The following is a 72089-nucleotide window of genomic DNA, read 5'->3' as shown; positions in this document are numbered from 1 at the left end:
AAAATACTTACCTAACTGGTAGAAGAGTAGCTAAGCATGTTTATTATTGAATCTTTACACATAGTGCAGTAATCCAGCTCTAGATACAGCAAGTTGCGAAGCAGACGGGTTGTAGCATTGTAAGCTTTGCCTTTACATTCATTGCATAAATTATTTCACTTCTGGAGCAATTGTCTTCTATACTTTATTTACTATTTAAAGATATACTGATTAAAAAGTAATTGCAACTATGTAGTTCATGTTATGAGTTTATGTAACAAAATAGTTACTCTACTGAAAATATTACTGTGGATGGAGTTACGGTTACTTGAGCAACATCTCCATGCCTGTGAAAGGAAGCAATGTATGTATGAGGTTTCTCCCTACTAGTGTGATACCATCTGTCTATGGCATAGAACAATTAAAGCAATATGTTAAAGGAGCAAGCTTTCTAATTTAGATGAGAACAGATTTTGTCTAATTAAAAAAATGTACAATTATTCTTGTATTTTTAATAAGCTTTAAATATCTCTCGTTTCCAGCAACACTATGGAAGTTGGGGCAGTTGCAGATCTCAGACGTGTAAAAAATGCCATTGGTGTAGCACGAAAGGTCATTGAATACACTAAGCATACATTATTAGTGGGAGAATCAGGTAATTATTCCTTTAACTGTTTCCAAGTCATACCCTCTTCTTAAAACACTTCCTGTTAAAATTGCCATATACTAATCTAGGTAATTATATTAATATAGGTAGAAGGATCCCCTGACAATCAAATTAATTTAGTCAAATAATTCAGAAGTGTTTACTCTCTTATTACATGTGTACGAATTAGATTTTAGTCCATTATTTGGACAGGAAAAGAAAAATACAATCTTGTGGTCTTTCCACCAATTTAACTGCAAATATTAACTTGTAATCCTAAGGCTTTGCTAATATCACTGATATCAAAAGTATCAAAGATGATTTGATACAAGGCACTATAGAACCTGTTAGATGTAAACATTTTGTTTAAAACAATGGAATAACTTTTTCTAAGAAATCACAGAATTAATAGACACTACAGTTACATTTTACTATTTTGGTATATAATGAGCATAATTATTGTATTACATAGTTTAAAAACAGTGAGAACTTGAGTGTAAGAAATTACATTAAGGGCTGTACTCCTAGGCACAACAAAAGAGTGATAGCAAACTGGAGGAATAGTTGCTCTTTTAAAATATGAGCTCGTGCTGTTAGAATAATACTGGTTTCAAAGGAGATGCATGTTCCAGGGAGGTATATGACTAGAGAGTGGAAGGTTACTTGGCTCATAGTTGAGGACTTTTAAAATGTATGTGCCTGCTCAGAAGGAAATGTGGAGATAAGTGTGGAAACTGACATCTGAGCATTAAGGGTGAGCCAAGTGCTTTGAAATGGATAAGAAAACATAAAAGATTCTTGAAGGAATTAATGTGTACAGAATGATAGAGAAATAAGTGCAACAGCAGTTTTTTAATGGAGTAAAATAGGGTAATAGAGGGAGGTGAGGACAGTGTTTGATGGAGGGTCTGAGAAGAGAGAGGGAGAGATTTGCAGATTATTTAATTCAAGCAGTTGGCTGTGATTAGGTTAGAAGTGGCTTTGGTAAGAGAGATTTCACAGGTGATGCTGAAAAAGAAATTGGTCAGGTGTTAAATAGAAATGCTTATAATACTCCCTTCTCCATCATTGGTAGTTATCAAAGTATTTTTAACTTTTGATCAGTAGAATGAGCAGAAAAGATAAGAAAGATGAAGAAATGAAAGAATTCAAGTGCTGATTTTAAATGTATTTTCCAACCTAAGAAGATAGCTCTTTGCATAATGGAGTCATGTGGATAAGGCTGAGTCCTTGCTGTCAGTGAGAACGTCCTCAGAAGAAACTGTCTAGCAGTAGTGGCAAAAGAAAGACAGGAAAGCTGAAAATATATCTGAGTAAAAATTGGAGACGGTGATAAATGTTAGTGAATGAATCAAAGCAATGGAGAAATTGAGAAAGAATAATACTTCTTGTGAAGGAATGTATTTTCTGTGGAAATAGGAACTTGGATAAAGGAAACTATAGTTACCTTTAGCATGTGAAGATTGATAAAGAGAAAATAGAGCTATAGCTTCAGAAGAATACATTTAAACCTTCAAATCAGCATGGGAGAGAAACGACAGTTTATTTTCTGAATAAAAGTATGTGTATTTTCACCAGAAAACCTGGCTAGAATAGTAAAACTTCTTCATATAAATGTGTATAATCTCTGCAGGCTTTTTTTTATTCAAGATGCAAAATTGCTGAGGTTATTCCTTACTTTTTTCTCAATAACTAAACTGCACTTTTATTTTAATATATTCAGTGATATAACCCAGGAAAGTCTGCCTGTCTCATAAAATTTAATTTCTGTGAGTGGTTGACACTAGAGACGAGGAGGCAAGCTGTGGCATGCATTAATTTTTAGTTGATCATTTTTAAATGTGTGACTGGGTACATTGTTCCTGGAATTAAAATTTTAATGAAAGTAACATGGCATTTTCATTTTCAGTGTTAAAAACACTGATGGAATCTGTTAGAGTGCCATGATACCTGAATAGTCTTCACAGTTCTATTTACTTTGACTCAAAAAATTGAAGCTTAGTTTTTTTAAAGCCTTTGGTACATAGACAAATTAAGAAAGAGTATGTATTACAGAATCACAGAATGGCTGAGGTTGGCAGTGACTTCAGGTCTTCTGGTTCAACTCCCATGCTCAAGTAGGGCCACCTGGAGCTGATTGCCCAGGGCCATATCCAGATGGTGACCTCTCTAAGGAGGGAGACTCCACAACCTCTGGGCAATGTGGTCACCCTCGGAACGTAGAAGTGTTTCCTGCTGTTCCCAAGTGTTTCCTGCATTTCAGTTTGTGCCCATTGCCTCTTGTCCTGTCTCTGAGCACCACTGAAAAGTGCCTGGCTCTGTCCTCTTTACATCATCCATTCAGGTATTTATATACACTGATGAGATTCTCCGCCCACCACCCCCCCCCCCACCCCCCGAGCCCTCTCTTCTCCAGGCTGAACAGTCCCAGCTCTCTCAGCCTTTCCTCTTAGGAGAGATGCTCCAATCACTTGGCTCATCTTTGTGGCCCTTTGCTGGACTCTCTCCAGTACGTCCATGTGTCTCTTGTATAGGGGAGCCCAGAAGTGGACACATTACTCCAGGTGTGGTCTCCCCAGTGTTGAGTAGAGTGGAAGGATCACCTCCCTTGACCTGCTGGCAGCACTTCTAATGTCAGAGCACAGCCTGCACTGTTATCTGCCTTTGCTGCAAGGGCACGTTGTTGGCTGACACTCGGCTTGCTGTACCTCAGAACCAGGTGATCTTCTGCCAAGCTGCTTTACTGCTGGGTGGCCCCCAGCATGTACTGGTACATGGGGTTGTTACGCCCCAGGTGCAGGACTTTGCACTTCTTTTTGTTGAACTACGTGAGGTTCTTACCAGCCCATTTCTCCAGCCTGTTGAGATCACTCTGAATGCCAGCATAACCCCCTGGTGCTTTAGCCACTCCTCTCAGTTTTGAATCGTGCAAAATTTGCTGAGGGTACATAACACTTTGCCCCATCATCCAGATCATTAATGAAGGTATTGAATGTTACTGGACCCAATGTTGACCCCAGTGGTACACCACTAGTTACTGGCTCCAACTAGACTTCATACCACTGATCACCACACAGAGCTCAGCCCTTCAGCCAGTTTTCAGTCCACCTCACTGTCTGCTCATCCAGCCAATACTTCATCAACTTCTCTATGAGGATCTTCTGGGAGGCAGTGCCAAAAAGCCTTATGGAAGTCAATATCCACTGCTCTTTTCTCATCTACCAAACCAGTTGTTTCATCACAGATGGTTAGAAGGCTGATCAAGCATGACTTCCTTTGTGTGAAGCCATTCTGATTACTCCCAAGCACCTTGTCCTTCCTATGCTTGGAAATGGTTTCCAGGGTTAGTTGTTCCATTGTCGCATCAGTGATCAAGGTGAGGCTGACCAGCCTGTAGTTCCCTGGGTCCTACTTCTTGCCCATGGTGTAGCTTTTGTTGAACAGATAAGATAACAACACTGATGAGTTCTTGCACTGTTAGAACTGCTTTCTCCATCCATTGACTAATTTCTTTAGGACAAGTCTTGGAAAACTAGCAATAAAGGCCATGCATACCAATGTAGAACTGAGTCTGGTGATGGACATTCAGTGTAGAATGATCACAAGTGAGGAAAAAAGGAATTATTTTGGTTATCATCTGACAAGAAATTTTCAGGTTAGTCTCCAACAGGTAGGGAAGTTTCATAATCATAGTGTGCCTGACCTTTTCCCTTTTTGTCCTAGCAATACTTAGAATAATAAGCTGAGTAAAAAGTTTGGAGAGTAAAAATGACTAGCTTTGCTTCCTGGAATAGAAACAAGGCTTCAAAAGTCATGAAAGAGTGACTGACAAACATGCACAAGCACATTTTTACATGTTAAAAAAACCCCAAACCCTGCCTGTTTTTTCTAGAAATGGGAAAATAAGTATCTGTTTAATTGAAGCTTTCAGTTTTCTTTTCCCCTGAGTGCAGAGAGAGACTTTAATTGTGTCAGTTTTTAAGAAAAACATAGAAAAGCTGTCCAGAAGTAATGGAAGGCTTTTCGTAATTCTTGCACTGGAGAAGCTTGTTCAGCTGTATATTATAGTGAGATTATTATCAAGGATTGGTAATGTAAGTTCAAGCATCTGAATCTAGCAACAGTATCTATTACTAGGTAGTATCAGAGATATCTACAACTAAAAGATGAAAAAGTTGGTCTTTTTTCCCTAACTATAAAAGCCATTCTTAGAAGTGCAGCATTCTTTCATTGCTTGTGTTGGTATTCCTTTTGCCCCCTTGACACATACTGTATTAACTTTCAAAACAAGGAAGCAGTCATTTTTAAAGCTGCAAGGAAGAACTTTAATGTGATGTAAGCTGGTGGGTTCATTTCTGCAAGTATCGGTGTTTTAGTAGCGAATGTTGTGCCACTATGTTACATACATTTCATAAAAGACTAGCTTTTTAAGGAAAATATACTATTGTTTGTATCATTTAAATATTTCTGTGACACACACAGCCCAGGACACTCTTGCTGCAGGTTATTTGTGTCCACTTCATTAACAGAGTTGAATTTGTTTCAATGGTAAAACTTACATATGTTAACTTACAGTGAATTGAGGAAATTTGATATTGCCAGTGAAGGGAAGGTTTGTTACTGTAGTTGTACATCACTATAATGGCTGATACTGCTCCCTGAAGACATATTTCTTATCTCCATAGAGAATGTAGAATTTCTTGATTTCTAGATGATATTACATGAATGAATTATCATAAAATATATGAAAATGTGAAGAAATTAATGTTTTTTGCTTTGTTCCTTTTCAAGCCTCCTTGTTTGCTGTAAGAATGGGGTTTCCATATGAAGATTTAACTACCCAAACATCTCTTTCGGTGTATTCAAAGTGGCTTAATCAAAGCTGTCAGCCAAACTACTGGAAGGTACAGTGCTGTCGTGGTGGTGAAGGGGGGTTTAGAAAGTCAGTAATGCAGCATTGTCTCTTCTTTCATCTTACATTGAAGTTGTGCTTTACACTTGAAGGGAAAAAAAAAAAAGTCTTGCTTATTAAACAGAACAAACTCGAAATTAGTGAGTGTTAGGTAGACTTGGGAAGAATATGTGTCTAGCTCTTATTTCTTAGGTCCTGCCTGTTTTGACCTTGCTGCAGTAGTGCTTTGGTGTGGGAATTTTTTTTTTTTTTAGCTCTAAATTTGGACAGGTCTTCTCAAACTAAAGAAAGCAGTTTATTTTTTGATGCATGTATAAATTTCTGAAAGAAAACCTTACATTAGCAATTAAGGTCCTTCAGTAGTTAGAGAGGCTTTATGCAGACCTGTGAACACATCAGATTAGTGCAGCTGTCCATTAAACTCACCTGTTGTGGTGAGGTTGGTTTGTTCTTGTTTTGTTGGGGTTTTTTTTTGTTTGTTTGTTTTGGGATTGGTGTTGCAGATTTCTATGTGTTCCTACACTGTCTTCATTGTTTCTTGGATATGAAATGCTGCATTGCTGAACCAGTTTAATTCAATATATACTCTGTTTTTCAGGTGGGAAAATACCTGAGCTATGATACTAACTTGACAATAATATCTTACTCCTTGACATTAGTAAAACAAGCTCAGTTCATCTGGGTTTTTTTTTTAGCTTGAAAATTTTCTTCATTTTGCTGAAGAATGAGCTTTTTTCTTTTTTTGGCCAGTCAGCTGAGCAAAGGAGAATCTTTAATTTGAACACCATAACTTTCTAGTAGGAAAAACTTCTTACTGTATAATGCCAGAATTCAGTCTTTAGTCTTTAAGTGACACAACCTGCGGGATTTCAGTGCAACTGTATAATTTAAGTATTGGGCATCTGATACCTGTGTAGTAGATTATAGGTATTGATTGTAGTATTTTTAAGTTTATCTGTAATGCAGGATAGTATATTATTCACGCAAATCACAAAATAATTACAGAATGTTGTACCAGACTCTTCAAAATCCTGTGGACCATACAAACGGCCTGAAAAAGTAACTTATAAAGAAGAAAAGACCATCTCACAAAGAAGAGTTCATAATCATGATACTATTGGTAACAACTCTTGGTAACTCTGCTGATTTTTTTTTTTTCTCATTTCCCTACGGATTAAATCATACTGAGTTTAAAGAAAAGTATTCCATATAAGTATTATTGCCTATTTATAGTGTTTTCAAGATTCTGTTACTTACGTGTTAGGATGGAGTGCCTAAAAGTAGGTTTTGTTTTTGTTTTTCCAGTGCACTGGCTGCACAGCCACTTGCTTAATTTTTTGCCCTTAGCTATTTGTTCATTGCCCTACTGCTTTTCCTTCAGATACCTTGGCATAATTGCTTGGGCAGCTATGGATGCTTAGACAACTGATCAAGGTTAAAAATAATTATTTTTATCTCAATTATGGTTAACTTGGGTTGAGTCTTCCCTGTAGCTGTCAGACCAACTTCAAAGGCTTTGCAGTGGTGGAAAAAAGTGAGTGAACAGTTAGTTCTGTTGCCACTCAAAAGCAATGTCTGTCTAACAGTCCTTAAACTTAGGAAATAAAGTTTGATTTCATTTTTCTTCTATTCTGGCTTTTGACTAAATCAATACATTTTTACAGAAACTACTATGCTTGAAACAGGTTAGCAGTAGTAGTCCCAAGAGTTTAGTGATTGAGGACTGTTAATTGCTAAGCCTATAAGCTGATTAATGAGCAGATCACACAAAGGACCAGAGCAGTTACAGATTCATGTCTTTCAAAGCTTTATACTTTTTAGTCTTGAAACTTGCAGGTTTTGGTTTAGTCTGGATTTTTTTCAGTTTAGCAATTAAGAATTTTTTCCGTGACAGTATTTGCAATACCAAGAATTAACAAGTTGTTTCAAGTGTGATTCTTTCTTCTTAGCTTCCACTCCGCCCTACTAATAACCAATCAATGTTCTACAGAAGTCAGAACCCAAATTCTTAGGTTGGTAGGTAGCTTTCTTTACTGGGATATACAGTCTTCAGTATGTGCTAGAAAACTCAGAAGTTGTGGAGTGTCAGGATGAGAGGGGAATCTGCTAAATACAATTCAGGAATTGGTGTATCATTAAGTAGTCCTAAACTGCTTTGTAGTAAATGATGGTGCTTGTATTTGTATTTCAAGTTCTCCCACCCCGTTGTTTTATATATGAAATGTCTACTTGACTAACAGATTTTGAGATGAGTCTTCATTCAGAAAGCATTTAGGAAGTTGGTAGGAACTGGTGCCCTTCCAGCCTTTTTGCAAGGGCTAATGGTGGCTGTAGTGTCAGTGCCTCTATGCTTTTAGCTTCTACTGGTCAGGAAACTTTTCTGTGAGAAGGAGGTATTGCTTAGTGAGGTCAGAGAATTCAGCTGTTTGAATTCTGCTTCTTAGCTCTCACTTTGTGCTGGAGTTTGATGCCAGCAGCAATTTCTGCCCTGTCTTAAAGAGGTGAAGTCTTGCTCTATGGAGAAGCAGCTGATCCCAAATCGTGTATCTAAGCTTCTCTAATATGAGGCAGTGGCTTCCTTATCAGCACAAAATTAGCAAGGGCTAGGCTTATCCACACATTTGACTGTCATGTAATTCTTGTTACTTTGGTAGGCAGTTTGTCACCTTCTGCCAAATTTAAGCTCATCCTTCTGACTTTTTTTTCATGTCCCTGAAGCGCCATTTATGATTCCCAAACTGTGTTGTTCTGATGATACTGGTGCGGGATGTGGTTACACCAGGTACTTGTTCTCTACTGGTTAACATAGGTGTGTATCGGGAGACAGTGGCTGCTTGGGCAGCAGTAATATACAGCTCTGAACAGTGTGGCACTCACTGTTTTAGATTCCTTTTTGAGCTCCTGTAATACACAAAAAAAGTTTCAAAATGTGTTTTAAAAAAGAACTTGTTTTCTTTAAGAGTATTACTTCTCTGTATTTCAGGATATCAGTAATTTGAATAGTCTGGGTATTGTGGTTCTGTTTGATAACCAAAGTGCCAATTTAATAAATTTCTTAGGAGTATTTCTGAATATGTTTCATCCCTGTTTAAAATTTTAGGTATGGTTGTAATCGGTGGGAGCGGAACTGTTGCTTCTGGGACATCTACTAATGGTGCAGTCCACAAAATTCCAGGGTTAGTACCTCTGGTTTTACAAAAAACTTTTTTCCCCTCCTCATTTCCGATGCTAAACTTATCTAAAGGTTATATGTTTTAGACTGTGATGATCACAAAATGGCCTTGCTTATTTGTAGGCACTGCCATAAGTCCTAATACTAAGAAACAATACTGAGAAATTTTATGTGTGTGTTTGAGGGAATGCTTGTTTTTCAGCTCACTTAAATCACCATACAGAGACACAAACAACTGGCACAGTTGTGAGGCAACTTGTAAGGCAAGGCACCGGAGACAAATAAGCATTTCGTAGAGGTGCACGGTGTCCAAATAAATGTACATAGAATCTGAGCCCCAGGCCTGTATTTTGTCTTTGAGAGGATTTTTTCTACCCAGTTAGGAGTCTTGTCCGTCAACCAAGTCAGACAACTTCTGGATTTAGCAACGAGTTACTGAACATACTAATGTCCCCAGCTGCTTACTGTTGCCCACTGGCTAAACCTTCCTGCCCTAACAATATGTATGTATGTACACTTTATATATGTATACACGTATATAAAGTATAATAACAAACAGGTGTGCATTAAGCCTCAGGTCAGTCAGGTTATCACAGATCACTTTTACTGGTAGTTTTAAGACAAGACTTCTGACTACAGTGGACTGACCTCTTTACCTGTTCTGTTCTCCTGTGGGTTTAACGCTAACCCAGCTGGAGGCAGTAAGGCTGACGAAGTTAAAAGTGTGCCCAAGTCATAAGAACTTGCTAATATCAGGCCAAGAACTATTACATTAATGCAATCCTACTGGAATTAGTAAATTATAGTTTTCTGTAGTTTCCAGTTTTTGTGGTTTTTTTCCCATTGTTCACTACAGCCGTGTAGGAGATTCTCCGATAGCTGGAGCAGGATCTTATGCGGATAATACAGCCGGAGGAGCTGCAGCCACTGGGGATGGTGACATCATGATGCGCTTCTTACCCAGGTTTGTCCTTAGGGCAGGATTTGCTAGCCTTCTCTAGCAAAATGTGAACTCAGCAAATGAAGTAATTGATTAAAAAGACAGTCTGACTTACTGCTTAAGTGGGAATAAAGGAAGGAGTGGAAAGGGAAAGAACAGTAGAAAAATCAAGTTATCCTGATGATCTGTCTTTAAAGAAATGATTTCTTAAATATCTTGATGACAGTTCCCTTAATGCTGCCAAGCTGTGAGCAAACAGGCAGCAGGTAATGAGTACACTCCCAACCTGCATGCTTTTTAACAGAACTGATTAGCTTTCTCCAAAGTGTTTTGTTGTGTGAGAAATAAGTGTTATAAATCGTAGAAAGGATGAGGGGTGAGCCTCGGATTACTTGGGAGGGTGGAGAGGTGTCACTAACAATCCTATGTAATTGCATCTAATTTGAAACTGGAAGAGGTGTTTTAGTGCTGTCGTCGTGGTTGCATAACCTGTGTAAAATATGGCTGTTTTCATCAGAGTCCTGACAGTCATTCTTGTGGGTTGGTCTCGGCAGGAATGAGTTATGGAAGTCCGTGGTGAGCATAATGGGCACTGATGCTTGAAGGAATATATAGCAGTGGCCTTTGTATTACTCAGGTGCTTTTTCTGAAACTAGTAGCTACTACAGCCTACTAGCTGTTGCATATTTACAAATGTCCTTAATGAGATTCAAGCTGTTCCAAACCAGTCTTGAAATACAAGGCAATTGACAACTACATGAATTATCCTGAGGTATCAGATACCAACAGTAGTAGTGAGTTGAGCTCCACTATGAGGTTAATCAATAAAATCTTACGTTACAGTTTAGCAGCCTGAAGGATTTGGCAGTAATGCTTAAAACATTTTGTGCTGGCAGCAATGGGTTTTAGAAAACAACTCAGACTGGATGGTTAATCACAGGTTCCTTGTAGATACAGATCTTTCCTAATGCAATGTTATTTAGATATTCCCATACGAAAACAAAGCATAGAATTGACCTGCCAGAAGTGAAGGAACTGTCAAATAAAGGGCAAATTTGCTAATGTTTTCTGTCCGCCTTGAGATAGTAACATCTTACTGAGTTTTTGATTAATGAAGAGACCCCTGTGAAATACAGCTTTATGTTCAGTTATCTTTAGATAACTTGAACCTATTTGATTGTTAGAATAAATCAAAGATAATAGAGATTCTCAAAATGCGAGGAAAGTTCTCTTCTGTGGTACTTTGATAACATCTTGCAATCCCTTTTAGTCCTTCTTCTAATTAGTTTGCATGTAGAACTTGAGTAATAATTGCCAATATGAAGTTTGGCTAAAGATTATTTATCATGTGTTCCCATTATTCAAAGAAGTCAAGGTCTCTCAATGGTATTTTAGAATATATAACCTGAGTATGGCTAACTGTCTGGGTGTGGGGTGGTTGTTTTTTTATTTATTTTAGTTATCAAGCTGTGGAGTATATGAGAATGGGAACAGACCCAGCAGTAGCCTGTCAGAAAGTTATTTCCAGAATCCAGAAGTATGCTCCAAACTTCTTTGGCGCTGTTATATGTGCCAATACAACTGGAAGCTATGGTATGTATTTTGCTTAACAGACGAAGTTTGTTGACCCTATCTAGGTCACAGAAGTAGAAAACTGAAGGTGGATTTTAAAGCAGTTGTTTTTAATTATTCTTTGAATGCTGCAGCAATACTGGCCATTCATAATATCAAATGCTGGTTAGCAGGGCAACTGTGTCCTAGTGTGGACTTGATATTTTAATTTTTCCTCTGCATTTTGATGTCTTAGATGTTCACAAAATTTATGCAAGTCTTAGTAAAAATCAAAAATATTTACAACCCTCGTGTTTTCCTGGATTGTATATGATTAATTTGAAGGTTTTCAAAAAGAATGCTTATGCCTCCCCTAGATATGGCATAAGGCAGGGAGAATGTGAATGTTAAGCTTAGCTTCAAAGCAGTCCAAGATCAGTCATTGTGCCAGGCATCTCATTAGTGAACTCTTAGATCAGTAGGAAATACAATTTGCTAATCAACATGGCTTATTTAGTTAGACAGCTTATTGCTGTTCTTTGATCTCTTATTTCCCATAGTTCTGTGTTTAAGAGATTAGTGTTGGAGGAACTCATTAAGTTAATCAGGATTGAAAGAGAGAGAGATATTTTCCTAACTTATTTTACTGTTTTGAATTGTATTATAAGGGCATTAATTGCACTACAGCAGTCAGTAGCACTGTATTTAAAAATTAAATACTTCCATGATGTCTTGGGTTAAACAGATTGTAAAAGAATAATTACACCATTGTAGTAGAATTACAACTGGGTCTTTAGATGATAAAGTACAATGACAAAGACATTAATCCTAAGTGTAGCAAATTATACTTTTTTTTCTCTTTCTTTCCTAGGTGCTGCATGTAATAAAATTCCAGGATTCACTCAGTTTCACTTCATGGTTTCTAGCCCTTTGCTAAGTCAGCCAACTGAGCAAGTAGTAGATTGCATTTAGTTTCTTTTGTCCTGTTAATATCTGAACTTGGAGGAGGAAAGTGCTAAGATTCCCCAGGTGTTACTTTTTGAAAAGGTTGTTCATTTTCACTGTTGCATAATCATGTGAACAAGTACAAAGGTATGTTGATGGTGCAGCTGCTACTTCACTGTTTTTAGTATCTTCTACTTTATGGTTTTGTGTAGTGCAACTAAGCTTAATCTGTAGTTTCCTAATGTAATTATCTTGGTTGTTTATTTCTAAATTATTGTAGGCTGGTACTATAATCTAGACCGAGATTAAAAAAACTGACTTTATGTAATTTGAGGGAAGTGAACATAGTTGGAAAATTATAGTTAGTGCTGACACTTTCACAGTTAGCATAGGCAATTCATCTCTGTTTAAAAACTTACATCTAAGTGAAATAGCTGAAATTGATGTGCTTCACTACTGAAGTCTCTTAAGTCATGAATTTAGTATGCATTACCTTATATCCTAACTCAATTTTTAAACTTTTGCAAACCTCACAATCAAACTGTGGTTTAAATACCGCACAAAGTTATCTGTTGTATGTTTGCTTCCAAGTAATGCCAAGTTTCATGCTTTTGGAGGAAAGTAGAGCTTTGGTCACTGGAAAAAAAACTTTCAAAGAGTTTATAAAGTAGACAGGTGGTCGTATGTATGTGATGAGACCAAGTGTCTAATGGCTCTTATAGTCTGTCTGTTTTCATAAGAACCAAGCAGCCAAAAGTGATGAATAGTAAACATTAAACTGGACCTTCATTTTGCCATTTAAAAACATATTTGGCAGAAATCTGGAATAAAGGGCATTGGAGTGGGAGGGCCTCTGCCTCTACGTAGGAGACTTATTTTGAGAATTGTCTTTCTAAGATTTAGTCAAGGTTTTCTTTTCTCTTGAAAATTGCAAATGCTGACAAGCAAGGAAAGGGGGTTGAAAAGTAGTGAAGATTTCAAAGCTTTAATTAAGAGATAAGCAGCATCTTCTTGTGGACTTTTCTAACTTGTTTCACAAAAGCTGAGAATATGTTTGAATAGAGAGGACATCCAAACATCCCTGCTAGTATAAGCCTTCAAGGACTATTGCATTGAGTCTGACTGTGTGTGAAGACAGGTGGAAATCTTCCTGTCACCTTTTTTGTGGTGGAAGTTATGAGTCTTAATCACAGTGATTTCCTTGTCACTAATATGCTGTGTGCTTGCCTTTTCCTATAGCACATCTACCCCCATAAAGGAGCAGTTGCATACCTAGATCATGACAGTTACCTACAGCTGGTGAAGCTGGGTTTGTCACTTTCTGTGTCTAGAGATACCCTGATTCATTTGTAATAGCAACTTGAGGATTGTTCCGTAGGTATTTGAATATCTGTTTGATCGTTTTCTTAACTTGGTGGCTTGCAGATCATTTGAATCTTTGCTCAAGTTTACTTGAGCTAGGAAAAGTTAAAAGTGGGGAACAAGTAAAATGATCATGTCACAAACACTTTAATTATTCTTTGTCTACTTGAATAAAATCACTAGGTAATAAAAACACAGTGTATCATTTATAAGTAAGATTGTTTAGATGCTTGTGTACTGTGCTTAGAGTGATTGTTGCTTTATGTTCTGAGTTGGTATCTTTTAAAATTGGAAAAAAATTTCAAACTAGAGTAGCCATCCTTAATGGCCTGCTGTTGAACTTCACCAACAAAGTAATTTATTTGGTGATTCACTTCTGTGACTGGATCTTTAGAGCACCTTGTAGCACAGAGCTCACTGTAGGCCACAACAAGCTTTAGTCAAGGAAGCTTTTACTGAATATATCTGCAGTGGTTTAAGATAAGTTTTCTACCCGTCCTAGCTACAACCCTTCTGCCATGGCTGCTGTATCTTCAGATAAATCAGGCAGTGAAGTGCCAATAGATTAATAAAATCCCAGTGATTGTTACTTTGGAGATAACGTTGTGGATTGTGAACACAGAAGGTTCGGTGCTGGCTGCTTAGTGGTACTGTCTCAAACGGCTGCAGCTGAATCCACCCACCAGGATTCATTTTTGAGAGAGGTTTGGAACATCCCTGGCTTGCTTCCTAGTGTGCTTATGCCACTCTGTGCTAGCTAGCGTATGCCTCTAGAGGCTGCGAGTGCCCATGCTGAGAGATCACGAGCGTTCTGTAACTGGAAGTCACTAAGTTACAATTCTAACTTACTGCATAGTCAGCTCATCTATACATGAACTTGCCTCCATGAGACATATGTGCTAATACATGTGGTTTAATAATGTAGGTTGCTTTGTCATGCTGAACTAGCTGCCATAAATTAAAGGGTTAGTTTGTATAAACTATCTTTAATATACTGTCACATTAACAATATATTATAATATTTATACATGTGCCATTCTAATGTTATGGACAGAATTCTGAATTTAAAAAATAATTTGCTTCATATTTTGTATTAAAAATATTTCTTTAAAGGTTGATAGTAGTGCTGTTCTCTTATGCTTAGCAGACACGTGTTTTTTTTAAGAAAGCTTTTTATGAGTACAAACCCTTGCAAAAAGTAAGCAAAAATGCTGACTTACTGTTTCTGATTTCAAGGAATTTTGTATTTTTATGTTTTTACTCTCAAACTTTTACTACAAAACACAGGAAAAAAACTTCAGAATACAGGTTTTTTCCTCATACTCGTATACACAGAGTATGAGTATTTGCAAGTTAGCGGTACAGTTGAATGCATCCGTTCTGTAAAGTGTTTTTTTTAAATCCAACTGTGTTTTAAATTCATCAGCTTCTAGCTAGCCTGCTTTTTTCTATTTCTAAAACTTCTTACCAAATTATTGCTTCATCCAATGTAGACAGAAGACGAATCTTAGCTCAATGATCTGACTAATAAAACCAGCTATGCCATGTTTTTGCATGCCATTGACTTGTTCTTTAATAAAGTAATCTATATGAAGCCTGACAATGTTTTGTATGCACTTATTGAAGAAAACGTCCCTGTCACTTCTCTGTTTGTAGCTTACTGTTGAAATGCGTCCTTTCATCTGTAACTGCCTCAATCAGGAAAAATTCAGATTTTCAGAATACTCAAGGTTGGTCTTTCAGATGGAATCTACAAGTAATACTGTATAAACTGGAGTGAATCTATTATCACTTCACAGGGTAAAAACAACAGTGGTGCTGATTACTTTCTAACTTAGAAATTATTCTTTTAGCATTTGCTGTTTGGGTTTAGTTATTGCATGACTTGTAACTCACTAACAACTCTGTTCATCCTTGTTTTGAAACAGAGAATACATATAGGATTTCAGTCCTATTATCTGTAGGCTGTGTGTGTGAGGAAACATCAGTGATACCGTTAAATTTACTTTAGCTTTAATACAGAAGTAGTATATTATATGTTAAGCACTGAACTACAAATGTTCTCACTAGGGGGTCTATTCATTCCTCCATGTTAGTTCCGTTAAATTTGCAGCAAAAGAATATCACTGACATATCCATGTGGCAGAATCTCAGGATTTTATGACTCACTTTGTTATTATTGTTTAAGCTGCTGAGTCAGACAGCAAACATTTTTAGATGTTTGTGCATTCAACAATATCTGCTGTGTTTTCATTCTCTTGTTTTTCTTCCTGATTGTTGGAATCAATGTAAATACACCTGCTAGTGCAGTGCTCTCTTTGTGTGATTATATGATATGTTTATAGTGACAGGTGGTGGTCTGTGAAATAAAAGCAATAGCAGCTTCAAAGTGTGCCAGTTGTTCAGGGAATTCCTGTTACTGGTGGCTTGTTTTTTTTTTTTTCTAGTAGGATAGGGAAAATCTTTGAAAGAAAAGTTTTTGATTATATTTTCCAGGTAGACTTTTACAGAAACAACTGTGTTGTTAAAGTCAGGGAGTTTTATTGCTTAGAAATGGTGATTTCAGAGCTCTGTGTGGAAAAAAACTTTCATGTGTTAGATGAACAGGAAGTTTCTTGTTTTCACCCTTTGCATACTTTCAAGGCCAACTCTGAAATATGTTTCAGCTCTAATTCTGTTTGTTGCTAAATTATTATTTTGATTGCTGGTGTTGTGTAAAGTATAAAAAGCAGTGAGCTCTGCCACTTGAATGTAGTTGTGAAGTTGGGTTGCATTTTATATTTGTACTTTCTTGGTATTTGTCACTTAAAGACCCTAAGGAATAAGAAAATCAGTTTAGCAAGAAGTCCAGCGGCCTTAGCATATTTGAATAGTCTTATATACAAATAGGAAGAACCTGAAGTTGTTACTTTTCCAAGACAAGCATACAGAGATTGTTATAAAACCTAAGCCTCCCAACAGGGGAAAGGCTTTTTGAAAGAGTGTCCACTTAAATCTGATCATCCAGCTGCATTTGCAGACTGTAATTAGACTTAGTAGAATATCAGGGTATCTGAACAGAAAAAATGCACTGTGATACTCTGACTTTGACATTTTAATTTTTTGTTTTAATTGTTACAAGATCAAAATATTTAAGATAACTTCTCTATTGAAGGTTTAGCAACTTGAATTCACAAATGTATATGGTCTCAGTTACAGCTAAGCTTTTTGTCAAACACTGACAGATTTTTAAAATTTTTTTTCCTACTGATTAATTTCTTGTAAAAGAAATGAAACTACATATTTATGTAGAGACATTTACATGTTACAGTAGTATTTCATAATATTCTATTAATCGACCGTAATATTAGATCAGCTTGTAATTGCAAAACCTAAATGGGAATATAAACTAAGTAATTTCTCTCACATAGAATTTTAGGATCTGCATGTCTTATTGTTTGGAAGTCTGAAGAATGCTCGCTTTCATGGAAACTTCAACAGGTTGTGTTACCACATTCACTTTACTCATAGCCTTCACTTAAATTGCTGTATAGGTTCTCTGTTGTTGCACAGGACCTTGACAAATGAGATTCGCCTCAGCTCTGCAGGATAAACAAGGTTTTTAGGCAAGTTGTTTTCACTCGTCACCCAAATTCTCCTTGCACCCTTTCCTGCCTCATGCAAAAGTAATTTCTTCTGAAGCTTAAAGTATATTTTAGGATGACTTTTGCTAAGGGCTAGTATCGCATACTACTGAAGCCATTTCACAAAAAAATTAACAAAACTACCTCCAAATCAAATAAATATATTGATTGTACTCACTACAAATGACAGCAATTTTTAAAGTACTCTCTGGGCTGTCTAAACCCTTCTTCCATGTACAGGCATGTTCCCTTTCCTACTTCACACCTCTAAAATCAGAATAATACTGGTGGCTTTTTTTCCTGTTCTCCTGCCATTAATGGTACTTTATACTTTCTTCAAATATGTAGTTTGTTTTATAAATGTTTTCTCCATATTAGTTTGCTTTCTTGTTGCTATCAGCAGACCTGTGTTATCATAACTTTCTTGACACATTCTGACTATACCCATCCAGGTTCAACTGTTGGTTAATTTTCTTTCTGAAGTTTACTTTGTGCATTATGTAGAGTGTCTTGTATTATTATGTTGCCAAGTAGTATTTGGCAGGGAGGATCCATGTTCTGGATGTTAAAGTTTCTTAAAGGTGGCATACTTCCTCAAGCAGTTAGTCATTTTTCTCGGTGTTCAAGAAGCCAACTACTTTTTTGGGGAGGAGGGGGAGAGGGGAGACTTAAAGGTTTTTTTGTCTTTGTAAGTACAAAAAATAATAGGTAATACTGTATTGTCCTGAATTAAATAATAGCGAGTTAGTGATTTAAATGCTGGCTACAGAGGTTGCATTTCTGAGGATGGAGGGAGGAGTGACTCAAACTGAGAAGCAGTATTAACAGTAGATTCCAGTATAACAGTACTACAGATTTAGGATTATACTTATGAATGCTTATTGTTCATAAGTAGATGGTTGATGGTGTATGTGGTTATTTATTAAATACAATGTGACAGGCTATTTGAAAATAGAAATGGTTGTGCTGCTAGCTTAATACAACTGCTGGATATTCATTGGTAATTTGCCTTGGAATTTTTCTCATAACATAGATCATCTGTGAGGATGAAGGTTAGGTTGGCAGGCTAATACATAGAGAAGTGTAAAGGACCTGAAACTTCCCATAAATTAATATTTTTATCTGCAGCACTTTTCCTGAGCATTGAGGAGCAATATAGAACTTACAGTTTTGTACTTCTGTTGCATAATCAATTCTTTATCTATGCAAGATGTTTTTTCTGAAGGAGTTATGGTAATAGATGAAGTAAAGCATTATAAAGGTGAATGTAAAAAGTATTATAAATAAGTCATTCATATGCAGTCAAATATGTTTTACTAATTTTGTTGTTACTGAAGACTGATATGTATGTTATAAAGTAGAAAATAAGTTACATAGGAGTAGCTGCACTGTTAACAAACTGTAACTATCTAAATCCAATTTGTACCCATTCTTACTAATCCATGACTATGAGAATTCCTGCGATCTCACTTCTCAGCAAGAGTTACCACAATTTTTGTTACTGTTTAGTGAAAGTGCTAGCCCCACAAAATGGGTCTTTAGTGTTAGTCTTCATCACTAACATCATTGTGCCTCACGGGCTTAAGGATGCTTATGGTCTGTAACTGATTTCTGCAGTGCTTCTTGCCCCTGCCCACTGTATCTCTTTGCTGGAGGTTACTGTTCCTTTACCAGGGCTGGCAGACTAGGGTGTATGCATTCACCCAAACAGCTTCATGCCAGATCCAGCAGTTTAACTTCACGGACCTCCATCTGCACTTTGCACTGAGAATAGCAGATGCCTGCACCCCGTTCCACTGGCTCTGTGGTGGGGTTCATCAGTTCTGATCAAAGAGCAGTAACAAACAGCTCCAGGGCAATTTGACTGCAGCTGTTTGCTGGCGGAGAATGCATGAAAGCCCTCAGGTATGTATGTAATACCATTCTCATTCCTGTGAATTGATCTCCTAGGCTCCTAGTTACAGTGGTGGTAATAAAATCCACAAAAAGCAACTATACTGAATGGAGAACAATTGGCTAATAGTGAAATGCTGAAGACAAGGCTATGTTTAAAGCTTTTGTCCATCTCTGGAGTATGATTTCAGCTGGATAAAGATTTTGCTGCCCCGAAAGGGGTGGTACTATCTGCATCCTCCAGTATGCATTCTCTCTTAGGCTATGCAATAGTTTTGGTGATTGTGCAGCTCCACAAAATGGATCAGCTTGCTGGTCTGGCTGAAAACTAATTTTTTTTTTTCTTTTTTTCAGAGTGTGAGTAAACAAGCTGTTCCGTTTTACCATACAGGCACCCAGCTGCTAATACCAACACAAAGTAGGCTGCAGGAATACTCAGTAGGGCACTGAGGAGCACAGGAAATCACCCAGCTGGTGACAGCACATACTTAGACTGGCCAAAGTAGACTCCTGAAAATTTCCTGCAGACTGAAGTAAGGTGCCTGTCTTTCTGCAGGTTTCATGATTCAACCCTGAAGCTAGATGCCCACTCTACTATTTCTCCCCAGTAAAATTCAGTAAGAGACTTGAGAAATCAGGATTTGAATCCAGGACTCTCACTACTTCAGGGACCATTCCCATCAACAGGCTATTGTCACTGCAGAATTGTTAACATTGGAAAAGACCTTTTAAGATCATCAAGTCCGACCATCAACCCAACACTTCCATGCCCACTAAACCATGTCCTGAAGTGCCACATCCATGTGTTTTTTGAATACTTCCAGTGATGGTGACTCCACCACCTCCCTGGGCAGACTGTTCCAATGCTTGACCACTCTCTCAGTAAAGAAATTTTTCCTAATATCCAGTCTCAACCTCCCCTGGTGCAACTTGAGGCCATTTCATCTTGTCCTATCACTAGTTACTTGGGAGAAGACACCAACACCCACCTCGCCACAACCCCCTTTCAGGTAGTTGTAGAGATGAGGTCTTCCCTCAGCCTCCTCTTGTCCACATGGAACAACCCCAGTTCCCTCAGCTGTTCCTCACAAGACTTGTTCTCCAGACCCCTCACCAGGTTCATTGCCCTTCTCTGGACGTGCTCCTGCAACTCAACATCCTTCTTGTAGTGAGGGGCCCAAAACTGAACACAGGATTTGAGGTGCGGCCTCACCAGTGCCGAGTACAGAGGCATGATCACTTCCCTGCTCCTGCTGGCCACACTATTTTTGATACAGGCCAGGACGCTGTTGGCCACCTGGGCACACTGCTGGCTCATATTCAGCCGGCTGTCAACCAGCACCCCCAGGTCCTTTTCTGCTGGGCAGCTTTCCAGCCACTCTTCCCCAAGCCTGTAGCGTTGCATGGGGTTTTTGTGATCGAAGTGCAGGTCCTGGCATTTGGCCTTATTAAACTTCATACAGTTGACCTCAGCCCATGGATCCAGCCTGTCCAGATCCCTCTGTAAAGCCTTCCTACCCTCCAGCAGATCAACACTCCCACCCAACTTGGTGTCATCTGCAAACTTACTGAGGGCGCACTTGATACCCTCATCCAGATCATCAGTAAAGATACTGAACAAGACCGGCCCCAGAACCGAGCCCTGGGCAACAGCACTTGTAACCATCCGCCGACTGGATTTAACGCCACTTACCACAACTCTCTGGGCTCAGCTGTCCAGCCAGTTCTTTACCCAGCGAAGAGTACACCTGTCTAAGCCACAAGGCACCAGTTTCTCCAGGAGAATGCTGTGGGAGATGCTGTCAAAGGCTTTACTAAAGTCCAGGTAGACAACATCCACAGCCTTTCCCTCACCCACTAGGTGGGTCACCTGATCATAAAAGGAGATCAGGTTGGTCATGCAGGACCTGCCTTTCATGAGCCCATGCTGGCTGGGCCTGATCCCTTGGTTGTCCTGCACATGCCCTCTGAGTGCCCTCAAGATGAAACTCTCTATAATCTTCCTCAGTACAGAGGTCAGGCTAACAGGCCCGTAGTTCCCCAGATCCTCCTTCTGGCCTTTCTTGTAGATGGGTGTCACATTGGCAAGCCTCCAGTCTTCTGGGACCTCCCGTTAACCAGGACTGCTGATAAATGATGGAGAGTGGCTTGGCAAGCTCCTCTGCCAGCTCCCTCAGTACTCTTTGGTGGATCCCATCAGGCCCCATAGACTTGTGGGTGTCCAGGTGGCTTAACAGGTCCTTAACTGCTTCCTCCTGGATTATGGGCGAGTTTATTCTGCTCTCTACCCCTGTCTTCCAGCTCAGGGGGCTGAATACCTGCGGATACCTGGTCTGGCTATTAAAGACTGAGGCAAAGGCGACATTAAGTACCTCAACCTTGTCCTCATCCTTGGAGACAATGTTCCCCTTCCCTCCCCCCCATCCAATAAGGGATGGAGATTCTCCTTGGCTCTGTTTCTGTTGTTAGTATATTTGTGGAAGCCTTTTTTTTGTTGTCTCTTATGACTGTGGCCAGATTGAGTTCTGGCTGGGCTTTTGCCTTTCTAATTTTGTCCCTGCATGACCTAATGAGATCCTTGTACTCTTCTTGAGTTGCCTGCCCCTTCTTCCCTTCTTTTTTTTTCTTGAGTCCCAGCAAAATCTCCCTGTTCAGCCAGGCCGGCCGCCTTCCCCGCCAGCTCGTCTTATGGCACATGGGGACCGCCTGCTCCGCGCCTTTAAGATTTCCTTCCTGAAGACTGTCCAGTCTTCCTGGACCCCTTTGTCCTTCAGGACTGTCTCCCAAGGGACTTTCTCGACCAGTGACCTGAACAGGCCAAAGTCTGCCCTCCGGAAGTCCATGGTAGTGGTTTTGCTGACCCCTCTCCTTACTTCACTAAGAATTGAGAATTCTGTCATTTCATGGTCACTAAGCCCAAGATGGCCTCCGACCACCACATCTCCCATGAGTCCTTCTGCTGTTCATAAACAGCAGGTCAAGCAAGTCACCTCCCCTGGTGGGCTCATTCACCAGCTGTGTCAGGACGTTATTTTCCACACACTCCAGGAACCTCCTCGACTGTTTCCTCTCTGCTGTGTTACACTCCCAGCAGATGTCCAGTAAGTCATGTTCCCTGTATTCTCTCTTCTGTCATGTAAATACTTATTTGCCATAGGTTTCCCATCTTCACGATGGGAAAGCACAGAGTCTCCATACAACCTTTTTCTGATGGCCTTCTCTTTGTTAAAATGTGAATTTGAATTTCTTCTGACTGAGGAGGCTTTACAACTTAGATCTTATACTTCAGAGCAACTGCTATTACTACAATGCTTTATGAAAATGTGAGCACCATGAATTCAGTCTCCTTGACTGGCTATTTAATTGAAAGTCGCTGTGAGATGTGCTTTGTGTTAACACCACTGTGTTTTGGACAGTCTACTGTATTGGGCTCTTGGGCTTTTCTGTCACAGGGATGTCTGGTTACTGAATCACAAAGAGATTTAGGCAAGAGACAAGTGCCAATATGCTCAGTGGAGCTAAGATAACATCTCCAATCATAGTAAAGAATAGAGCTGTAAACCTGTAACTTAATTTGAAAAATCAAGTTTCTTTCAGAGTTGAGAATAGAAATTTGATCTTGCATAAAGTTGTACTTGCATAACAATAATGTAGTGCCTCACTATGACAAATGTAAGTGCTAATGCCAGATAAATATTCCAACTGTCATTTATAATCATCATTTATATACCTTTGGTCAGTCTTAGCTATTCATAGTGTGCCAATCAGTGTCCTACTTAACCATTATGTTCTACTTTGTGGCTGTGATTTTTCCAGACTTGGCATTTGGGAAGAACTTCAAATGCATACTAAAGTTGAGGCAATCTGGTCATATAATAGACCATCTCATATAAGTGCCTCTAAAGCACTTCTGACAGTGAATAACAAAATCACTGAATAATACAGAACTACTGAAGCCTTTAGTCTCAGTATGTAAAGATTAGAGTGCTCCATCCTTAGAAAGGGAAAAGTTGCCCTTTCTTGGGAGGATCCAAAAGGGACTTGGGAGTCCAATGTTTTAAGCTTTATGGGGACCTCAGTTCTTTGCCTCGGGTGCTGCTTTCCTGTGCTGCTTTCTAACTTTGTAGGTATCGCAAATCTCCTGTGTTTCTGTTAGTGGGGATGCATAAAACCAGTAACTCTGAATGCTAGGAAGCTAATAGGCTTTCAAGCTCTGGTCATTCTCTTATTTTTCTAACCCCAAGACCTGATCTGATGAGGATGCTGACACACTGATTGCTGCTCAGCAGATGGCTAGAGTGAGTTTTTCTGTCTGTGGCTTGTTGCACTTGCTTGTTCTAATGACTGTGCTATTATACGTGAAACATGAAAATCTATGTTCAAATAGTAACCTGCCTGATCATCATAGAACACTGAGGCTGAAGAATCTTTTCCTCCTTATTCTCCTATGAAAAGTAGCAATTCATTTATACAAGGTGACACAGTTTCAGTAAGAAACGTGAGATAGTGAGGAAGATAGCACATGAAGATCTGCTTCTCTAGGAAGACAGAAGTAAGATTCCATGAGGATACACATCCTGACATATGTCTGTTCCTCTGCCAGTATTGGTTAGGTAGTACACAGTACCAAGTATCTGGTAAGCATTCCTTGAATACCAGCAGAGCTCAGAAAATGGACTAAGTTCCTGAGCAGTTCACCAACAGGACATTAAGGGCAACTTTCCATGAGTAAAGAATAAACACAGATTTCTGACATCAAGAATCTTCTATCAGTGAGGTTCCTTACGTTCCCATCTACTAAATCTCCATAGTAGTAAATGTCTGTTCCCAAGGATGTTATAAAAGTACATGACTTAATAACGAATGACAACATACCTGTCTTGTGCTGAAGCACCACAGAGTTACAAGCTAGGTGTGCTTCCCCTGTACCTATGAAATGCACTTGAGTAGATTTTATTCGCAAACCAAATACATGAGATTCCCACACTAGGCACAACCTTCCCCTTTATGCAATCACAGTTTCAGGCCTGCCATCCCCCGTGTGTGGAGGACAATACAAATATCTTCCCTTTACACTACTGATGAATGTCAGTGTTTTTAATGAAGTTCTGGCAATGTTAGCGGCCTACCCATGGGAGAACCATTTAACAGATATTATTGTAATCTGAGTAATTAATTAGTGAACAGTAAATCTTTCTTACATCCAAGAATATTTACTTTAATATTTACTTGAACACTTAAGCGTTCAAAAAACGTGTGGATGTGGCGCTTCAGGACATGGTTTAGGGGACATGGTGGCGCTGGATTAATGGTTGGACTTGATGATCTTGAAGGTCCTTTCCAACCTTAGTGATTCTGTGATTCTGTGATTTAGCCTTACCTAAAGGGGTTAGCAGGATCTGTGTTAAGATGTGATGCTTCAGAGTAAGCTACCTGGTAAAGCAGTGTTACAGCCTAGGAGAAAAGTGGATGTACTGTGCACTAGTTTAGGTGAGAGACTGTAATTGCCATGTATGTTATCATATGACCAAGCACATGAGATGTGTATGTTTCATGATATCTTACAACTGTAAGAGCTACATTAATTAATTCTTATTGCAGGGAGTAAGTGAGAATTGTTTTGTTTTCTTCTACAACCTGATTCTTGACTGCCTTAAACTCAAACCTTATTTGGGGACTCTTCCAAAACTTTGGGGAAAAGCATAGCTTTACCTCTTATTAGTTCAAAAAGAAACTAATACTTTAAAAAAAGAAAAATTACACAGAATTCCTCAAATTGTTCATGTGCCAGAGAAGACAGCTAGGGGCAGCTGTCAGGCCCATGAAGAAAATATAGAATAAATTATCATTATTTATCATCATGACAAAAATTAGGTGTGAATGGATGTAAAGGACATTAGTAAGGTCAACAGGAATGACCTGCAGTCTGCTTCCAATCCAAAAGCTTTTTACTATTTGCAAAATCTAGGAAACAATATTTTCTGTGGATATGAACAGTACTCTCTAACTTAGCTGCTTTCAATAAAGCAGGATAAAAATTCTGTGGGAGTTAGTTGGGGGTACCTTTCATTTTCAAAGTTGATGCAGCTGAGCTCTTTTAGCACATAACAGCTAGTATGAATGGTTCTTGACTTGCTTGTCAGGAGCAGGCTGGCAGCCTGCTGCCAGTTAGTGGCTGAGCCTGCAGTACTGCCATAGAAGGAGTAGAAGCCGTGATATGCAGATTTTGTTTGCTGCCCAGTGTCATTCTTGTTCCTAGGAAATCAACCCCAGCCTCAGTTGCAAGTTTTTCATCAGTAATTTCTTCAATCAAGCAGCCTAAGCAATCTGTAAATATAGATTGAATATAATCACCTAAGCTATCATTAAAAGATTCGTCTCAATCAGCAGAGCCTGCTAGCTGATTGTCACCTGACACCTTGCAATTAACACAATGACTTGTATTTTTGACAAAATAGCTGAGTGTGACTTCATTAATAGTGCTGTCTCAGGAATGGCCTCTTCCAGTGTTGGAACATCAAAGCTGTCAGTCCAGCATACTGTGTTACTTTGAAGAGACTTTATAATGGATACAACTAATAGATAGAAGTAAGATAGGCTTCATCTGGCTTCTGGATATTTAAGTAATAAAGTTGAAGTGCTTAAATTTTTTCATATGCTTCATGTATTGATGAAACAGTAAATTAAAAATAAAGTTAATCCATCTTGTGCAATGAATCAGAGGCTTTAAACTGAATTTGAAATTAATATATACTAGTTAACACCCAAACCTAGATTGTGTAGAGCAGTGGGGGGGGGGGGGGGAAATGTTTCAATTGCAGTTGGTTGTTATCAGGGGCTAAGTTCAGTACTGCAGTACCTAATTTATTACATTCAAACTAACACCACATAGTAAACTGGGATTTGCTAAATGAAGTTTTAGTTTACTAACCAAACCACTTCTTTTTGCCTCTGTTTGTGCATTCTACAGTTTCAGGGTTTTATTTCCCCCTGCCCAAATTCCACCTTCTTTTTTGTCCCATAACTACTTTCCTCCTATTTTAACCCATAACTACATAATTCCTGTTCTAGTTTATCAAAGCAAGTTATAATCAGCGAAGTATAAATAGCTGAAACTTCTGTATTTACTGTTGTGTCTGTTTATCGGAATAGTTTTACGGCAAGAGTATGTAACTTCTTTTATGCTTATGGTTCATTCTGCATTGCTGTGTACAAACAAGCAAAGTCAGGCTATAGAGTGACACTGAACAGTTACACCTTGCTTTGATCGCCTGATCTTTGTCAGTATTGTGGGAATCCAAGAACCTTTAGTAGCCAACGTCAGGACTACATGTTTAATACATTTCCACTGAAAAAGGAAGACCTTTTTCCAGTGTGATTATGTACTTCTTTTCTTACTTCTAATTCCTTTTCAGTGGTTGCATATCTCTGACAAAGACAGAAATGTTTCTAAGGTAACTTTCTGAAACCTTCTGTCCTTACTGTGAACTTCCTGTATTTTGTTGCTGCTACTCCTAGCATTTCATACTGGATTAACCTACTTATAGTCATCCTGAGTAACTTATTAAAAAAAACAATCAGTCACTCTTTTTTTAAGTAGAGTATTCAATTTTAATAAAACACAACTTTGAGAAGTTATGCTACTTTAATAGTAAATATTTCTGTTCTGGTCCACTTGGAGTCAGTTTGTGTTTTTAAGAAAAGCATTTCCTGAAAGACTGCTTTTTTTTTTTATAGAGGCAGTTTTGTACTTGTAAAGCCTTGTCCTACTAGACTCTTTTAGACTGATTAAGAATAAGCACGTCCTATTTTTCTAGTGAAGATGAACTGAAGTGTAACATAAGACATTGCACATGTTTCTAGGCAAAGATGTATAGTATTACAATTCTAGGTTATGACTGAACTTTGGAAAGGTGCTGAGAAGTGGCAAATATAGTGCAAATAACATGAGCTGTCAGAGAAAGCAAAGGATAAACTATATATTCTGTGTATCTGATAAGGTAAAGAAAAACAATAATGGTAAGTAAGTGGATTATTTTTCGAATTTCTTCTTTGTCTAAATGGATTTTAAGGTTGCTTGTGTGTTCTGGTATCGAGTGTATTTTTTTACTTTTATACTGTTCATCTACAAAGTCCAATGTTTGCTTAAATATTATTTCTTGGTTACAATCAAAGCAAATTACACTGTTACGTTCAATACCAATTCATGTGGAAATACGGTCCTTAAGAAGTAAAACCCACCATCTTTGCCTTCAGAGTGAAACTTTCGCTAAATGTTTTTTTCACTTCCATAGACTCTGCAGTACTGCTGTAGTAATGAGCTTAAACTTTATATTGTAAACTTGCTCTTCAAATGTAGTTTAAGTTTTTAATTTAACTTCCATTTATATTTTGTAACTTGAGTGCTTTTCTAAAGACATTTCAAAATTTTGATTTGTATGCTTAAAATCATCCTGAAGTTCTAGGACATATTAAATTATTAATTAAGTTCTTGAATTTTAATCTAACTCTCTTCTTTTTGACTAAAACCTTAGTTTTTTGCTGGTGTAGAATTATTTATACCCCGAGAAATGTAGTCTAAATTATTTTTATGAGAGATTATGTATTGATTTTTCTCTAGTTGTTCTTAATGGACACTGCCTTAAGTTTGAAATAATATCAGCCATTATTCTGCTCTTCAACAGAGTCAACTAGCTGGAGCATAAGTGTCTTACAAATGCTACCTAACTGGGTGGGGGTACTGAAGCTGGTTATCCCTGTGTGGTGTGGCATTGTGTTCTCTGGAGAAAGCTTAAAATACATTTCCTGGTTTTCCCTATTTTAAGTGATTTTTTTTTTTTTTTTTTCCATACAACAGTGTCCTGGCCTCTTAACAAATTATGAGGCTTTTTTTTGCATGTCAAATCATTACTGTCACTGTCATTATGATAAGTATTTCATGGGACAGAATGAGAGAGAAGTTATGCTTGAAGGAAATAGCCACAAAGAATTTCTAGATTAAGTGCGTCTGGAAGATGATGAGTGGACATTAATACACTTAAACTGATTAAAGGAGCATAATAAATCTACCTGGTTCCTGCAAAAGGGTAGGCTAAATGATTACTGTAATCCTTTCTAGATTTAAAGATACGTGAATAGAGCTCTCTGAGAAATATGATTCTGTCAAAAGCACAATATATAGAAATATATTTTTCGCTTATGGGAAACGGTAAACTGCTACCCCATCTGTCTTCCTGGATCCTATGACCAAAATGTGAGGGCAACTCCTATTCAAGTTGTGGCCAAGTGCAGGATGTATATGCAGGTTTCTTAAAAAATCAGCATTTGTGCTGCATAAACTACAGACTAGTGGAATACAGATGAGTTCTTACCCAAAGATGTGATACTTAAGCTGCTGTGGTAAGGCAAACTTCGAGTACTGCATTTTTGGAGCTGGCTGGAGTCAGCCTGGAGCACAGACCTGTCAGCAAAATTTATGCATAGGACAGTTTTTAGTCTAATGAAATGTCCAGGTGGATTTACTGATAATCTGAGATTAAAGTCTGTTGAATCTGAGCACAGAGTATGTGGATTGCAGTTAATTTGTTTAGTTGATCTAAAATACAGATGGGGATAATACAGGCTGGTGTGAAAGACCGTGTAGACATATGATACCTGAAGGAAGGACTTAGGTTTCAGCTCCATTCAGCTACAGATGTAGCCAAACCAGTCGAATGGGCCTTCTCCTGCCGAAACAGAGGAAATCTTCCTTCGCTTCTCCCTTCAGCATTCCTAACCACCCTCTTGTCCCATCTTTAAGCTGGGCTCTGCTGCTCGTCAGTGCCTTCTGAGAGATGTTTCTTTACTCTGACAACTCTCTGTTAAGGTCTCACCTGAAACCCTAGTGTTAAAAGAAGACTAGTGTTAGGATCTTTTCACAGTAAGGTCACACCACATGACTAATAGCTAGAAGACAGTCATTTTGTTTGAAGTTGATTTTATAATAAAAATGAGAAAGCATACAAACTCCACAGGGACCTGCGCTTTGTATAGGAATGGCAGTTCAATAAGTTAAATAACTAAAGCACTGACTATGTTTAGACAATACTGTGTACACTCTTAATTCTACTCACCCCTAAGTGTGCCTGTGGCATTTTTAATAAGCTTTTATCAGGAAAATAGTCTTAGCATTTGTTTCTCTCCTTAGATTGGGTTTTATTTTGTTGTTCCACTAAAATATAGAACATTTCCATACTTCTCTAAATGGATTTTGAATGTATGTTTGAATATCCAAGTACAATTGGACATAATAAACAACCTTTCAGACATTAGAAGAATAAACAGACAGACATGCAGCACATTAAGTTACACTAGATGCTGAACTCTGCCTGTCATCAGCAAATGTCAATACAAGTGTAGCTGACAGCAAGTTAAATTGCACAGTGCAGAAAGGTACAAGCAAGCTGTTGAAAAGAGTTTTAAATCTTCTAGAGATCTTGTTCAGAGAGAAAGAGGGCCTACAGTTTCTGTGAAGTCCATGCAAGGCTTTTCAATACCTTTTGATTCCCTGTGGAAGATACTTAGCCACTAATGATGAACATATATACAGATATTAAGGAAAGGATGGCATCTTCCACCACTTTGAAAGTCTCCTTCCCCCACTGAGCTAAAACACTCTTACTTATGTTTTCCATTCCAGAAAAACAAGTGAGAACTAGCACCATTTTACATAGGAAGGTGGATGCAGATCTGTAGTCACAGCTGTGATGTAGTCATGTCTCAAAATTTGAGTGCATGTTTTTGGAGTTAATTTATTTCTCCCTCAATGAATTAGTAATACAAGACCTCAATCTATTTGCTGAATTTGTATTGCCATCAAATGGTAGTTGTGCATGTATAGGTTAAGAAAAATGCATGTCTGTTTTTAACAAATACCTGGTCATAAAAATACTTTAAATAAGGGTATAAAGGTATGAAACCGGGCATAAAATCTGTTGGTTCTAACCAGAATGTCACAAATTGGAAAATAAATGTTGCTTTCAAAGTGAAATATATACTCTGCCTAAGATTACTTAAGCTGTAATGGTAACTAAAGTGCGACCGTAAAGCAGAAACTGGGTTTGGCATTAGCATTTTCTAGTTTAAAATTTTTACTTTACAACTCACGTGACCTTGACTTGATCCTCTAAAAATGGGTTAGCTTTGTGGTATATAAAACCAGAAAAAGTGTTTCCTGCATAAGGTTAAAGACAGGTCATGCTATCGTTTTGTAATGTTAATGCCTAAAAAAAGCTTACTAAAAATTGTAAGAGTACTTAGAATTCAGCTTTACTGGAAGACTTCTTTTTATTACGGAACTGCCATCACCACTTCATTCAGAATGCATCTAGTCCAAGGAGCTTATGTGAGCCTGTCAGTCCTAACAGCTTCCCGTAGATGCTGGCCATACCCCTCATTTCTCTTAGCTGTGTATGGGTACAGGTTAAAGTAACAACTCTACCTCAGAACCCTAAGGCCTTTAAAAAAGGTATGCATTTTTAAAAAAGCTGTTCACCTTGGCTTTCAGGAGGAATGTTAATGACAGAAAATGCTTCAGAGAGCTAGGCAGTTCCCTCTTTTGACTTAGGCTTTGTTATTCTTTTTAGCCTTCACAGTTGATTGTGTGCAACACAAGCCATTGAAATGTGTAAGCCAGATACAAATCTGAAATAAGTGTGTGCTGTCACTTGCACTAGAATAGATGAATCAATGCGAAAAAACAAACACATTTGTAAACTATCAAGACAAAAGCTGAAAATCAGGACTTCCATGAGCATATGAGAGATCCTTTTAAGAACTGTCTATTGTTTTGCACCCTTGCTTGCACATTCTTCTTGAAAGGTGGAGAGGGGGATTGATTTCAAGATGTTTTCTTGCCAGCCTTTTTTCCTTATGAAAAACGTTTGTAAGCAGCTATCATCCACAGCTTCTTTAACAAGTAACATAGTGCTGTCCTCTCAAAGAGGAAGCCGGGGGGGGGGGGGGGGATGTTTAAAAAAAGTGTTTCCAAAAGCAGTAAGTCATGCAGAGGCAGCTGGTGAATTAGAATTCACTGTCTCTTGCTTAGTCTCCTACTTCACTGGAGTGTAAACATGTCAGATTCCTCCACATGCTATTCACTGTGAGGAGCTCAGGGAATCCTACTGTTATTTCCATTTCTGCCTTTCCTCACCTTGTGATATTATACAAACAGGATATATCATAAGCTAATTTAGGCTGATATAAATATACCACCCTCTTTAAAACAGATGCCCAAGGGAACACACTCGACAAACTTTTCAAGTTTATAGCTTAAATGGGTGGTATTTATAGGGGAGACATGAGATTAGAATGAAATAATTTACAACCTTGTAATTTAATGTATAGCATAATAGCTGCAGCAATGTAAAAGAACAGTTAAGTTCCTCTTGATATTAGTGCACCCTGCTTTCATGACGTTTAGGGAAGAGGTACTAGTCCCAAAGTTAAATTTCTAAATTTAAACTTTTGTTTATGAAGTAAACATTTCTCCATAAGCATTTATTCCATAAACAAAACCTTGATTTTTCACTTGTTTAATAGCCAAACGTTGCCCTGTGGCTTCTGCCCTATTTCCTGCTTAAACTTCTTAAATTTATATTTATGCATTTCAGAATTCCTGTCAAACATTTTAGATTTTATCTGCTAGATGACATCTCTTGCCTGAATTTATGAGCTAAATACCCATTTCTTGAAACAACTGTTTGTCCAAAACAGTGATATCAATAAGTGATACAACTGAATATTCTGAGACGTCTTTAGAGACTTAGATGCTTAAAATTTTTAACCTGCTTTATTGCAACTTCATGCGCAATCTTTATAAAAATCTCTAATTTGCATCTCATTGCTAAGTAGTGAGGTATAGCTGTTCAAGCCATGTCCCTGCAGCCAGCTCTGGTTACTTCAACTGGCTAGTCTGTTACATGGTGTTTGAGATGATAAATACAAGTTATTGCACACTAACATTTGTAATTAGATTGAAAGTAGCAGAAATGAGGCAATACAGAAAGCCACTTTTTAAGTGAAACTTCTACTATTGCAATAGTAAGATTTTTAGTGTAGGTTATTCCTCATACTTTTAAGTTATGCAAACTTTGGGAGAAATGGCTTATTAAGCAGATGAACCAATATTTTATTTTAAACACTTTTCCTTAGTTTAGTCCTTAGTTTAAGCAGGACATACTACTCATTTCAATAAAGAATTCAGATTTTGCATCCTTAGAGGGTAAAAGCACTTTATACATCACTGTTCCACTGTCCAGGTTAACTTTCCTTATTGCTTATGCACTTCTTTTAAAAAAAACATACAGCACATTTTAGAAATATAAGAATAGGAAAAGGAAAGTGATTGCAGTAGCTAATAAAGGCAGTTATAACTTATATGTAAACAGATACTCACTTCTTGTCTGACTGTTAAGATTAACAAAAAGGGACCTAACAGCCCAGGTGTTATCTTTGAAGCATCAAAGTTTGAAAAAGTCATTTAACCTCCAGCTTCAGTGAGATCTTAACATTTGTGGAAGGTAAGTGATCAAAAATGGTTGTACTACTTTTTGATTTTTCATGGTTTAGCTGAACTACTGAAGATTTATTCCTGTGCAAGACGTTCAAAAGCATGTATAATTTAAAAATAATCAGACACTTTTTCACAGTAATAAATTGTACAACTACAAGCGAGGAACTGGTTAGATAGCAATTTTAAAGATTTAGATGCATATGCATAAGCTAGCAGTGACATCTCATTGTAACAAGCATCATATAAAAAGACGGCAATGGAAAGTCGGTCTTCACCATGCGAAGTAGCTTGGTTTTTTCTCAGGTGCAGTTCTGTACCCCATTTTAAATCATAGGCTTCATGAAAGATATATATTATTTGAAAAGAGTCTGTTAAGCAACATAAGGATTACAGTTTCTACAATCTGCTTAGAAAAGGCTTCCTTCACATAAGGAAAGTTTTAAAAGATTTCAAAAGGTATCAAATGCTTCTGAAAAGAGGAAGAACAAAGCCTCTGAATTTGTGTTGGTCAGGACAAGAATTAATCGTTTTTCCTTGCACCATCACATGGAAGATTTGAAGAATTCTCTTTCTGCTTTACTTCACATTTGACAGCTTAGCATATTCTATTTACTTTTCCCCTTGCTTCATCAAATAGTGGTAAGACAAGCAAATGTAAACAGAGTTTTAACCACCTAAGAGATATGGTTTTACTATGTGTTACACATCGATTGGGGAAAAAAGTTGAGTAGCAACTAGAATATAATGTTAAGACCTGGATTTAAAATATGTAATTAAGAAAACTACAGAGTCATATTATTCATTTTATGGCAGTTTTTGTCTTTGTTTTCCAAATCTAGCAAGGTCACACATTCAACTATGGTAACATTTGAAGTGTACACTCCATTGCTGTTTCATTTTAAGCTCTGAGAAAATAAAGCATGAAGTGGTATTAAACAAAGTATATTGACTTTTTATTCACTTTTATTAAATACATGTTTACATTTATGAAAAAGTCTACAAATTTAAAATACTAATTTACTTTAATTTATCCATTCTATAAATCACATATGCTTGAAAGTATGCAGTGCTGTCAAACTTCAGGGACATTTACATGAAAAGACGACAACAGTTCAATTTTTTAATTAGAAATATAACAGTATGTCACAATATATTGCAAGCTAGATGTTTATTTCAAAATAGTATGCAGCATACAAGCAGTGTGTAATTTTTATAGGACTATGTAAAATTACTCTTTCCAAATCTGCAGTTCTTTACACTGTTGGAGCAGTTTTAGTAATTAACCAGTGAACAGGGTAAGAGACAAAACAAAAACAACACAGAAATTACTAGGAAAGTTGTAAGCACTTAAGACATCCTGGATAACAGAAAACATGAAGATCAACATCAAGGAATAACCTGCATACCTGGCCCATTTTCTGCCCATTGGAAAAAGCCACACTCTTTTTCTTTCCCAAGAGGGCACACAAAAAAGTTCTTTCCGTTATTGGGACCAATCTTCAACACAGTCTTCATAACACATCGCTTGCCATGGTTACAAAATGGAAAGTTCAAGTCAGCCCACTGCCAAAAGAAACAGGTCTGAGGCACAGTTTTAGCATGTGTGATGGCTATGAATGCCTTATTTTAAAATTGACAATAGAAACAGATCTACTGGCAAGGCCCTAGAAGACACTCTTCCTAATAATCAGTGATCACAAAAGATAATTTGATCTCTTTTGGGATCACCGATTTTAGATTTTTCTTTAACATTAATCGCAACTGCACACACTTTCACTGATATAACTTTAATTGATGTTAATATACATAGTTTTCTTCAAATTAAATCATTATAGTCATTACTGTCTTGAGTTCATCTATTAACTACCTGGTGGCAGGTGACCGAGTCAAACTCTTCTCGGTCACATACATTGTTAACAAGCAGCAATGGACACCAGTTGCAGGTAGGAAGGTCAGGTTAGGTATTAGTGCAGCAGTGGGAGCAGTTGCCCAGGCAGATTACAGAATCTTCATCCTTGGAAGTTTTAAAGATTTTGGCTAGACAGAAATACAGCTGATGTCTAGAGTTTGCCATCGTCCTTCTCCAAATAAGAGGCTGAACTACACAACTTGTACAAGTTCCTTCAAACCAGCATTTCTGCTATGCATCTGTTATACATCACACGGAAGCAGATTAAGAGCATTTGCACAACCAGGTGCTTTCTCAGCAGTGAGAGAAGTAACTAAAACTGTAAGTGTATAACTACTATTATGCTCTTAGTTTCAATTCAGTATGCAGAAGTATTTAGTTACCTCTAAATGGATCATATCTGTTCACAATTACAGATTACTTGTAAAGGAGGGCAAGGAGGCTGCAAGAACAGCATTTATCAGAAAACAGGCTCTGCAGTCTTATACATACGTGAAAGTAGTCACACCGAGTTTCTCTGGGTAGAGGACACCTGTAAAACTGCCTGCCCTTGTTTTCTCCGTCCTTTCTCACAACTCCGAGGCTGCAGAGACGGCTGTGTTTACTGCAGCGAGGATGGCCCACGCTTAACATACGAGTATCAGCTCTCATATTAGCTTGATGTTTGCTGTAATGACAGATTACAAAATTACTCCTGTGTAATGTTAAAGGGATTACTGACACCGCAGCCAAAGAACACTCTCCTACCATTACAATAGCTCACTCAGTGTACTTTTACACACAATGACAGACAGAGAACTTCTCTAATGCACCCTATGGTGCCTTTAAAGCTGAATGATTGCTAGTAGTGAACAGACAAGACTGTGTGCTTTTCTTGCAGGTATTGTACCAGTTTTCCCCCAGCATTAGCCCATGTTTTAAATTATTTCAAAGTACTCAAATTAATCTACAAAACAAAGTAAGTATTACCACTGCTATTATACTGCCCACCCCACATGCCAACATATTCTAAAGGAGTATTCTGCTCTCAGTGGGAAAAAGACCAATACTAAGTAATTACTCCAGGTTGAAAGTATTTGTATGCTTCACAGAACAGACTCCCACCCTCTTTACTAAAAAGTTACAGTAATGCTCCAAATCACAATCAGACAAGAAGTAATCCAGCTGAAGAGAGAGAACAGTGTTCTCTGAATGGGATAAAGTTTCTTTCCTTCTTCCTCATGATTGAGGCAGTTAAGAGATTATCTGAATGCAATACACAAGGCTTTATTTAAAAACAGTAACATGAAAAAGATTAATACTCTGAAATGTGTCTGTCCAATATATTTATAGAGCAGAAAAGCTGTGATGAAACCTTACTGAAAAATTTTTGTTCTTGGTAAGTTATCAGCTTTGGAATTGGACGTTCTCTTTTATGTCTGGAAGATTGCAGTGCTGCAGACTTCAGCAGTTTTCTTCTAAAACCTCATTAAACCAAACCAAACCAACAAATTTATTGTTGTTTTTTTGTTATGAAGTGTTTGGTTTTGGGGCTTTTTTTTTTTTTAAAAAACATTTAAGGTGATGACTTGCTATAACTACCTGTTATCGTGATCGATGCTGTCTCACTTCTTCTTTGCGTTCCTCTCTGTTCTCAGTTATCCTGCCTACATCCTCAGTTCTTGGTAGTCCTCCACTGAGACAGCAAGGAGAAAGTATATTCATACAGCCTAATCTGCCTAGCCAGTGAGATCCTGTTTCAAAACTGGTGTTTCAACAATGCAAGAAATAATTCTGTATTTCAGAACAGACTGACGACCAAGAATTTTGTAGCATATCATTAATATTCCACATTCACCCTGCAGAATTTACCACTGAAAGTGACATCTACCTTGCACTCCCATTACTATTGTGTATGTCTGCCCAACTTTTCCATGACAACTCTAATAGGTTCTCACATTCTCTTAACTAGGTAATGGATGTGTCTGCATAGGGCTGTGTAAATAAAAATTCAGGATGGGAACGCTGAAGTAGTAGCGTATAGGATGGGGAGGAAAGTTAAGAGAAAATAGTAGGGGAAGGTTCATCAAGGTACCTGTATAGAGCTTCATATCATGGAATAATGTTGAAAACTGCTAGCTGACAAATAATTTTAATTAGAATATATTCATTCAGCTTCTTTCCTTTTGTCATTTTTCACAATGACTTGAAGATCCCTCTAAGCAGATAGCAACTGTGCTTGATGACCTATTTAGTACTGTCCTATTCCATGGGAATAGCTGAACTATCAACAGCTGTTTTGTTAACAGCAGCACTGGCCAGATACCAAGATCAGGACTTTTCCAGTGACAGCCTAGGTCATTCAATGCCTTTGAAATCTGAGTGTAATTTCAGTTACCCAAGAATAAGTTACCTCTGGCAGAAATCCAAAGACAACAGTGTCTGAACCCAACAGCACAGTATTCCATTAATCTTCAGGGATAAAGTTGGTTTATGGGATTATAAAAATACTTGTTTACATTTTAGAATACATACCTGACTGCTATATTATATTGGTGAACAGAAGGTAGATGATCAGTTTTCTGTTTCTTCTGTATGTGTTTGAAAGCAAGAGGCTGCTGACAGGAGGCCAAAGCCATAGCAGTTACATGTGTTGAGCAATCCTTGTCTGTGCTTCCCCCAGACTGGCAGACATTGTTTTGGATTTGATTACAACTGCTTTTTGGAGCAACATACTGACAGTGTCCATCGGCTGTTTGGGTATCATTTCTCAAAGCAGCTTTGTTACCAAGATCTGTTAGAACAAGCGTTGTAGTTCCAAATGCAGCTTTCCTATTGATCTTTATTTCTGTGCTTGGTTTTCTGAAATCATTACAAGGGTACTTCATTAAGTTTATGTTAAATGCTGAAGAATCTTCAATATTCTCCCTCTTTGGAACTAAGGAAAAATAAGTTATGGGTTATAATCCATCTGTGTAGAGTGACACATCGTATTTCTGATCTGTATTCATAAGTCATCATACAGGGAGTGAAAGAGTAAATTTACCATACTGTCTTGACAGATCGCAAAAGCTGTCACAGATTAGATATACTACCAAATTTCTTAGAATACAGAAGCTCATGCACTTTTGGAGTCACATACAATATGTGTTTCAAGATAACATTACTACTGCTTGAATAGGACCAGATGTGAATAATACTCTGTAAATGAAAGCTAATGGAGAATTAATCATACAAAATTGAATTTGGCTCAAATACAGGGATTAAAATATTTAAATTTTTCAAAGTAACCTTTTATAATGTCAGCACTGGGAGATGGCAGGGTATGGTATCACCAGTAGCAATACATTATCCATATTTAAAGTATTGTTTTACTATTGCCACAAAACGCAATATTCATTTGTTTGGTTTTCTAGTGCTTTCAGGGTTCCTGTCCTTAACATTGTACACGTCCAAACTTATCGATCCCTTACTGTAAGAGTCTTCCAAAGCAAGCAGTTCAGACATTTACTTTGCATTTATTTCCTGACATGAACAACAGTATGTTTCTTCACAGAATCAGAGGCCTGCCTAGCAGGCAATAACAATTCCAAATTTAATGCCAGTTTAATAAATAAGGAGTCTGTAGGTAATCTTAAGGTCCAGCTGACAGCATTAATTCCAGGATAAATGTTAGTTGGTAAATCTGAGTCTGTGGACACATTAAAACTTTCAGGCTTCTGGCACTGATTTTGAAGGAGAATTATGCAAGATTAACCTCTGCTGGCAACAAGTATCATGTAAGGCACAAAGACATACTCTTACTGATTCTTGGCCTGAAGAAATGGACTGAAGAAATACGACTCCATTCATAAAAGGAATAACCAGAATGAAGCAATACCTTAAAAAGGCATTGGAACTTAATTTTAGAGGAACTGAGATCAGTACCACAAAGTCACTTCTTCACCAGCTGGGAATTTGGGGGCACTTTGGGGGCATGGCTCAAAGTACCATCAAAAGCTATGGGAATGTGATCTTTAATTCCTATTTCAACATATATACTTTGAGTAATGTAGTTAAATTCAGTGAACTTTTAACAACAGGTCCTGGAGCCTACATAATAACATTTATTCTTCTCAGATACAAAAAGCCTGTATATTGTTTACAAATATCTTTTCTTTCAGTTTTGCAGCACTGCAGCTAGAAAAATAAATAAATAATTTGTAGTATGCAGATTTCTGCCACTTCATTGAATAATTCATTACACTGTGAAATAAGTGGAGTATTAGTTTTTGAGGTGGAAAAGTTTCAATATGGAATTGTTATAGAATTAGCTTTATCCCTAAAAAACCACACACATGCACACCTCTAGACTTTGTTTCTTGGAACAGATGTAGCAATTCAAAATATCTTGGTGAAACAGTCTTGATCCAAATAACTTCCTGTAAATCTCTCCACAGAGTCATTTACTCACTTTTTTTTTTTTTTTTTACAGAAAGTGAAAAAGAATACAAAGCTCCTCTTCACATAGGAAACAGGTCTCAGCGGAATGTCTGTCCATTACCTCACCCATCCCTTCTTAATATCTAAATTTCTATTTAGATATTTAGAAATCTGGATACATATCCAGAAATATGGAGAGAAGCTTGCATGCTACTCATTCCATCTTCCTGTCCCTTTCTAGGTCTCATTCACAGCTGCTTCTGCCCATCAGGTCTAGATAGCAGCATTGAAAGCTCCAGTAAGAAACAAACAACAAATTTAGGTAAGAAGTCCAGAATCATCCTTATTCTTAACTTGGAGGAAAAAACCTAGCCTCTGAGAAACCCGACATCCTTTTGGAAAGGGTACCAAAATATACTGCTTTTGTTCACATGAAAGAATAATTATTTTTCTGCCCTCTGGTGATTTCTGTATCAGACATATGCTACAAGCTTCTAATAATATTAAGGAGTTGAAAAAATGACATTTTGTGTCACTCCTTACCCTAATAAAAACAAAGGGTCACTGCAGAGGTATGTCTATAGAATTCCACCAGCACACAAAGCTGGAAGACAAGACCCTTTTAGGGTTTAAGACAAGACAGTTTCCATGATTGTCTGTGTAAGATTTCCCCAAAATCTGACTTTAAGTTAGCTGAAGTTATATAAATACGATTCACAGTGAGACATTTCTACAGTTCTATAGTTCTAAAAACTGCATCAAAACTACAATCCTCCTCCCTTTCCCAGTAGAGGTTGCAGACAACCTTTCAATACCTTTAGGCCTTGAAGTCAAACAGGCATCACAAATTTCAGCAGAAGGCTTGTTTATTAGGGTACAGCACATACACGTCCACTCCTCTTCAGATTTCTGAGCTACATGTTCATTAGAACATGACCCCCTGCCATATGCCCAGCCAATTAGGCTATTTCTAGTTGGCAGTTTGCTGTGAAACAAAAGAATGATGTTAGTCTTTTGTGACGTTTCTTCTACAAATTGCCTTACACCACTACCACTATGTGCAGGGAGGCACAGGGCTAGAGAACAAGTAGTACACAGTGTTATGCCTGCCTATGGTAACTTGGGCAGCATGTCATGGTTCAAGTTTGACTTTTTTTTTTTTCTCTTTTATTTACCTCAAGGACAAATCTTTCCTGATGCTGCAGAAGTAATACAAAGAAAAACATTTAAATGAAAATAGACAGAAAGTTAATAATTAACTGATGTACTCTCCAGCACAATGCCCCAGCCTCTCTCAAATTCCCTACCATTTTCAAGTACTGCAGCAAGAAACTTGGCGAGAAAGGGAGACTGCTTCACTACTTTTCCCCAGACCCTTGTACAGAACACTTACTAACAAATGCATTACTGGACAAAGAACTGTTCAGAGGCTGAACTACAGAAAGTCACACAATCTAGCAAGCAAATGTTTCTTCTCTCATTTAGATGGTACCTATTTGGCCACTTTGTTATCATAACAGCCAAGAGAACTGAAAACCTTGACAGAAAGTCTTTCTTGTATGTCACCATTTGCTGGTAAACCTTTTAACATTTAGGAGCCTCTTCAGAATTAAGCATTTTCTTTTTCCTCTCTCTCTCTTTTTTTTTTTTAAGTGTGTTTTTTAACTCCTCATCAGAAAGAATTCAGGAATGTCCTGGCTGTGACTGGTGACACAAATCAGTACTGCCCACACCTCTACAGATTTAATTTCATTCAATTTCCTGTAAATTATAATACCTCCTATGTTGATTCACTGATTTAGAATCATAGTTAATATTTTACAGTCACTGCTTGTTACCAAGGACTAACTTTGTCATAGTACCTGAACATTGTTAGCATTAAACGTAACTTGGAGTGTTCAGTAAGATACGTATGTAAATTTAAGTACTATGGTTGATAAGTCATCAAGCATTTTTCTCCATAGTTTTTGTGGAATTATGTACTTTTTGGAGACTTTCTTTTTAATCGTAAGAATTTAAGCACTTAATGTAAATGCTGTACTTGAGAACTGTTGTGACACTCCTTAGACCTATCACTTATTCTGTAATTATCACTCTCCTTAACAGGCTAGATTTCTAAGATAATGGTAGGGGTATCTACTACCTACCACATCCCTTCCACAACAGGAAAACTAAGGAGGATAATGAGAACTGCTGACATACCAGAGTTCTTGTGCTGTCAAGAGGTAGAACACACATTACAGTAGTATTCACCAAAATACTGTGGCTAAATAACAAAACAGCCAAACTGGAAGTGTTAAAAATGGGTATTTTCACATTATTAGATCAGTTGCGCTACTCAGCTATCAAAGATGCATTCCTAGACTGAATATATTCAGTGTGTCATGTTTTGGAGCTTATTTCCACGTCATGCCGTTCCACCACTCCTCCCCATTTTGGAACCTGAAATATTGGGGGAAAAGTATATTTTTAAGATTCAAGGTACATTTGAATTTGATGAGGTAAGCTTATAATGGGTATTTTCTCAATTTTCTCAGTTGAGCAAAATCATAAGCTACTTAACTTGACCCAAGAGCCACTGGGTTAAATTCTACCATTTATGATCTATAGCAAGTCAGTCTGATCACATGGGGTCCTTTCAGTCTTCAAACGCGAAAAGCTTAGAATGGCAGATAAACCACTAGAGCTACACACACTTTTATGTGGTAACAGTTACTGCATAACAGAAAACAGAGCAATAGGACACAAAGACCTGACCATTAGGATGAGGACAGCACAAGAAACAATCTTTTTATTTTATAGCTACCATTACCATGTTTTTCACTGAAATATACCACTGTTTAATTATTTGTTTTTTAAAAACAAACAAAAACCCAAACAACTACTTGTTCTAGAAAGAAAGATATTTTTTCCTTCCATCACTTCTTATTTATCTGACTCAACAGAACATTGTTGTCTTCCTACCCTTCTGCAAAACATTTCTTATTATTACTTTCTGAAAATACAGCAGATTGGGGTTATCAGTGTGTGAAATATTTATCTTGCATATCGGAATTTTCTATATTTGATCTGTATTCAAAGGTGATTTTTAAGCTTTAACCAAAATCCCTTCACCCATACGAATCTTGAAAGAAGGTTGGAGGTGGGAGAGGGATTTGTGTGTTCTGTAAATCTTATCTAAAAAAAAATAAATATATACACACACACACTAATGAAGGCAAAGTTTGCCAAGCGAAGCGGTATCTTTTATTAGATTGACAGAGCTCAGTATAAAAAGGCAAGATTCTGAAACCTCAGATGAAAATTTTCAATAATACCTTAGGTATGTAAGAGTCTGAAGCAAGTGCTTTTGGAACTTTTACCTTTTGACCCTTTGTGATATCAAATGCATTTTGTGCTTTGCTAAAATAAAAGGAGGAAAGCTACTGCTAGCACATTTTATGTGGAACTGAAAGTGTCTCTGTGGCACACCTGTAGTAAAAACTTTCCAAATCCAATGAGGAGGAAGAAAAAAAAAAGTCCTAAGCCCTACAATATTTGCTGCACTTTGAATTTACTTAAGTTTTAGTTATCCTCAGTGTAACTCTACAGGCAGAACAAAATTGCATAGATGCACGGCTGTCTAGATATTCCAGGACTGACAGGGCTATCCTGTGAAAAGAACGAGACACAAATTCCTACCTTCCTTATGCCATTCAACTCAGCTGTGTGTAAACATCCAAAACTATTATAACCATAACAGCAAGACAGACAATTCTTCCAGAAGCAGTGAATAATACTGAGTACTCAGAATTGTTTTATAATTCCTATATTTGATTAGAGTATTGATTAGCTATTTTGTAACAGACTGGGCCTTTGAAAGAAATCAAAGCTTTTAACCATTTTTAAATACCAATGGCCAAAACATTTTTCTTTCATAAAGTCAAGTGAATTTAGATATAAAATGCATAAGGATCCATTCTATTTGAGAAGTGATGTCCCCTTACTCTAACAGTACTTTGATCCGTAAAGAGTTACAAGGTTACCATCATACCTAACATTGACAAGCTGGGGATCTGCCTTTTGACACTGAGAGCAGAAGTATGTCATCCTGTTGTTCTCTCCTAAACGACACACAGTGATCTTCCCATTGCACTGACCACAGGCTGAGCGCTTGTATACTTTGTAGTGTTTGTAGAGTGGAGACCCACTTTTGCGGCACTAAAACAGAACATGTTTAAAACCCAAGTTAGAGACCCAGTATAAATTTTATGCCAGTCCTTCTACAGTTCAGCTGAAGCTAAAACAAAAAACCCTACATAAACTGACAGCTCAATGACTACATAAAGATATTTAAGGCATACTCATAAGGGCTATCATCTGTATTTCATATTCTTTATGAAAAGAATTGACTTTAAATCAGATATAAGTGTCTGGAGTTCTCCACATAATGCAATAAAAGACAAAAGACACAAAAAAACCCAAAACATACTAGTATGGTGCAAGCAAATATATGCTAGGGATGCCCTAAGTTCAGCTGGACCGACTAGCTCTGATTCAGTACCAGTCATCTTTGACCTGGGACCTGCAGGAGTGTTCTTAACAAGCTGAAGAGCTCCAATCAATGCAGCATAGAAAAAACAAAACCACAACAAAACAAACATAAAACAAACAAAAAAAATCATCATCTTCCCTCACCCCAAATAGAATCAAAAACACACCGCAGAGCCAGCTCAGACCTGACACTACAATCTGGGTTAATCAACCTTCCCAAAACCTAAAGAACTGAGCAGAAATATTCCAGAGATTCTGTAGGAGTCGGGTAGCGCCCAGTAAAATTGCTCAGCTTCATCTTAGCACTGGACATGCTAGACAAGCTGGCTCGTGAAAAGCCACTTGGCACTATGGCAAGCTCCCCAGATCCTGGCAGAAAGTCACATTAAATTAAGTACAGTACAAGCCCAAAGGGCACAGTGACCTAAAGAGCCCCCAGTGGGCTGGCAAGCAGACACATTTCATGGGACAATTCACATGAAGTCAGCACACACATACCCCAGCTAAAACTGGCAGAAAAACAAAACACAAGAAAAGCCCAGTAGAGGTGCAGCCAACTCTGCAGAGCCACACGAGTTTCCACACTACAACCACAGTTCCTTGAGCACAATTCAAATGATACTACAGCTGGCCCAGCAATACCAGCCCAGCTCTGGCAGGGTTCAATAGCTCTAGCTCTGTAATGCATGAAGACCCTTGGAGTCCTCCCAAAATACAGGTGTTTGAGCACAGCATATTTGCTTCTGCTGTGCTCTTACTCACCAGCCTTGCTGAATGACAATACTTTTGCCAGTACAATCTAGTAATTCAGTCAGAAGGAATTACTAATACATATGTGCAGGAATATTCACAAGCAGTTTGCTTTCTCCTCAATATTTCTCCTCAAAGTTTACAGTCAGTTTCTTATTACTAGTTTCCTTCCATCCACGTATTTAAAAACCAAACAAAAGCAACAGCTTTTTACACAAACAAGATTCCTCATCTTTGCTTCTCTAAGGTGTTACTACAAATGATATAGTACGATTACTATAAACATTCTATAATGGTCTAAAAAAACAATCAGCCACTACTCCTCTTATTAACCTATCTTCTTTATGTTTTTATCTTAAAAAGACAGGCAGGGGGCCTAGCTTTCATTTAAAAGCATTTGACTGATGAATACTTGCTAAGTATGGATTACAACAGTTTTGAGAATGGCTACACTGAGCTACAGAAAGTTTAACTTTTTTGTTTATTGGCAGTCTAAAAGCCCAAGACACATTTAAATCTCCTAGTATTACAGTTATTGCAGAACTGGATGCTATCTCTTTAGTGGTAGACTTCACTATGAACTTTAGAGAATTAAAAGATTTCTCTAGCCAACAGACTACACTACTCTTCAGTGGGTTGGGGGAAAGCAGACATTTAAGAAGACTATTAAATTTCATTTTTAGTCTTTATGATTGAAAGGTGTTATTAGGAAAGTTAGGTGCCCTCCTCCTAGCCTATCAAAACAAAAAAGGATTTTTAGCAGCACTAGCTCCTTGCCTTTCATGGATACCAAGAGAAACAGGCAAGAATTTCACTGCTGTTGTTCATTTCTCTGCATGCAGCTTGAAGAAGAAAAACATACAAGAATTAGGTCAAATTCTCTCTTTTCCTATTTTGGAAAGTTAAAGAGCAACCAGGAATTATAGAGTTTATAGGGCAAGAAATGAAATCCTGCTAAAGCTGTGTCAGTAGGGAAAAGCTAGAATTTATTTCACTTTAGCAACCAAAAAAGTTGTTTCAGGAAGAAATAAACCCACTTGTTAGAAGTTAGAATCTATATAGTCAAATAAATATACTTGCTATTTCAAGTTTCATAAGGGAAGCCACATGAAATACCTTCAGACTTCCCTGGGACAATCTCTAATTCCCAGTTTGAAGAGTGACCTTTATGTTACCTTACCTAGAAGTGTGTGCTTAACCTACATCAATTTGACCTGTTCAGAGTGATGTTGTAACACATGCACAGCAAAACTATACTGGCCCTCAGGCAGTATCTGTCAAACTCTTCTGCTCCAACTGGGCCAAGCTGTGCATATTCTTACAGTCTGTCTAGACTCCCCCACCCTCCCATTGTTTGACAATTCACAATTAATAAACAGCACACAATCCAACATTCCTATTAATGGAAACACTTGTCCTGTTGCCTTTTTTTTTTTTTTTTAAACACTAGACTATCACATACAGCTAACATGCCAGAGACAAGTTTTGGAGGTTTCTCAAAAACATGTGCCAATACCTTATAAAATAGCAGGGTGAAATCACGTGTCATTTTCACCAAGTGACGTACATGCTCATCTGTCAGTTGGGAAACCTGTAAGACAGACAACAATGATTTTCAGAGTATTACAATACTAAGGGACAACAGCAGAAAGACTTGTAATGCAGGGGCACTTTGAACACCTTCAGCTGATGTGGATTGCTTCCTGTTATAATTCTCTGACTTCACATTCTCTCTCTCTCTCTCAATAAAACAGTATGTTTTCACATACTGTACTACATCAACTCACTGTGTGAATACCAGTGTACTTTGCCTCATCTGCACAAAAAATGTCAGTTGTCTTCCTCTATATTGACCGAAGAGTTCCTGATGACAGAAATCATGTCGAGTTAACAACTCTTGGTTCCCTCTTCATTTCCTCATGGATTATGATATGACCTATCTATCAGACGCTCTTTCCTGTGAGAGATCTTCAGGAAGAATACTTAAGCCAAAGGCATCACAATTAGAGAGACATATCAAGCAAAAAAGATTTCAGTTCTTTACAAAAATGTAAGTCACATTTTTCTTTCCTCTGCCAGCTCACATTGCAGATAAAATGAAAATCCAGACCGAACCTATGAAGAATGTTCATAAATACTATGTTTAAAAAACCTTTCAGTTACTATCTTCACCAGCTTTCCTTTACATTCTATGTAATCTCAATCTGTTTTGCAAACATCAGACTTCTTTTCAAACGAAGTTTGGAGACGCATGCTTGAGGATCTTAACCAAAAAAAGTATGGTAATCAATGGTAGAAACGCAAATGATGCCAGCTGGCAGGGCAGAAAAGTGGAAGAAGCAGCTGCAAAAATAATCAACTCTACCACATAAGCCATTTTGGGTAGTAACTGAACAAACAAAACCTAAACACTTTTCACTTTATTTATAGGCTGACAATTTAATGGTAGCACAACAGGATGCCAAAGTCAGGATTTGAAAGTTAAACGAATTCCCTACTAATGAGAGGTTTCAAATGGTAAGACAGAAGGCTTAGCCCCACAAAATATGTCCACTGTCTGAGGCAGAAGTAGCAGCAACAGGTTCCAAGAAATGCCATGACAAATATCTCCAGTTATAATGATAAAACATTAATTTAGTGTCTTAGAATAACTTAAGACATGACAGATGATAAAACAAAGGTAAGAAGATGACAAAATGTTATATAAACATGTATTTACATTCTTAATACTTTGGTGTCATTAAAAACAATCTTGAGACATTTCACCCACCTTAACAGCTGGATAAATACCACTGTCAAACAGTGCTTCATTTTTTATGATATTTCCCACTCCAGGTAATACTGCTTGATCCAGCAATACATCACACAACATGCGGGTTCTCTGCCGCTTAATCTCACTTTCTGCTCTCGAGAAGCTAAACTTTGGAGAACACACATCCAAGCTTTCCATCATGCTCACTTTCCGCTCACACTCAGCTGCGTTTCTGGAACAGAAAAATACATTAAGATTTATTCTTATTTTAATTATGTGCTTATTTTATTTTATTTTAATAATGTAGCAGTATGGTTAAAAACAACACATGAAAGTATAATAGAACATTATAGGCAGATAAGAGAAACCACGAAAATACCAGTGACAGGAAGAGGCACAGAAATTACATTAACTACCCCTCCCAAGAGCAGGTCAGTGATACATGCATGGAACTTGCATCTGGTCCAACAGAGAAGAAATTATCCTCACTTTGTTCATATTAGTTTGAAAAATAATTGCCAGGTCCTTACTTTAAAAACTACTTCCAATACAGAAAGACCATGTGTTTGGACCATCAAACATAACTAACTGTATGGTTACATGGTCCAGTAGTTACAACATGACAATAAAAGATACATTTTCTTAAACCTTGATTTTGTTAAGTTAAGCATAATTGTTTGCATGTAGTACAAGTACAAAAAGTCTCAGGCTTACATACGCTTTTATGTTTTGTAATATTAAATATGTATATATGTTACTCAAATTTACATGCTCCTTTACACCCAAGAGCCTCAAATGCTTTAAAATGAGGCTTGCTATGTTATTTTTATTAGAAGTACAATGCTGATGGACAAAAACATCTGCTTAATGTCAGTTAGAACAATTATACCAATTTGCTTCCAAAACCAAAAATAAAAACACAACCTTGGGAGCATAAAAATTTGAAACCCATAATAATCACAGGTCCTTATTCTTGATAAGGAAGTGAGACTTGCGTGGAAATTACAGGAGCAATGGGGTTCAGCATTCAGATCTAAGGACAGAATTAAATCCAACTGTCATTCCCAGTCTTGACACTATGTAATGAGACTATGCCATAGAACTACTTTAACTGTATGTAAAATTTGATGCAAAAATAACAAAATTAAATTACCATAGCAACAAATATGATGTATTTAGAAAGTTTTGTTTCTTTATGTCTACGTGGCATCCAAGCACTTAACAACTTGTCTGTGACTTTTCGCTATGTTCTTAAAAGAATGATAGAAATAAATCAAGCTGTGTTTAATTTAGTTAGTTTCTGCTTTACCTATACTCTACTGTCACTTCAAAAAAACAAACAGTATCCTCTGTAAGCTGTATCTCCAAAACTGGTAGTGCTCCGTTTCTGTCTTTGTGTCCATCAGGATTAATGCGCATGGAACCATTCATACCAAAGTGAATCCTCGGAGAGAAAGAAAGTTCTTATGGGTATTTTACAATTATTGTATTTTACATTACAATGTTTCCAAGCATTACACTAGTCTATTTTTTGAAGTTATGAACTATTCTTACCTAACCAAGTCAGTATGCATGTACATTAATTCTAGTCATTTAAGAGTAACATGGCAACAAACTACTTGCTTACACAGTGCTCAATTCCCAGAGAAATACCTTCCCCAAGTCAAAACCGCTTCAAAACACATCAGTCTTCCAGTGGTTTTCATAATTCATTATACAGAACTCAAATCTGATCATTAAGTAACACACTTTTCTGGTGTATCGCACTTAGAATTTTTTCACTTGACACACTGGTCTTGCAACATAGGTCCTTAAGTCCTCAGGGAGGCTGAAAGAAATGATGCTACTTTACCAGAAAATTTTCCATTAAATCAGGCAGAAGTAACCTGGCATGAAAGCAAAGATTTCAGCCCCCATATTGCCAACACTGTTATCATATCAAAGCTACTTCCAATAACACCATAAACAAAGTAATTAACATCTACCATATGTTGTTTTCTGCTTTTCTTTGCCTACAACCAAGGCAAAACCTGCAGGTCAATTAAAAATTAATAAAAGAAGTAAACTGAAAAATGCACAGATGGCAAAGGAGTAGAACAGACTCTTTCAAGCATTCCTTTTACAGATCACTAATGGTTTAAGAAGTCTTACATTTTATGATATATTCTACTGGGAGCTAGTATATTTGAGCAAGTATACTTGCGTCCTACTTCTATGCATTGTACATTAGAAAAGGTAGATTATTTTGTAGCTACAAAAAGATTTAACAGATTAAACTATGCAAATGACAAAAGAAACACAACATCAGACGTGTATTTCCTTTTAAACCCTCTTTGTTGCATTTCAGGAAGGATAGGCATTTCAAATATTTACAAATAGGTTAAAACAACATTTCATTAAGCATAGTCTTAAAGTCCACTTTTTATGTAACTTCCTCACAGCACTTATTCATTAACTTTTTTCAATTTTTAAAAACCTGTGTCTTTCCAAAACTCTCTTCTTACAAGTCAGTTCAGGTGATATTGTTGTTTCAGCCACTTTTGTTTTCAATAGACATTTCCAATTCTCAAATGCCATGAATAGTACTGCACAGGCTTAACTAGTCAAATTTCTTTTTAAACCAAACACTTGCATCTTGCTACCAAATGGTAATGCAGTAAATGCTTTCAGAAAGTTCTTTTTAATGAAACAGCATTCATGTTAATAGCTGATGGTTTCATTTGCCAAGCTCCAGTATACTGTTTAAAAGAAGCATGAAGAATCACAACTATTAGCTACCTTAGTCATTTGTCAGTTTATGACTAGAAAAAATAATTGAGTCATTGCTACATATTTACATTCAAAAGCCTTAAGAAATTTACAAAATTTCACTCCAATGTGAATGTTTCATTATCTTTGATGTCCTGAAACAGGGCGAAATGGAAATCTTCTCATTTTAATTACGAATAGAAACCTAGGATCTGTTATTCAATGATAGCTTGTAGTAAAGAGTTGATTTTTTGTTGTTTTAAAGTAAAAAGGTGAGGTTTTAGAATTATTTACTGCTACATAATATTGTAAGAATCTGCTTCTACCTCAGGAGTCTGGAGCACGTGTCTTACGAGGAGCGGCTGAGGGAACTGGGGTTGTTCAGTCTGGAGAAGAGGAGGCTGAGGGGAGACCTTATCGCTCTCTACAACTACCTGAAAGGGGGTTGTGGCGAGGTGGGTGTTGGTCTTCTCCCAAGTAACTAGTGATGGGATGAGAAGAAATGGCTTCAAGTTGTGCCAGGGGAGGTTTAGACTAGATATCAGGAAAAACTTCTTTACAGAGAGAGTGGTCAAACATTGGAACAGGCTGCCCAGGGAGGTGGTGGAGTCACCATCTCTGGAAGTGTTCAAAAAACATGTGGACATTGCACTTCAGGACATGGTTTAGTGGGCATGGTGGTGTTGGGTTGATGGTTGGACTTGATGATCTTAGAGGTCTTTTCAACCTTAATGATTCTGTGAAAACATTTTTCCCCATAAAAATAAAAGATTAGTAGCAGCACAGTCAAATTATTATGTAGAGATGTAAAAAAACAGCAACAGTTCACATTATCAAGTTCTGAGGGCCAAGACATAATTTCCAGTCAAGACAGTGGATGTCTTTCTTTAAGGGATTTGGACTCAAGAATTCCCTTTCCTAAGAATATTTTTGTCTGTTTTCACTTATGCAAAAATATATGTGCATTATCAATTTTCAGAAACTTTTCTAAATCATTTATCACTCCAAATTTACATTAATAGCACACTACAGAAACTAAACACAGGACAACCTCTCTCACATAACTGTATCATTTCCATGGCAAAACATGCAGTCCATGCAAGTCTCTCCTGCACAACTTGCAAGTATCAGAGAATTTTTTCAACTGTAATTGATTATTTAAGTGACTTTCAAGGCAAAATTGAGAAGAAAAATATCCTCAGATTTTTCAAAAAACCCTTGACTTTCTTCAGTGACTTCAATGTTCTTGTTTAAATGGACATCAAGAAGTAGAAGTACTATTTTTTTCAGAAGGTGTCATTGCTTATTTGTACTCCTAAAAAAAAGGAAGCTTCTACTGCCCACCATATATTGCAAATATAATGAACTGAACTTTGTTTGCTAATTGCTATCCACAACATGGCAACGCTTCAGAGAAGTATCATCCTTATTTGCAAGTCAGCAAGCAGTAGCCAAACTGTACGAAACAATTTCATGGCCAGGTTGTCTTCTCCCACCACACAGTCATTCCCCCCTTAAGAAAATCCAGGATCATAAAATGAGTTAACTACCCTTCATGGCCCAGTCTTTCACAAGACATGTCTGACTAACATTATTCCAGCATGACTAGCAGCTTTAATCTTAGCAGAAAAGAAAAGCTGGTTTTGTTATGTTGAGAAACTATGTATAGATACAGAATCTGTCCATCAGTAACCCTCCTTGTGACAAGAAAGTCCTATATTTGACTTTGGCGTATTCCTTATTGCCTCTCCCAGTAAGAATCCTGGCAACCAATCTTAGACTGCTGTAAGATGCAAGCCTCTGCTGAAGCCTTCCTCTACCTCCCCTCAACATCTTTAAGATACATAACATACATTTTTAAAACAAGAGAATGAAGATCTTCATTATCTCATAATAAGTAACTTCTGCCTTCGGTGCAGAGGATGCCTTTCCTATACATAACACCCACAATGTTTCCAATCAAATAAGTGACATGACTAAAGAGACTTCTTAAATACAGTTTCTACAGCTACAATAACAGTTGAATTGATGAGACGTTTAAACTCATTGTTAAACAATAACTGAAGGTTCTTTTCATTCAGTACAGTAAGTTAGTCCATTTGCTAGAAAGCCTTTTCAGGGTCAAAGGATTAGATTTTCCATACTAGAACTTAGCCACGTTTTCTTTCTCTCTGAAGAGAACTTCTGCAAAATGCTTACTTAACATTCCTTAGTAATAGTTCATTATTCTCTTCTGATAATGTAATTCAGTGTGTTGAAACAATGTTTTCTTATCGTATAATTTACTCCTTTGCTTATCCAATCAATTTGTAATACATATAATAGTAATTTTAAAAAAGACTAACATCTGTATCAGTTACCTCCCCTGCCTTTTTTTAATCTTCCTTTATAACTGACTTATGTTAAAAACTGCTTTTTCTTCTCTGTTTCTGTTTAATAAAGCACAATACAAAGGAGGAGAAACTGATTAGGACCACAATCCTATCCTTCACAAACATGGGCAGCTTTAAACACATATCTATTAGTTACTCGTATGATTGTCATGTAAAGATTGATATGTGCTCCTAAGACTAGTTGCATTTATCTAGCACTAGGAGAAACAAGCATATAGCACTATATCTGATAACCAGCAGGCCCCTGCTACCAAAGATCAAGCTACACATCATCCCAGGTAACTACTAATGTATCACTACATTTACTTATCCAGCATGCAACCACTGTAAACTGTTGTACTCGCAGCCAAGCATTTTCAGTTCTATCTCCCTCCTGTAACAGCAGTGCCACTGGCAAAATATTATGTCACAGAATTGTAAGGTATTTGTTGATATTATCAGTTTTAAATGAGCAAAAAACATGACCTTACACCTGTGTTCAAAATCAGTCACTAGGTGACAAAGACTACGATGCATGTAGAAGTGATGTTGTTCCGCTTTTAAAGATTTAGAAAAATTAGAATTATCTTGCAAGTAAAAGGGTAAAAGAAAAGTATTAAATGCAAGCCTGACCTATTAAATATAAGGGCCTTACTTCTGTATTCTATACTAATTATCATAAAGAATAAGAGGGGATTTTTTAATAATCCATTACACTGTGCATTTGGTTAGATTTATTTTTAGTTGATTTTGCAGTACAGAAGCATGTTGAACAAGAAAAAGTAAACTAGATTCCAAGTACAACCTTGGTGGCTAGTACAAGATGTCCAAGGGGTTAAAGCATATGACAAAATCCTAAACATGCCAACAAGCCGCCCAATACAAGCTCTGCAAAACATGAACAGACAATGGTTTGGCAGTTTTATCATTTGTCTAGGAGATCCGGTTTCACTAGAAAATTAAGAGTTACATTTATGATACCCAAACCATTCACCTGCCAAATTTCAAACCATAGTTCCAAACCAAGTTGTTAATATTGTTTAAAGAAAGAAAGACAGCATAAATGTATACACAGAATATTTTAAGTTTAGCAATTTTTTCACATGAATTTATTATCAGAGCAATTAAATCATTAAAAATTAAGTACAGAATTTCAGTCTAAATTTCTTAAGGAAAATTAAGAGAATTTGCAAGCACAGTTTGTAGTGGAAGACATTAAGTAACTGTAACCGCATGCACTTTTCTGAGATTTGTCTCTAGAAAATGCAATTTCCTGCTTGAAACAAAGTGTTTCAAGGAATAATTGTCCTTTTCAGATACCTTTACATGGATTCTTAGACTAAGAATAACGCAGTAAATTATCTGAAAATGTGACTATATCCAGTATTTCCAGCATTGCAGAGAGGCTGCTGAGAAGCTGGTAACACTAACTTCCAAACCTCTGAAACAGACATTAGCAAGAACAAGATGACCCCCGAATACACACAGCCTGAACGCATAGGAAGCCTTTTTCTTGCCTCTTACCTCAAAGATTTCTGATCAAAATACATAAAAAGTTCCTTTCCCAATGTCTCCACACCCCTGTAAACATGTCCAACAAGGAAATTGTGAGCAGAAGCTCTTTTCTCACTTGTGGCAGTCTGAAAATAAGTACACACACACATACACACAAAGATTAAAACAGAATTTATACTACTTTGATTCTCGCATAAGTACACTTTCAGCAAGTAGCTATATGAACTATTTTCCAACTTGGACAACATTAAACCTTTTCTCCTTAAGCAGCTCTACCAAAACCAATGAGACTATTAACCCAGGAAGCAGACAGTCACTATTGCTATCATAACTTAGCTCACACTTTTCCAAACTGAAACAATACATCTTTTTTATCAGGGTATTTTATGCCTTTTCCTTCAAGTCATGAATTTACAATAAGAGTTTCAGGCTGATGTAAACTAAACAGGTATAGTTTGAATATTAAAAACTTGTCAGAGCGTCAATTCATCCTCCAAATGCCTCTTGCTGGAGTTTCTACCCATGCTGATAATACGCTTTCAGTGTTTCACATGGTGTATTACAGAAAAGCCTCCACTGAGCCCACAGAGATATTATTCTCTTCCTACTAGTTTAAAGTCTAATCTCAGATGATGTTGAACAGCAGGTTGGGCACTACTCGAGGACAAGCAAAAAATAATTGTGAGATCGAAGCAATAATCTTTTCTTGCTTAGTACATGAAACTCCACTGGAATGATAAGAAGGGACCTCTACAGGTTATCTGATCCAAACACCTGCTCAGAGCAGGACTGACTTAGGTCAGGCAGCCCAGGGCCTTGTCTAGTCAACTGCAGAGTAGCTCCAGGGATGGAGACTCCCATCTGTCTGGGCCCTTGTTCCAGGCCTTGACTATTGTGGTGGTGGAAAAATTTTCCTAATACCTAATCAGAATTTCTCATATTGTTGCGTGCACCTGCTGCGTTTCACCCCACCATGCACCTCTGACAGAGTCTAGTTCTGTCTCCTCCATATCCTCCTTTTAGGTAACCCAAAAGAGCAAGAAAAACCCAGTTCTGTCAGCTTCTTGTGCATCACATGCTTCAGCCTGCTAATCACACCAGGGGACTCACTCTAGTATGTTACTATCTTTTTCCTACTGGAGAGTCAAAATCTGGACACTGGAATCCAGATGCAGCCTTGCAAGTGCTGAAGAGAGGTAAGAATCCTCAACCTGCTGGCTACGCTGTCATTTGCACACCCCAGTATGGGGCTGGCCCTCTTCCTTGGAAAGGCACACTAGTGACCTGGGCTCAGCTGGTGTAGGACCTAGGTCCTTTTTTTCTGTGGAGCCGTTTTCCATCTGACCAGTAGCCAGGCCTGTGCCAATGCATGACATGATTCTGTTCCAAGTACAGAGGACTCTGCAAGTCCTGCAAATGCTGAACTTAAGCTTCTGCCAACCCATTTTTCTCAGCCTGTAAAGGTCCCCCTGACTAGCACCTCGAGGTCCCCAGAAGGTCCATTCAGTCCCCGCTGAAACCTGCAAGCAATATATTTGCTTTTATCGGAGCCCTAACTGCAAGGCTCAGATCCATGTACCAGTACTTCAATCACAACACTCAATCGCAATGCAAATATGTATGAAAGCGATGCCAGCAAATCAGCAAGGTTTCAGCTGGTTAGTGAAATTTCAGAGCTACTCTCTATACAATCTCCCACTGTACTATCACCTTGAATTGATATATATTTAGAAGGTTTTATGGTTATTATTCTGTCAAGTAGAAAAATAAAAATATTTTTTGCATAATGTCAACAACATTTACTTCGCAAATTATCAAAATACAAAGAAAGCAAAATTTTGCCCCCACATTAACAGTTCATCCTTTCCAATAAAAGTACTGAAGTAAGCTGGTGTGCAACAAGGTTTATTTTAGTCTTAAGCCACTCAGGTTTGTTTAAACTAAAACAGAGTACAAAGTGACTGACATGGAAAACTAACTTGTTTTTTCAAAATATTTTAAGTAAAATTCATCCCACTTTGGCATCAGGCGAGCCCTTCATTATAGTACGAACTCTCTTAAACAGCGTAGTCTTCAGCAGCAGCCAAGGCTTTGGCCATGGTTAGCAGCCACTGAGAGATCTAAAAAGCCCAAGACCCTTTTGATGGTCATTTGGCAGTGAATAGAGTCTGCCTTAAGATGACCTTTACTGCACAAAAGTTATGAATGTCAATCTATTTGAGGGAATGTTGTTTCTTTTTGAAACCATAGGACTGTGACTCCTTACTCCACAAAGCTTAGTCCTGAAAGATACAAACCTATAAAGACTGATCTGTTGACTCCATATCTTAGACAGACATACCTTGAACACATTCTTCCTTAAATTGTTCTTTCATTGAAGTACTATCTTTTTGAGCCTTAATCACAAACTCTGCTACGCTGCCTTATACACACTGAAGGTGGGGAAAAATTCCCCAACTTTCTGTCTGGAGGCATCCAAGATACTCACTTGGGACATGAGCAACGCCCAATTTCTCACTGCTGAGCAAAATCAGGCATGAAAAAACCCACCCTCGCCACCTCTGTAATCCAAACCAGAGGACGGTCTCTTCACGGCTCATCAGTTAACTCTGCTTACTGACATCCCAACTTCTTCTACCAGGTCTCATGAGCCCCAGCAGAGTTTTATACTGGTGAATTATTTTATGCTGCCAAAAGGAAGGATACAAACTAGTGGAAAAATTACATACTGTGTACACTGAGACCAGATACCACATTCTTATTTAAATAGTTGGTCTAATTAAAATTATTTTTTTAAAAATAGTTATAGAAGTAAAAGCTCCCCCTCTGCAGGCCAACTTGTACCACCTTTCGCCACCACGTTTCATTCAGACTTGTGAACACTTATGAGATTATTAGAAAATTAAAATTAGGAACTGCTACTCTAATATTCCTTGTATTGTAGCTTTCCTGACACTAAACGGCATTTTAAAATCTACCGCAAGTGAACACGAGCGATTCTAAAAGCTTTTCCTCATTATTTCCCAAAGCCCCTATAGTTTCTACAGCTTCAGCACCTCTTCACACACCCGACCTGCTCGGGCTTATTTATGATGCTGACGGCAAGAATATTTTACAATTTAAAGGAAGAATAAAGACAGTATCCACAGACGACGGCGGCAGCCGGGCGACGCGAGGGGAGGCCATGTCGGCAGCACCAACCACCCCGCTCCTGCTCAGGCCCGCCTCCCCGCACCCCCGCGACTCCCGCCGGCTCCGGGAGTCAGTTCCCCGAGGAGAGGCGTACTGCCCTGCTCCGCTCCCCTCCGCCCCGCCAGCCCAGGCGTCCCTCCTCCGCCCCGGCCCCTCACCGCGCCGCCGGCTCCGGCTGGCGGGGCGCTGCCCCGCGCGCTCCGCACCGCCTGGCCCCGCCGCACCCGCGCCCGCAGCCGCTCTCCGCAGAGCGCGCAGCCCGGGCCCTCCACCATGGCCGCCCCGCGCCCGCCCGCCTCTTCCGTTCAAATCTGCCGCTCGCTTGCGGGCGGTGCTGCCGCGCCGGGGGTCGCCCCGCCTCCGCCCCGCCGCCCTGGTGAGCGCCGGACTGTCATGGCTGCTGGGGGCGCCTGCGGCCGCTGGGGAAGGTCAGGTCGAGCCTGACGGGAAGAAGCCCCGCTCTTGCCCTTAACGGCTCGGCGGGCAAGCGAGGCCCAGCCGCGGGGCTGGGGGGGCGTCCGGGGGCCGGCGGGGAGGGGCGGCCGCCGCCGGCTGGGAGGAGGCCGGAGAGGCGGGCCCGGCCTAACCCGCCTCCTGTTTCTTTTCCAGTCCCGGCCCCGCTGGTGTCTAAGACTACCTTTTGCATGGACGGGAACCTTAGTCAAAAAGCTTTGTTTTGTGAGAGCCTTCAGGGAAACACGGTATATTCTATTTACTTTGTTCTTAAGTGTGAGCTTCTAATGTGCTCAAATACCTAATTAGCTGTGTCAGGCTTCCTGCTATTGTCTGAAATACACTTGCAAGTACATCTTCTTTTAAGACTTGCTTAATGCACAATTGGAAGTTAATTTCAGCCTCAAAAAGTCAGTATTAAATAGTTTTTTGCAGTCAGTCCGAGTTTATACAAGGAAAATGCTCCTTTCCCTGCTGCATTTGAAGTAAGAATGGGTGTAATAAATTCCACAAGGTTTAAGAAAATTGACGGAACTTGCATTTGAAGGTAGAACGTTAGCCACCATTTCCTAATGTCCACCTCATGAGGCATACTCACACTGGTCAAAGTCTTTTAATTAATATTCTTTCTTATATCAACAGTCCATACCCAGTCTTTTATCTGGGTTCAATCAAAATGTGTCTTATTCCTAGAAGAATTTTTTTTTTCCCTGAAAGGAAGTGACTAAATCAGGTTTAAGTAATTATGTTTGCTGAAATAAAAATGTGAATTCAGATTTGCTACTGAAGCTAGGATATGCTACCCTTTGTTGCAAATGTATTCTTTTTTCCTTTTCACAGTGATGTTTTTGCTGTGATCATTGGAAATCGTTAGCCAGAGAATTAAGCTTACTAGTCGGACAGCAGAAATCACCAAAATGGCATGTGAAACTCAAACTGATTTTTCTGCTGCCCTTGAGTCTTACTATTCTTCCAAGGCAGTTAGAAATTGATATGTAGCTCGGGTTTCTATATTCATATGTAAGCACCTTAAAAGTACAGACAATAACAATTCCTGTTACTTGGCTATCAACTGTAATGTTTTTCATGATAAGGGATTTTATAACTGTATATTTTTCAGTAGATGGTATGTGCAGGGTGTTACAGCAGATTGGGTTTTCAATTCTACATCTAATTCTGCAGGTGCATCAGGAGCTGCAATACTAACCATTTATAAAGGTTCCTTACCCCTTTTTCCACTCATGAAAACAATGAATTTCAACTAGAAATTCTGCAGTAACACACCTTTTGCATGCACTTTCATTCCGCTAAAAGTTGAATTCCAGGTACGTACAAATTGTCGTAGGTGAGCTTTATAGTAAAGTGTTTCGTGGTGGCTGATAAACATCTGGGAGTTTCTTTTGCTTTAAGAAAAGCATTTAAGAATACATTTGCAACAAAGGGAAGAGAGGTAAGAGAACTGTAAGAGATACAAGTCTGACACTTCTATGGTTTGAAGCAAATGCCCAGTGCTGAACTCTAAATCGGGATGTTTTTTATGTAGAAGTACCAAAATGACAGCAGCTGAATGAAGAACAGTTGTTGAGCAAAATTATTGCTGATACAGTTTTTTAATGACATAGTAGTGCAGCCAAGACAGAAATATGTAATTGTTTGTGTTTTACAGTGTTCCAAGTAGAAAAATCTTAGCTGCTTTTGTAACAGTAATTCCTTGAGTCAGGAAATCTCAGTTGCTGCCGTTCAGTTTCAACACTGTAGTTCCCAGGCTACAAGGGAACATATTTTGTAAGATGCAGGTTTTAAAAGGAGGCTGACAGCTGGCTTAGAAAATAAAAGCTTTCATTAAATTTATTCCAGGGTTCTTTATTAGAATCTAATATTTCTTGGCAGGTAATTCCATCAATAGTTGTTCACATGTTATTTTGACTTTGAAAAATCCAATGTCCACAAGAAATAATCTGTCCCACAGGTAATTAAATGTGCAAATTTCACGAACAAACAAGCAAATAATTCTCACTCGAGTATAAGTTTAACATTTGATGATTTTTTACTTCCTGTCTGCTGTTACATCAACAAAATCATAGCATTCTACTGTACTATGATAATTGATATAGCAAATAATGGCAAGTCACCTGCAGTGAAAGGTAAAATCTATTTTTAAAACAGAAATTGAGGAAATCTACATATGCTTATAAACTTGTCCCCTGTTATTGTAGCTGTGCACACAACTGCCTATGTTATTTTTCCCAGTGGTGTTCTCAAGCACCATTTCTTGGTTTGGTTGTGCATTTATGTTGTGGTTTAACTCCAGCCAGCAACTGAGCACCACGCAGCTGCTTGCTCACTCCCCCACGATGGGACAGGGGAGAGAATCACAAGGGTAAAAGTGAGAGAACTCATGGTTTGAGATAAAGACAGTTTAATAAGTAAAGCAAAAGCCGCGCACACAAGCAAAGCAAAACAAGGAATTCATTCACCACTCCCCATGGGCAGGCAGGGGTTCAGCCATCTCCAGGGAAGCAGGGCTCCATCATGTGTAATGGTTTCTTGGGAAGACAAACGCCATAACCCTGAACGTCCCTCCACCCCTCCTTCTTCTTTGTCCCAGCTTTATATACCGAGCATGACCATATTCATACGGTATGGAATAACTCTTTGGCCAGCCTGGGTCAGCTGTCCCGGCTGTGTCCCCTCCCAGCTCCCCGTGCACTCGCAGCCTGCTCGCTGGCAGGCCAGCACGAGAATCTGGGCTGTCCTTGACTGCTTAGGAGCAACCCAGAACATCAGCACCTTATCAATATTTTCTCATCCCAAATCCAAAACATAGCCTCACGCTGGCTTCTATGGAGAAAATTACTCTATCCCAGCTGAAACCATTCAGATAATGGAATACAATAGAACAGTGTGCTCAGAACTGGACACTCATATTTTTTCTGACATAGCTGGTACTTTATTGCAGTTCTGATCTCATTAGAAAAAAAGAAAAAAAACTACATTTCTTTTAAAAAATTCAGGTTTCCCATAATTATGAAATCATAAAATCCTTTTTTTTAATTCCATTTCGAGAATTTATACAGGAGCCCTGACTCCCTGTCTTCTTATACCACTTCCTGTTGCAGGACATTTGGCATAAAATTGATATTTGTTAATTTGCAAGAGTAGAGCTACCAGCATCCAATTGCTGAAACTCTTTGTTTTCTGCGCATTTTCTCCCTTGGATTAATGTGTTAGTCTTAGAACATTGGTGCGCAGTTTAAATACATAAGTCAAATTTGCAATTAAGAAAGTTTTGAAAACAGATGTTGGCTGGCAAATACAAACTAATCTCAATGGAATATCATTTTAGACTAAATAGTAAAGTTACATTTCTCTGAAGGCAACATGAGAGAACAGAAATATGCAGAATATAAGCACACCCTGTTCTTCTAATCCAACAGTCTGAAGAACAGCTGCATTGAGAGTCTCACTAACGCATAGTTTTTTACTTCTGGACGGTTGAAGTATACAGTGAACTACAAAGACATTCCCTTTATGGTGTGACAAAATCTTGGATAAGAATTAGTAAGTAGTGGATGACTGATCTGTTTCATGGTTGCCTAGAGAGTTAATGTGAACAGTTAAACACACTCAAAATTGCTCATCATGTAATCCTAATGAAATCCTTCGTAAACCTTGTAAAAACATTCCCAAATGCTTCTAAATTAAGTCTGTCAATGCAATTAATCCAAATAGTTGCACAGTTCAGGGAATGTGTTCTAGTTATGAATTCCTGGTCTGCCAGTGAATTCTGAAGGTCAAGCATAAGTTGATATGGATGCATAGTTAAAGTTTTTGTCAGTTTTCTCAAAATAAGTAATGCCTTGAGTGCTGGGATCCTTTTATAGATGGAATGTTCTTACTTTCCATTACAGAAAACGTATTACTGTGACTTTGTTTTTTACAGCTGCAGTTATTGTAAAGATATAGACCAGGGAGGTTCTTTGGAAATTGCAGTAAAGTATCAGTATAAAACATGAACTAAGTTGTGAGTAACAGTTTTAGTGTGGGAGTTTCTTGCATTTATTTAATTGTTGCAGCCACAATGAAACGCTACAGCTTACATACTCTTCTCACTGAACACGTGGTATGTGTTGAAAATACTTCTAATTAATGGATTGGAAGTAAAAGGGATAGTTGAAATTTAATAGTACCATCCTAATTTATACCAGTTGAAAACTGGTCAGAGGTAAGCATATTCCTAGGGTTCCAATTCATATACTAAACAAGAAAGTTGATTTCTTATTTACAAGTTTAATACATTGTACTTTAAGTTGCCAAAGCAGGACATGAGCTAGACACATAGAAGATGCGAAAAAACCCGAACCACTTAATTATGTGTGCAATTATATTTTTAAAACCACTAATTCTTAGTGATATTAGTAATAAAATATTAGTGATATTCTGAAATAGTCCTAATAATTAGTAATATTACTAATATTGTCACAATATTACCATGATTTCCCTGAGTGGCGATTAATAGTATGACATATTCACCTGTCAATGACTGTTCAGACGTAAGCAAGCCATGCCTCTTTTAGTAAAAATAGCTTCTTATCTCTGTATCAATTCCTGATTTCCCTAGAGATGAAAAAAAAATCTTTGAAAATTTTGGCTAGTTTGACATGTTGGTTTTCAGCAGAGTAATTTTGCCATTTTCAATCAGGAATTAGACGTGGATTGCTCTCAAACACTGAAAATCATACTTCTTTCCTAAGAGACGTTTGTACTGTATTAATCTCTTGGCCTTTGCTGGGGAGAAAAAGCAAAGAAAAAGCAAAACTAATGTATCTTAAATTTGATTTTTTCTTCTGTTCAGACCAAAGGGTTAAATCCACAAGAGGGAATTAGACTTAAAAGGAGAGAGGCAAGCTATTCACAGTCCCTAAAATGCAGTAATAATTGAGGTCCATTGACTATACTATATTTGTAAGGTAATGGAAACTCTGAACTCCCTATCTAATCAATGGCAAAAGGTAGGCACCTCACCAGACAGTGATTTAGAGCAGAGGCCTCATTAGGTCTTTCTCTCCATTAAGCCACACGGGGAACAATGCCAGTTCCTGCTATTGGATACCCTGCTGCGTAACTTCAAACAGTCACCTATTTTCCTTAAGCAGTATAAGAAGAGTTCTGTCTAAGAACATGATTCACTTCTACGCTGAGCTGGGTACTGTCTGGAAGTGCCTTAGAGTTGCCTAGATGCCGCTCTGCACTCTGGATTCATAGCAGTGAACCACCTGATTTGGTCAGATATCCAAGCAAAGCAGTTTTTTCAAAAAAGAGAATGTGGCAGCTTCTTTAAGCTGCTATAGCAATCCGTTGATACCTGGATAATTAGTGGTGCATCCTTCCCCTGGAAGTGGAGAGCAGTTGGTCCTAGAGTTTCTAACTCCTGAGAAAGTATGCAGGAGACTAGAATAGTGTTAAGAGAGTGATCTGAACTGAGGCTAACTCCATCTTTTTTATCAGAGTGCTTTTACTTTGCATAACATAGTTTTGTTTTTAACTATAGCAATGTTGTTCAATTAGTCTGGAATTACCAAATCTAATTTTCAGCATCTGTCTGCTGAACATAGCCACCTCAGACTCCATGTTTTGTAATATTACTATCTCTGGAAGGATATTCTGATCTTAGGCTGTGATCTTGCCATTAATTGTAACAGGAGCTTTTGAGAGTAGGCATTTAATTTTGGCTTGTTGGGAGTGAATCTGTATCTTAATGGTGTAGTTTTTAAGTTAAGTCATTAAATATTCAGTATTCATCTACACCCGTTATTTTGGGTTTTTTTAATTGAAGGGAAATGTTTTACTCCTGAAGAGATTCCTCTTCCTTTCTCCATCAGAGTACCTAATAACCCAGTGATAATGGCAGTTCCTTTGGTGGCAGGAGATCAACAGTCCATATGCTGCTCCAAATCAGATCGAGTGCTTTGAACCGAGATATATTTTTCCTCGTGTGACTATTTTAAGACAGCAGGAGAGAGAGTTGCAGAGATCATTACAGTATTCTCCTCACCATGTTTCTAGTCAAGAGTTGACCTGGTAAACATTACAAGAAACTACATTTCTTGGAGCAGACTCCCAAAGCAAGATATGTAGAGATAGTTAGTCAATTCCATCTACATATCAGGTGTAAAGAAACCGGTATCTTCAAGTCTTGATGCTTGTGTACATACTAGGGGCAGAAAATTGGCTACCAGAGAAACTAACCTTCCTGGCAACATAGGTATCTTCAAGGCTAGGTAACATTGAAGCTGAATATGGGAAGCCCTATTTTTTGACTCGGTATCAAACCTCTGAGACCAAACTGTTACAGACTGAGAATTTTTCTGTGTGTGTAGTTATTTTGTAAATTTGTACTGAAAATTATTGGCTCCTTAAAGGCTCTTACTCCCTTGCCAGTTCAATCCTTTGCTTGCTTTTAGATACTTGGATCCATCAGCATAGATGCCTCTACCCATTCACAATAGCATAATCTAATTTACAGTTGTAGTTTAACTCCATTTGGAGAAACAAGTTTGACAGCAATGTGCAGTTGCCTCAGGTTGGGAAGACCAGATCTTACTGAAGCTGGATATTGATGGAATAAGTACAGACAACCTACCTAGCAACTTGTGAACAGCACTTATAACTTTACTGCATCTTGAGACACAGTTCAGTGCCAGTAGTTTTCCTTGTTTTGTTGATGGATATTGGCTCCTCCCAAATTAAGTAAAAGTTACTACATTTGTCTGGAGGAGAAAAGAAAATATTTAAAACTTGCAGTAGTGTATTTGAAGGGTAAAGCCTTGAAGATATTTAAGAGAAAGTGTCTAGCAGTGCCTCTAGGCTATCTACATGCTAAAACAGATGAAAGGAAAAAGGAGAAAATTGGTACCTGGAGAGAGGCAGAAACATTCTTTGTGGCCTTCTTGCCAATATTGCATTTATATATACAGTGCTCTGAGGTGAATTCTCTTACCATGGATGTTTCACATTTAAGATTAACACCTCAAGGAAGAATGAGGGAATTTAGGAGAAGATGATCTTGGGCTGAAGAATTGCTGTCTTTCCTTCAGATTTAGATGTTGTACTTTAATGCAGTTAAACATTGCATTAAGTATTATCTTAGGATAATACTTGTTGAAGCATAGATAGTTTTATAAGATCCATGAAGCTCTAATAACAGACCAAAGTAAATGAGGTTTGCTGGGCAAAATACGATGAGGGCCATAGCACAACCCGTCCTAGCAAATGCAACCAGTTTTTACTTCTCTGTTACACAAATAGTATGTTTCCCAGTACTTTGCTGCATGCCTTTATCAGCTGCATATGTATATGCAGCATACCATTTTAATTAGCCTGAAGATTCAAGGCTTAGAAGGAATAGCAGGGGTCTCTAATTATCTTCACAAACTAGTGATCTACCCAGAAAATGAGGAATGAATAAGCATTAAGCAGTCAGAGGCCAGTATTCAATCACAGAGAGAAGCAGGAAGAGTGGAAGATAAAGAAACGCAATTTTCACTGGCTTGTCTGGGCCTTGAAAATTACTAAAAATAATCCTTCTTTAGTAAAACACACCAATTCTAGAGATAGAGATTTTTGTTTTATTCTTATCAGTAATGTTGGACTAGATATTTTAGGATACATTTTTTCTCATATCTGTGCCATATTTCTGATATTTTAAATGTATTTGTTTAAGCATCAGTAGTATTTCTTGACGGACTCTTAGGAGAATGTTTTCCAAGCATTGTTTATAATTTTTCAGTCCAAGTTCCAGGGAAATAAAGACCATTCTTTCCTTCCCTTGAAAAAAATTATGACATTGGGATTTAAATCATTGCTATGCACAAACTGGCCTTGACAAAAAAAGACTGAGGATTATCTCTTTAGCAACTTTTGAATCAAAGCTGCATTATTGATATGAAGCCTAAAAGGCTTTGCAGTTCTTTATATAATTAAAAGCAACTGTTATTATGGAAATTTTTTTCTTTTGTTATATTGGAAGAAAAGTTACACTCTTCTCTATCAGTAATCCCTTTAAATCTCTGACATGATTCATAGCTCCTCAAACAATACTGGTAAATTAAACAAAACTGGATTCCTTCCACACGTATATTCGTTACTTGTACACCTATAAGCAAGTCATGTAAAGAATGCAATAACAGAACTCAAATTGACTAGTGAAAGTAATGTGAATGTCCCTTTTTATGAATTTTATTTCTATTTTCATTTTCTAAAATACTCATTTTGTCCAAAAGTGGTGTCCGGCTTCCTGATGAAGCCATACAAGCACTGGCCCGAAGAGCTTGCAGTTGATTCTTTATTCTTGAACGTCAGTCAAGGTAACAGATTGGAAAGAAAGGATAGAACTTGCTGAGTTTGGTAAAAGCTAGAGACAGTTTTGAAGTAGGATAAAAAGCTTTAGCTCTTTCTGAATTTCTGCCTTCCCTTGTGGAGAGTGGAAAAAGATTTTTCATCCTGGGTGGAAGGAAGCAGCATATCAGTATTATAACTGAGGTTTTCATTTCATTCCTGGCTTTCAAGCCAGGGAGAGCTTTAGAAAGGGTAGAAGGACCAGCCAAGAATTTTTTTTCCCTTGTGGTGTAAGAAGTACTAAGGAGCAGAAAGAGGCAAAAAAGAAAACAAACATGGGCCGCAAAGCCCGGAATTGGGTAATGGTATTTCAGAGTGTATTTTGTGTGACTTGCTGAGTTTCAGAGTGTAGTGTGTTTTGTTGACATGAGAGAACTTAGAAACAAAGAAGCCTGGGCTTGTACAGAAACAAGAAGATGCTGCTTTTCCAAAGACCAGCTACTGGGGTGAAATAACGCCGTGCAACAAACGCCGGCCTGGGCACTGACTGGCGGAGAAGCTGCGCCGCGGCACCGATCTGCAGGGCCTGTTGGTCTGATGGAAAATGAGCCAGCAGTGCACCCGTGTGGCGATGAAGGCCAACCGCATTCACTGCTGCTTCGGACGGTACATAGCCGTCAGGTCAAAGGGAGAGATTACTTCTGTTTAGTTAGCGCACGTGAAGCCACATCCAATCTCCTGTGTGTACTTTTGGATTCCTCAGCACAGGAAGACATTGAAAAGCTAGAGAGAGTCCAGCCGAGCTCCACCAGTATGTTTAGGGGGCTGGAGCACATGATGGACAGCGAGAAGCTGAGAGCGCAGTGTTTGCTTACAGAAGAAAAGGGCACTTTCTACACTTCTCTGATTGCTGTCTTCACCTGCTTTAGGAAAGGATGTCGTTAAGGATGCAGAGGCTCTTCTCAGAGGCACAGAGCAAAAGGGCAAGAGGCAATGCAACACATTCAGGAAAGGAAATTTTTACTATATAAGAAAAACAAAAATTCATGAGGAGGGGTTAAGCACAGGAGTAGGTTGTCCAGGGTACGTGTGAAGTCTCCGCTTTTGGAGAATACTCCTGGGGAAAACCCTGGGGAACCTGATCTCACTTTGAATATTGCCTTGCTTTGAGTGGGACTTTGGACTAGGTGAACAGCAGAGGTCTCTTCCAATCAGCATGTTTCTGTGAGTCTAAGATCTACGCTGTTCGTCAGCAGATTTCTCTCTCTGAGTTTTTGAATTCTGTGTGAAATTCTTCATGTTACTTAAACAAATTTCAAATTGTATTTTACACATACTGCAGCCCTTATTTATTTTTTCCCCTTGTCTAAGAGGTGTTGGGAGAGGACTGACAATAAAAGGTTGCTGATTAAACTGCTATAAGCAGTAAGAAGTGGGCTTTTTTGCAATAAAGTTTCCCATGATTTATGAAGTGGGGAGAATGTTGATTTGGCAGCAAAGTTATTTGGCAGGGTATAACCTGATAGAAGCTGATGAGGAAGACATTTGCCAGGAGTACTGGAAAGTTCAAAAAGGACAAAACCTTGCTTTTGGATGCACTTTTTCAATTTAAGGGTTGGCAACACTGGTACTATGAATGATTTATTCCTTTTGCTTTTGGATATTTTGAACTCTCTTTACTGTATTTCAACCTTTGCCTTCAGTTCCCTCATGCAGACTTCATAAATGGTGAGAATTTTATATTAATAGAGTGTGGCCCATCACAGGCTAAGGAGGGTTGTTGAGAAAGTAGTTGTGAACTGTGCCTATTCTACTACCCGTCTTAAGTCAGATCTAAGGAAAAGAGAAGCTGTGTAAAACAGTGAATGAAAGTGTCAGCACTGTAAAAGGTTTTAGATGCTGGAGTGACTAGGGAAAGATTAATGTTGGTTACTACTAAGTAGAATCTGGTGAAGAAAGAAAAACTTGAAAGAACTGCATAAAATAAACCAAAGACAGCCTCTAACTGGACTTCAGAAGCACACTGGATGAGGATTTATAGGTTTTAAATCTACAAACAACATGAATAATATCTGAATCATGAAAGTACAGAGTAAGAAGCTGCCCAAAGACATAACCAGCTACAGTAGTCTTGGGTTTGAGCAGACTGCTGTCTTGAAAAGTACGGCCCCTGGACTCTTTTTGTAATAGTGGGAAGTTTCCACTATGGCTCACAAGAGATTATATAAAATATTTCCACAAACAGAATATAAAAACAGGGATTCAGAGTGTTATGTATACTCAAGTTTTTGAGTCTTTTTTTTTTTTTTTTAAACTGAGAGTTTATATGACTCTATCTCAGTTAATTCAGTAGGGCTTCTTTTCAAAAAGTAGGGATTTGCTTCTGTGAATTGTCTGTTGTCTATAGCATTTGCAGTGATCTGGTTACTGAACTGTCTCTCAGGTGTCAGGAACCAAAAGGTTTAGAGCTCTGCTCTAGAACCTTGTCAACAGTCTTCATTTTCTGACTTGCAGCATGAAGCAAATAAAGTCAGTGAAGTTATTCAGTATTTGGTGTATTATGTTCTCTCTGGTTAACATAGCCAAGCAGGTGGGCAGCCTCCTTCTACATCAGCTGTATCATCCAAACAATCTCCAAACAAGAGTACAATGAATTATGTTGTGAGGAGAGGTATCTGCTAAGGCACCATGGGATAAGTATTAGAACTGGTCTTATTTAACATCTTCCTTAATTATCTGGAAGAGGGAGTAAGCAGACCATTAATTAAACTGGCAGATATTACACAGAAATAATTCTAAAATCCTAGCTAGACTAGAAGCAAAGACAGACTAAAACCAAAGATGAGTATTAAGAAAATAAGAGTAACTTGGGAAAACAGTTTCTCTTTGCCTGCAGCCACATCTGGGTCATTTTACAGATTGTGAATGTGTGTACATTTGTATCATCTGCACATTTAAACACTGTTTATTTTACAATTAAACACTCGGTAGCTTGAGAGAAGCAACAGCTACATAACATACAGGATTTCCTTGGTTTTAGCAGGCATAAGGGGACAAGGTAGTAGAAACAGTATGTTTTGGTTTCTTACTTGATCAAATGAGTGTACTACAGTGTATCTTTAGCCAAAGTTTAAGTGATGCTGTCTACTCTGCACATTTACCTGTCCATATCAGTATACCTTTTATCAATACAGTAATTTTTGTCCATTCCTAAAACATTGAAGTGGCCAGGGGTGAGAGTAGTGCTTGATGGAACCCTCTACAGACACCCCAACTTGATACTTGTAGCCTTACTTTTTTAGATCTTTCAGATAATGTAGTTTACTTTATATTTTTACAAGTAGCTTTTAATCAGAATTGCATGTGGTCTAATAATGCCACTAAGCATGTTTGATTATAAGATTTTCTAGAAATAATCAGGTTTTTTTAATTAATTGTCTTTTAATTCCTTACTGAATTAATGTTGTATCAGCAGTTTCATGATTTTGATAGGGTTCCATACCAATCTATCCCTGCTGCAATCACCATTTTAGTCCAGTTTCCCTTTTAACATTTATTTTTAAAATAAAAATTAAACTTATTATTTGTTCTATGCTGGTTTTATACAAGGTCTTGTAAAATGCACAAAAGAATAACTATGATCAGCAGCTCTAAAAATCAGGAACATACAATCAAACAACACAGAATACAAATCTGATTGATTTTTCAGAAGTTATGAATGTATTTCATGTGTAATATTCCATATACACTGTGTACAAATAGAGTGTGTTCCCGGCCTGTGTCAGTGAGACAGAGCCATCTAGGCCACAGTGATATGGGCTGCATGCATTTCCCTTGGAAAAGTCAGTTGTTTCCGTAAGTCATGGATAAAGCCACACAGCGTGCGTTAAGTTGGAAATAAGCAGCATATCTGTAGGACACAATATTGCAGTTCTTGTGGTGCTTGGAAGTCTACTTTAGTTCTCCTCGCAAGCACAGGAAGCACTGCAGAATCTGAATAAGTAAAAAACTAGAAAAGTATTACTGCAAGTGCATCTGTCAAACCAGGGGATGCAGGAGAAAATGAGGTGGTGACAGGTTGGGCAGAAAGAGAAATAGCATAATATGAAGTGAGTTAATGATGCCAGCAATTTTTATCAGTTGAGAAGGTAAGGACTGAAAAGGCAAGGTGGGACTCTATGATTTATGTGCAAGAAGTAGCCAAGGTGATATTTTTTTAAGTGTATGTTTTAAGCTGCTACGCTAAGTTCAGGTGTTCAATTTCACTGTTGTTCAGGATATAATTATAAAAACTGTGTTGTTGGAATCACCCAGTTATTCAGTGACTTGCTATCTCTCGTGTTCCAGTCCAAATGAGGTCACTTGCTATTAAGAAATATTTATTGAGAATGAAAGGTTTTGTTTTTCTTATGCCAATTTTATGCTAAAAAAGGTCCATTAGTTTCAACTGAATTCTTACTCCTGACTTACCCTATTAAAATTTTAAAAAGTTTGACTGAATTAAAAATACTTATTATAAAGATATATTTTTTAAAAGATGTCATTTGTCCTGACCCAAGATACCTTGTTATTTTCATTCCACTCATAAGAAACCTTAACAAGTGCTGGATAGCAAAAATAAATCATGCCATGCCAGGTACCTGAGTTATTATTCATACTGACAGGATAAGTACTAAAGGAAATGAAAAGCATCAGAAAACTTAAATTGAGCTGTTGTATTTTTGTTATGAAAATTAGTGGAAAATTGAAGAGGTATAAACTTTTACAAAAAGCTACAATATAACTTTAAAAATCTTCTAATAATGTGAAAATTCAAGGAATTTCTCACCTTTCCTTGGCAAGGATTTCTTTTCAGTGTCTGTTTGCTACAGTTTTTTTCAAGGGTTTTTTTTTTGCAAAAATGAGTGTGCTTCATTGGTGTTATATGAGCAATGTATATTTTGTGAGCTGAGCAAGTATTGTTGGGATGAAGCATATGTTATAGACCAAAAATATTATTAGTGTGACCTAGATTTGAAAACTTCTAAAAATAAATTAAAGAAGATGAAACAAATATATCTGGGTATTGTGTTAAAACAACGTTCATTTGACCATCCATACTTCCAGGCTTCTCTAGTATCTCAAACTATTATTTTCTTGTTAATTGCAGTTGTAGGTATAAGCTGCTGAAGCTCTCACTTTAGGTGGTGACTTCTTACTCTCGAATGAGTTTGATATCTCTTCTTGAAAGGTGCCTAAACAATGTTTAATGATGAAACTTGAAGCTAAGGAAAGGAATTAGCCAGAGGGAATAGTATTTAGTGCATTTTATATTAGGGGGCAAAGTTAGCCAGAGGGAATAGTATTCAGTGCATTTTATATTAGAGGGCATTAAAAAATAATAAACAACACCTGTCAAAAGAAGCTTGTTGAAGTAAGTTTGCAGTAAATATTAATAAATAATCTTGGAGCACAGCAGTTGAAATTTTCAATAAGTAAGCAAGTGGTCAGGTCAGCTTGTAGTACAGTAGTCACTGGTCACTGTGAGGATAGCAGCTTTTAAAATGGCAAAGAAAATGGGATGTGCATTCATCAGTGTATGACTGATGTGCTGACAGAACCCTAATTATGTCATGAACACAAGAATGCTGTAATACAACTTCACCATAAGGGACTCAAGGCCATAAATATATTTTACCAGCTGCTATGTGGAAGGAAAACCTATTGCAAGAATTTGGTTTTTATGGGACTACCGAAGAGGTGTTGATCATTGAATCAAGTCATGAATTCTCAAGACCATGGTAATCAGAGAGGGCTAAGTATCTATTTGATGTAGGAAACATCTGTTAAAGAATTTCTCCTGAGTCTCATCAGTAGCTGGCAAATCTCATTGCTTTAGCAATGTTTTCATTATTGCTGTGTCTATAAAATGGCATAAAATGTTTCGTACCTTTGGTCTTTTCTGTATTCTCAGTGCAAACTACTAACAGGTATTTTAATTGCATCTTCTTGTTAGAAGTTGAAACAATATATGAAATAAAATAATTTAGTGCTTTTCAACTGCATAGGCCTATATTAGAAATTTCAATTTCTGTGCAAAGATAGATCACTGAGTATGTAAATAACCTATATCTAATCTGTGAGCTACACATCTAGTTCTGTTTTAAAATTAAGACCTAGTTACTTTGGAAATGAAAAAACAGTTACGTCCGTTAGTGTGTTAGTCTAAAAGTAGATGTACCATTCATTAGATGTACTTGCCTTTATTCTGTACACAGAAAAGACAGGTTGTCTAATGAGCATCTATTAAGAACCTGAAATCACATCTACACTAATCTTAGAAGAGAAAGCTACAGTGGTAAAATAGGCCAGTGTGTCACAGGAAATAGTATGACAAGCCAAATAAATAATCTATTTACCTATCATTATAAAGGAACTGACAATGGCCAGGATCAAATGCTCCAGCAGATTTGAAACAGATTGTGCAGTGGGGGCATCAATTTAAAAAAAAAAAAAAAGAAGATTTTTCAGTTAGGCTGAGGCTGGAATTATCTTTTCATGTTGGCTGATATC

At 37.8% G+C, this 72089-nt stretch overlaps 2 protein-coding genes across 2 annotated transcripts in view; one reads left to right on the top strand and one right to left on the bottom strand.

Moving 5' to 3' along the window:
* The window catches only part of AGA (aspartylglucosaminidase), a gene marked incomplete at both ends in the record, with an annotated part of 14507 nt that extends 2335 nt beyond the window's left edge, over positions 1-12172 (top strand). The window contains 7 exons of the mRNA XM_081999727.1: positions 522-634; positions 5417-5529; positions 6543-6657; positions 8638-8713; positions 9566-9673; positions 11109-11242; positions 12072-12172. Of these exons, the coding sequence (XP_081855853.1) occupies positions 522-634; positions 5417-5529; positions 6543-6657; positions 8638-8713; positions 9566-9673; positions 11109-11242; positions 12072-12172 (760 nt within the window). The remainder of the gene's footprint in view (positions 1-521; positions 635-5416; positions 5530-6542; positions 6658-8637; positions 8714-9565; positions 9674-11108; positions 11243-12071) is intronic.
* A 21789-nt stretch (positions 12173-33961) lies between these two features.
* Positions 33962-57364, bottom strand: NEIL3 (nei like DNA glycosylase 3; the record flags this gene model as incomplete). Its single annotated transcript, XM_081998846.1, has 10 exons — positions 56906-57364; positions 53565-53680; positions 48230-48364; positions 46939-47152; positions 45685-45759; positions 42919-43085; positions 39701-39870; positions 36999-37401; positions 34977-35151; positions 33962-34138 (listed from the first exon to the last, which is right to left on the bottom strand). The coding sequence occupies exons 1-10, from the start codon at positions 57020-57022 to the stop codon at positions 33962-33964; spliced, it is 1749 nt and encodes a 582-aa protein (XP_081854972.1). The 5' UTR covers positions 57023-57364.
* Between the last annotated feature and the right edge of the window lie 14725 nt (positions 57365-72089).

This window comes from Phaethon aethereus (assembly GCF_964289735.1).
Source record: "Phaethon aethereus genome assembly, chromosome: 4".
In the NCBI taxonomy this organism is placed as follows: Eukaryota; Metazoa; Chordata; class Aves; order Phaethontiformes; family Phaethontidae; genus Phaethon; species Phaethon aethereus.
The sequence above is the reverse complement of the archived record's forward strand: the minus strand, read 5'-3'. Positions and strand labels throughout refer to the sequence as shown.